The sequence below is a fragment of the Bos indicus genome, chromosome 27, assembly GCF_029378745.1.
Source record: "Bos indicus isolate NIAB-ARS_2022 breed Sahiwal x Tharparkar chromosome 27, NIAB-ARS_B.indTharparkar_mat_pri_1.0, whole genome shotgun sequence".
NCBI classification, from domain to species: Eukaryota; Metazoa; Chordata; class Mammalia; order Artiodactyla; family Bovidae; genus Bos; species Bos indicus.
In genome coordinates this window covers 15,416,418-15,488,506 of record NC_091786.1, presented here as the reverse complement: position 1 = coordinate 15,488,506, position 72,089 = coordinate 15,416,418, and the positions used below count along the sequence as shown (strand labels likewise).

Sequence of the window (72,089 nt, the reverse complement as noted above, 5' to 3'; positions counted from 1 at the left end):
TTAACTCTTTATATTCTTTTTTTTATTGGAGGATAATTGCTTTTCAGTGTTGTGTGTTGGTTCCAACTATACAACATTGCAAATTTGTCATAACTATAACTATATATATATATATATCCTCTCTCTTGAGCCTCTCCCCCACCCCAGTTCTTTATGTTCTTACATATACCAAGTAGCAGACTGTAGCTTCATTATTGATAGCAACAAATGTTTCTACTAATCTGGTATTTGGCATTCCTTATCTCAATATTATTCCCATCTCACATGTGAGAAAACAGATGTGTAGAAAGATTAAGTAATTTTCCCAGATTATTAACTAGTGTTTATAACATGCCCCACATCATGCAAAGAGCTATGCATGCATTATTTCATTTAATGGTACAAACCTTTTTCTAAATTCTGCTTAAATTCACTGATTGCTTGCCAAATGTCCCCCTCATCTGCCAGACAGGATGATCATATTTATTTCTTAATGTTGTTGGATAAGGGTCCCTGAACTAGCTTTCAGGAGATTTGGGTAACAGGAACCTTCATTTAATAACTCTGTGACATTGGTCAAGTCTTTAATGTCCCCTTGCTGTGGTTTTCTCATCTGTAAAATGAAAAGTTTACGTCAGAAGGTCTCCAAAGTCCTTTCTAGATCTAAAGTTTCTCCTGAAGCAGTTTAATTATTTTTTTCTTCTTAATCATATTTATTCAAAAATTCCTTATATTATATATAAAATATACAAACATAGATTTCATTTTTTAAAAAAGACTTTATAGATAATCTTCATGTGTTCCCATGTAGTGGTCTGGGGTACTTGTTCTAAAATTTTTTTCCTCTTAATGTAAACACCCCCAAAACTGCATTTAAATTTGAAAGAAGACAAGGATGAAGCAGTTTATATTCTTATAAATATTAATGGAGATTTGAAGGGGTTATTTAATATACTGAAATGACATTCTAGTAGAAATGTGTTTTCCTGGCTAATACAAAGAACTAATAAAACATAACATTGAAATATAAATATTTTAAAATCACCAAAATAAAATCAATACCATAAACATGTGTTGAATATTTTCTGTGTTTTCACTCAGTCAGGCACTCCTGAATGGGAAAACAAATATTTCTTTCAAAAAATTGTTTCCTTACTAATTTTGTCATAAAGTTGGCATGCAATTGAGAACTTAATGTTTTCATATGTGGAGGAAAGGAACAGAGCTGTCAGTAATTTAGGAGAATGAAGAACTGTAGAAAACAGTATATAGAACAACCAAGAGTATTAGAAATATAAAAATCCATGTCACTTTAGATTATTCTTTTTAACTTCTTTGTATGCCCTACCTTTAGTGCCCCAGTTTTTAAGGGCATACAGAGATACTCAAACTTCTTAAAGAACCCAATTAAAATTAATATGTTTCAGTCAAAATAGACTGGAAAAAAATGTGGCCAAAAATGTCCAAGTCTGTTAAAAACCAACAGTAGACTTTATGACGTGCTCATACCAGTGTAGTGTCCAAGGAACCAATGGAGTTGTTTCTCTGGGTTTGTGCTTAACTCATTTGTTTTACAGGCAGCTGTCCCACTAAGATACCATCTGCAAGGGCAGGATTCTCCTTCCAAAGTGTGTATGTGTGTGTGTATATATATATATGTATATATATGGAATTGCTGCTGCTACTGCTGCTAAGTCGCTTCAGTCGTGTCCGACTCTGTGTGACCCCATAGATGGCAGCCCACCAGGCTCCCCCCGTCCCTGGGATTCTCCAGGCAAGAACACTGGAGTGGGTTGCCATTTCCTTCTCCAATGCATGAAAGTGAAAGTGAAGTCGCTCAGTTGTGTCCGACTCTTAGCAACCCCATGGACTTCAGCCTATCAGGCCGCTCCATCCATGGGATTTTCCAGGCAAGAGTACTGGAGTGGGGTGCCACTGCCTTCTCTGATATATGGAATTAGGGACCAGCCTAAGAGCCCTGTGGAAGATAGGGCTGTTCAGACTTTACCAAAGCCTCCATTGATTCTGGGAGACTTTGCAATTGCCATGTTGTCAGTCATCCAAACCTTGGTTGTTTGTAAGACAAATTGCTTCCTTTTGGATTAAGAAGAACCCTGTATTAGCTTTCTGGAGCTTCCCTAACAAAGTACCACAAACTGGGTGGCTTTAAATAATAGAAATTTATTCTCTCATCATTCTGAAGGCTAGATTTCTGAAATCAAGGTTTCAGCAGGGCCCTGCTCTCTCTGAGACTCTAGATAGAATCCAGCTTTGCCTCTTTCTAGTTTCTGGTGGTGACTGGCACTCCTTGACATTCCTCGTCTTGCAACTGCATTATTCTAGTCTCTGCCTCTGTCATGTGATGCTTTCCCTGCCTTTTCCTCTGTCTCTTAATTTTTCTTCTTATAAGCCAGTCGTATTCTATTAAGGGCCAGCCCTATTCCTGCATGACCTCACTGTAACTAATTATATCTCCAACTACTTTGTTTCCAAATAAAGCTCCATTCTGAGGTACTAATGGTAAGGACTTCAGCATATCGTTTTGGTGACGATTCAGCACATGACAAATCCTGTTATAGACCTAATATGCTTGGTGTCTTACAGATTTTGCTGGGGAAGGCTCAAATAAGGCTCAATTCCCATGTGTTCTGTTAGATGGCAACAACTATAGCTATCATTTAATGCCTACTACTTGTCAGGCACTAAATATTAATTCATTTTGGACTTCCCTGGTGGTCCAGTGCAGGGGGCACTGGTTCGATCCCTCACCAGAGAACTAAGATCCCACATGCCTTGCGGCTAAAAAAAGAAAATTAACTCATTTCATTCTTATAATAACCGTATTAAGTATTTTACATATAAGAAGCCTGGGGCACAGGAAGCCCGTTGCCCGTTGTTAGCCAGTTGGCAGTGGTGGAGCCAATGTACAAACCCAGCCTGACTGATTTCTACTACTACCCTGCCTCTGTGGACAGTAAGTAGGAGTAATTATATTTGCACTAACCAGTGAGGCTATAGGTAGCTGTCGAGTACATAAAATAAGAGATTTGAGATTGCAAAGAAATAATGTTTTCTGGCCACTCGTTATCATGACTTCTTAGATCCAAACTGAAATTTTCTTTAACTGTAAAATATCAGATTTCTAAGACTTAGCATTAAAAAAGAATGTTAAAATATCTCATTAGTGACTTTTATATTAATTGTATGTTGAAATGATAATTATTTGGATACATTGAGTTACATAAACTAATTTTACCTGGGAAGCCCAGGTAAAATAAATTATTAAAATTAATTATACTTTAAAAAAAAACTTTAAAATGTACAGTTAGAAATGTTTAAGTTGCTGTTTGTAAAATTTAAGTCTCTAAATAAAATAACTTGGCAACTCCCTCCCCTAAAAGAGAGAAATGTTTAAATTACTTATGTGGGTTGCAATATATTCCTATTGGACAGTGCTGAATTAGACAGCATACCTTTCCCATTAGAGTAGGGAGCATAATGAGAAGAAGTTTTTTTGGTCATTGGTTGTCTTCAAGTAAACCAGTTCTTAACATCTCTGTGCCTTAGTTTCTCCATCTGTAAAATGTGATAGGAAACTTAAATTTTTCTCACAAATTTAATTAACAAATTGAGCAAAAGTTATTATGAATCATTTTGGTTGACGTTTACAGAAAGTAAACATCTGGGAAGGCAGGAATGATGTGAATAAATAGCTGCTGATGCTAAGTCGCTTCAGTCGTGTCCGACTCTGTGTGACCCCATAGACGGCAGCCCACCAGGCTCCCCCGTCCCTGGGATTCTCCAGGCAAGAACACTGGAGTGGCTTGCCATTTCCTTCTCCAATGCAGGAAAGTGAAAAATGGAAGTTGCTCAGTCGTGTCCGACGCTCAGCGACCCCATGGACTGCAGCCTTCCAGGCTCCTCTGTCCATGGGATTTTCCAGGCAAGAGTACTGGAGTGGGGTGCCATTGAATAAATAGCTTCTGCTGCTGCTACTGCTAAGTCACTTCAGTCGTGTCCGACTCTGTGCGACCCCAGAGACGGCAGCCCACCAGGCTTCCCCGTCCCTGGGATTCTCCAGGCAAGAACACTGGAGTGGGTTGCCATTTCCTTCTCCAGTGCATGAAAGTGAAAAGTGAAAGTGAAGTCGCTCAGTCGTTCCCGACTCTTAGCGACCCCATGGACTGCAGCCTACCAGGCTCCTCTGTCCATGGATTTTCCAGGCAAGAGTACTGGAGTGGGGTGCCATTGCCGTCTCCGGAATAAATAGCTAATCTTGGTTAAATATGAATTTGAAGTATTTATTTATTATTTTCTTTTAACAAATTGATACGCAGCTTTAACTCCAGATACACAAAATATCTCTGTGGTGGAGCATCACTGTCATTTCTGGTTTTACAATTTTATTTTAATGATGATCATTTACTTTACACATAGGTCTATGAGGTGGCAAGGGCAGGTATTGTTATTTCCATTTTACAGATTTAATAAGAGATTCAGAGAGGTTAAGCTGCAGGGCTGTCACAAGGCTAATAGTATTCTCATTATTCTCTCCAGATAATAAAAATTATACTTAAATTTTAGGGGTGGTAGTGTTCAGCTAGGATTCCTCTCAGAAATGGAAGAGGGAAATAGGTAAATCAGTTGAGGTTAAAGCTTCTATGCTTTTATGTGACATGATATATTAATTAGTGTGACCAATTTTGACATAAATCAGAATCCCAGAACTTTCACTCTGAAGTTTGCTGTGACTAAATTTGCCACAATGGCACCTTCCTATGAATAAGTTAAAAAATGTAACCACTTAAGGGGAATAAGTTCAGACATTCCAAGTAACCTATGGTTTTTGGCCTCTTATTGTTATTATTTAAGTTAGAAAAGCAATACATTCTTATTATACATATCCAAATATTATAGAAGTGTATTATATAAAGTCAAAAGAAGATTTGGAAATGCCCTCACCATCTTTCCCCAAATCCAGCTTCAAAAATAACAGGCTGGTTATAAATTTTAACATGAAAGAAAGCAACACGTTAAATAGGCTGATTTAGAACAATTATATTCTCTAGAGATAGTTGTTATAAAAATCAGATTTTTTATGTCACAACTTCATTGTGTGCTGAGCAGTTTATTATGTAGTTTAGAAAGATTATGTGATCCATAAAATTATAGATGTTATCGGTAGTGTTGAGATTTGTTTTAGATGGCAGAGAAATGGCATTGCTTTAAAGTGTTAATAATCCATGGAAAAGAAATAATTAGGTCAGGAGGATGGTTAGAGTGTAATTTCTTTACCATCGTTAGTTTATTCACCACAAATCATTTGATATGTTAATGTAAACATGTTTATTCTACACATATAATTATGTAAAAATCATAAATGTATTTCTTCATAGGAGTCATTTTCCTTGTATAAGGGGAATTATCTGTGGGTAAATACATTTGACCCTTAGGGGAGTCCCACAGTATATATAACGAGTCATAACATTTTCTCTGATGGAAAGTATTTGAGCTGGGAGAGTATTTGAGTCACATCAAATGGGGAAGCCACTGGTATTTCAATATCATTAAGGAGATTTTGGAAATTTATTGACAAATTCTCTAATTCTCAACATGTTATCTGAGAGCAAGAGGACAGTATTTGCAAGTCAAATGATAGAAGAATCTATTGTCAGACAATTAAAACATCTTCACTGAGACCTACCGAACTAACCTTTGTGTGGTCTTGTTCTCAGATGGAAATGGTTCCTAGAGACAGTTGACAGCATGAATTTTGAGAGAACACTAAATGTGTGTGGGAACTTGCAAAAACAAATCTAAAAAAAAAAAGATTTAGGATCGGGGTTTTCTTTGCCACTTTTTTACCATGATGGGGTGGGAGTGGGAGCTGGGGCCAGGGGACGGGGAGGCTCTGGAGGGAAAGGTGACGTTAGAGATGCTGGTAAAAGTTAGTCCTGGTCAAGCCTGGGGGGAACAATGACACAGTGTTGTTGTGGGCTGCCTCCACGACTTAGATATTCTTCCCATGTCAGTATAATCACTACTGGGAGGTAGCTCGATTAAGGATTACCATATCATTAATAGTATCCATGACTTTTGTTCAAAGGCTACTTGTGCAATGTTGCCTTGTGGATGAAGCGCCGTAATCCTCTGAGCCGCAGCTGTAGAGAGGGAGGCTCCTTAGAGCCGCCCACACTGACTTCCCTGTCCTCTCGGATCAGTTCTCAAAAACAGACAGAAACAACAGTCAACTCAAAGCCAGAAAAAAGAAACATCCATTCTACATTTCCACATTCATCCCCAAGCTTCAATCCCTGCCAATGTCTCCCATTCATCTCTTCTCTAACATCCAGATCACCACTCGGATGGTGGCCAGATTAAAGGGGAACAATGCAGTTTTAAATGTAAAGTTTGCATCTAATTTTTTTTCTTTGCATGAGAAAAAGCACATTGGTTCTGTGTGTCTGTCTAATGCTTAGCCTGCAGTTTGTCAGGTCTTATTTTCGTTGGCAACATGAGGCGTGCTTGTGTCTCTCAACTGTCTAGGGCTTCTCAGTTTATTTAGTGAAGACACTTAACTTTGAAATTTGTGTTTGAGTAGAAAATTATATACATAGTTATGAAATTTTACTTCATTAATATTATTGCTGCTAAGAAAACTTCTATTCCCGCTGGATCTGAGCACTGAGAAAAATCTGAAAACTTAATGGTAGTTTAAAACCTAAGCAAACACATCAAGATATTGGGGATTGGGCAGAAGAAAATAACTGAGTGAATCCCATTTGGTAAAACTCCAGGTGGTAGAAGACAAGAAAGAATGAACATAAGCTTTAGAGCACATTTCCATTTCATTTCATAAAGATCACTCCCTCAGAAAAGGAGAAGGAGAATAAAAAACCTTTATTTGACATAGGAAAATATAAAAAGTAAAATGAAGCCTAGATTTAAATATCTTATACCTTAGTAATCACACCTTTATTCCAAACTAAAAGGAAGTTATACCCTGATTTAACTCATAAACCTTTATTTAGAAAAGTTTTAGTCTTAATATTTTTGTCTCATTGCTTCATTTAAAAATCACATAATATTATTTTTTATAAAAAAATAAAACAACTCTTTTATCTATCCTTAGTTGCTGTCCTCCTCCAAGGGATCTTCCCAACCCAGGGATCAAACCTGGATCTCCTGAGTCTCCTTCATTGCAGGGAGATTCTTTACACTGAGCCACTGGGGAAGTCCCATAGAAATATTTGGATTATTGCCTTTGGATCAAAAGGTCTTAAATTATATCTGGTTGCCAAAAAGTTATGTTTCTATAAAGTACATGGAAAAATGTACTTTTTTATATCTTGCTTAATGTTAACATCCTCTTCCCACCTGTTCCTTTTTCTCTGGCATTGATATCCAAACTATGCTGTATCATGTTATCAACATACCTTTTCTAAGAGGCGTTTATTGGAATGGCAATTACCTAAGCCATGCTACCTGAAACACAATTAAGTACAGGAAATGTTACCTCTTTAACAGAAAAGTGAAGGACTAGTTTAGGCACTTTGTAGGCTAAGAGCATCCACTCAACAAAAGTATTCCCATTTGTCAGGAAAGACTTGACAGTGCTCATCAGAGATTTTAATTTAGATCTTTGTGTCATGAATTTATATTCTCAAGGGATATTGTTTATGTATACACGTGGTTCAGTTGCGTTGGTCTTTGTGAGCCAATGGACTGTAGCCCACCAGGCTCCTCTGTTCATGGGATTCTCCAGGCAAGAATACTGGCATGGGTTGCCATGCCCTCCTCCAGGGAAATCTTCCCAACCAGAGATTTAACACATATCTTGTGTGTTTCTCCTGCATTTCAGGCAGATTCTTTACCCACTGGACAACCTGGGAAGTATTGTTTATATATAATGCTGCTTAATGCTGTATATAGTATTTGAACAGAAAACTGGGGAGATTGTACTCCTTACTATGAAAAACAATCTAGCTCTGATCTTTGGTCAAGGTACTACCCAATTCTAGTAAATAAACTGATAGTTTTTGAGGCATGGACCACTGTTTCCATCCCCAGCTCCTGTCTTTGTTGAACAGCAGGAGCAAAACTAGACATTCCTCAACTTAAGAGTTATTTTTTAAAAGAGCAGTATTCTTCATGTAGATTATAAATATCTGAAATTTTTAAAATTTTTAAAATATTTTTTAAATATTTGGAAAACACTTGTAGGTAAAGGTAAGAACTAACTGGAAGAAGAAAAGGAGAAGCAGTCTTACAAGGAAAAGACTTTAACATATGGAAATGTCACTGTACTAAAATGCGGTACCTGTTTCTGTGAATGTAATTTGTGCATCGGTGTTTGATTCACTAAATGTTGTAAAGAAGTTTACAGATGAGGCAGAATTTTTTAGTAGTAGGGAAAATTCACAAGATTGATACTCTGCTAAAATATAATACTTCTTGCAGTACAACAAAGTTGATGCTCAGTGTTGTGGGGTTATATTTATTCAGTTAGCACTAAGACGTTCTTTGTCTTTTTCCCTCTCATTTTGACAGGAGTAGAGTGAAGTTTCTGGAGGCTTACATAATGTGTGATAATATTATTGCTCTGATGGCTTCTGGAAAGTGTGCTTGTATACTGTTTTTAAAATTTCTCAGTTTTAATCTTGATAAATACTGATAACTATGATGAATGTAGGCATTCTGGACTGCATTCTCAGTAAATAATTATATATAAATAGTTATTTAAATATAATAATTAATATTGTTATATTAATTATAATAATAAATAGAATAATATATGCCATATATATTTATATAGGTATATAAACTGTTACATAACTCAGCCTCACTAACTTTAAAAGTGTGAAGAGTTCTTGGACCAAAATGTTTGAAAACTGCTGCTCTAAACCATAAGGGGAAGGAAGTGCTCTTGCCTAAATCTAGAAGCTTCTGAACAGCTCTGTTAATAGAAATGTGTGAGAGTTCCCTCAGGAGATAGCTTGCTTTGTTCAAATGGGAAAAGTGTCAGGACTGGATGCTCTTGTGATCTTGGATATCTCAGTTAAGTCAACTGAAAAATGGAATGGATGAATTCATAAGCCAGGATTCATTGAGAGTCTTCTAGGTCCTGGGCACTGGTTCCCAGACAGTGGGGGTACGTGTGTAAGCAGCTCTATCACTGCCATCTAGATGCTCACAGTCAAGTAGAGGGAACAAACCAATGAAGAGACAATGGTAATAGAGAATGGTAGTTGTATATGAAGGACTACAGAAATACAGAGGGGTACCTAATCCAGAAACAAGGACAGGGGTGAGCGCTTTAAACTGGGCCTTGAAGGACAGGTAAGAATGAGCCAGAAGAAGAGGCGAACAAGCACAGACATTAACATATGCAAGACCTGAAGCAGTGTTTTTTCAAATGGCTTGGACCGCATTAGTAGGTCATGAAATCAATTTAATGTGTCTTGAGCAGCATTTAAAAATTAAAATAGAATAGATGTCAGACTACACGTCATATAAGGTGGTAAATATTCTTTCATGAAACATTTTCCCCATTGTATGTATGTATTATGTATATGCATAGGGGAGGAGAAGACACTGTACTGGACTACAGTGTGAATATGTTTTTTTTTTTTTTAATATTCCCTAATCTTCTCTTTTCTAGGCTAAACAATTCCAGCTCCTTAAACTTTCCCTCAGGACTTTCATTAATTGATTTTTGTGTGCTTATCTATATCAATTTTTATATCTTTCTTTTTTTTTAATTTTAAATTGGAGGATATTGTTGGTTGAAATAAAAGCTTTTAGAAAACCACCAGTATAGAGGTATATGATGGAGCATTGTGTGTTCAAAAAACTACAAGCAGTAATTCAATATGGGTGTAATATGAGGTGCACAAAGTTAGAGCTACTGAAAAGATAAACAGGAATCAGATCATAGAGAGTTTTAATGACTTGCTATGGAGTTTGAATATTATCCTGAAGGCAATTAAGTACCATTAAAGAATTTCAGGAAAAAGGGCAACAAGATCAAGATGTATTGGTTGAATAAAAATCATTCTAGAAGCTATGAGAAAGATGGATTGAAGTGACAGTAATAAAATCTGATGCAAGGAGATCTCTTTTAATTTATTAATGCTGTTTAAAAAATTATGTGACTGTTCCTCATATAATATTCTATTCTAGTTTATAGATACATTATACATAAGACTATAAGCTACATGAAGGCAGAATCTTTTTTAAATGTTAGCATCCTCAAAACTGAGAACAGTAGTCCTGTGTATCAGATGCTCAATAAATCTTTACTGAATGAATGATAAATGTATCTTCTTATATCCCAAGAAGATATTAATTATTGGAGATTATTTTTAAAGTTCTTCTGCTTTTTACACTTTCTCCATTATCTCCCTTTTTTTCTTTTCCTTGCCATTTTATTTTTTATTATCTTGATCTTTCATGTTAGAGACTTTCCTAAATGTTTAGTGGTCTGTGTTCATTTATATTTGAAAGTAAGGATGACCTAGAGGGGTAGGATTGGGAGGTGGGAGGGAGATTCAAAAGGAAGGGGACCTATGTATACTTACGGCTGATTCATGGTGTTGTATAGCAGAAACGAACACAACATTGTAAACTAATTAAACTCCAATTTTTAAAAAAGTAAGGCATTCAAGTCAATCAGTCTAATGCTCCCTATAAGTGGTGGAAAGATAGTGATTGTTGAAGATCCAGTCATTTCATTCGGTGACCCCCCTACCCCACCCCCAGTTCTCTTGTGGGTATCACTTTCTCCTGCATTGGCAGGCAGGTTCTTTACCACTGTGCCACCTGGGAATCCCTTTGTGAATGTCACTTTCTTAATGGAGAATCTTCTCATCTTCTGCCTTGGAAATATATAACCCTAGCTACCAGTATTCCAGGGGCCAAATGGGATAAAGCACTTGGGAGTTAAACTATTGAGTGGGTAAACTTCCACTTAATTCTTGTATGGAACCTGACCTTGGGCCCTGTTGGCCTCTTATCTTTGAGTCTAGAACCTTTGCTGTTTCAATTTCTCTAAAGATCAATTTTTTTCTTGTCTTGTTTCCAATGCTCAGATGATTAGATTAAATATGGCTACCTGGTTTGTGTCTTTTGATGTATGATTTTATTTTTAAAATCAGGTAAATTGAGGTATAATTTATATGCAATAAGATTTACCCCCTTTAGGTGCATAGTTCAATGAATTCTGATAAATGGATACCACCATCATAATTAAGACCCAGAACATTATTCTCAGTCTTTATGGTCAGTCCCTTCCCCCAGCCCCAGGCAACCACCAATCTATTCTCCGTTCCCATATTTTACTTGTTCTAGAATTTGTCTATGATTTTAGCAACAAGAATATATTAGAATAAAAAATAATATGGGATGATTAAATACATGAGGAGCAGTGTTACTTAATGCCCTATTAAGGACATCACAGCGTACTGGGTGTGAATCACTGTGCAACTTCTGTTATGTCTGTCCAGTTAGTTCTTGCTGATAAGCTGTATGGATTTCAGAGAGATTTAGGAATTTAGGAACTTAAAGGTGTACCTTGTGGGAGGATTTTAGATTCTCAGAATGTCAAAGTAAATAAATAGCTGTCTTTTGACCTGCCAGTTTCGGAGCTTCCCAGCCACACTCCGTAATTTCCTAGCCCCTTGAGGTTGTTTCAGTGTGGACAGGTTAGGCGTAGTGACCAGAATGATCGCACACTGAGTTTTCAACTATAAGGAAGAAGTCTAAACAAGCCAGAAGCAGAAGGACTTTATGAGCACTTTATTCCCACAGGGTAGCATTTAGTAACCCATTGGGATTAACTTGGAATGTGTTTCTCATAGGCATAGCAGATATCCCAGGCTATCTGTACCAAGGAGGTCTATTAAAAGTGTTACAAATGGATAACCAGTTCTGGGACAAGTCCCTTTTGATTTCAACAGCACCATGTATTTTTAGTTTTATCATAGTACTTTGTAAACTTTAATGATCTAAAGTAACTAATAACTTGAAATCTTAAAGGAAACTTCATTTGTCTCATTATCCGAATCATTTTGCAATCATTTAGGAAGTATGTTGGTTTATTCCCAGAAAATTTATCTTATCTGTCTGAAGACAATGTACTTACTCAGTATGCATACTGCTTTTCTTTATATTGTTCTTTTGTGTTAATCTCAGGAGGAAATTCATATTCTTAGGATGTTAGCACTAAGAGGAGCCTTAGAGGTCATATTGTTCATCTTCTTTCTGGTACAGGGAAGGTATCTGAGACTCAAAAAAGATGACTTCCTAAGGCCTCTGGGGGAAAAATTAATTTCAAGAGTTAATTTTTATGTGAGTATAACTACTTTTCTTAGTCATATAACATTTCTAAGCCTAAATTAACAAATACATCTGCCCTAAAGCCCAAACAACTAACCTATGTTTATTCCACCAGGCTATAAAGCATGTACTTTGTAGAATTTCTCCACTGAGGACATCGGTATACACACATTATCTGACCTGTAGTACAACCGCATCACCTTTATCATGGTTATAAAATCATCAAGCCTGACTCATCTAAAATATTCATTCAATGCTTAGCTGCACATAGTACTAAGATAGCCACTGTACTATGTTCATTAAAGAATGCTGGAGAGTACCTAGCACGCGTAGGCCTCAGTTTGATGAGTCTAAGTCTGAATATACATCATTTAGATTAAAAATTCACATAAGACACTAGATAATATACTCAACTTATACATATCCAGCAAGTACTCTATTTTAAGAATTTTAAACTTCAATTTGTTTGAGAATTTTGTGTTTTGACAGAATGTTCTTCTGATTAGATCAGCATTTCAGGAACTCCTGGATGAACTTAACTTTCACCTTGTGATAATTCTCCAATCTTTGGGGAAGATAAATCAGATTTAGGAAATGAACATTTACTATGTGTGTTTACCACTGGCTGCCTCACTAGGCAGCAGTCATTAAGTATAGTTCTATAAATCCTATTATTGAGATGACTTCCAAGATAGCAGCTGTAGTCATTACCATTGTTACCATGGCTACTGAGTATCACTGTATCCTGTCTGCTGAGGCATCACAGGCCTGCTGACAGCATTAGGAATTTTATTTCCTTGCTCTCCTCTTTCCTCTCATTTCTTGGAGAAGCGATTCCATTGGCTCCTCTTTTTGTGGTAGACAGTATGTTGGGTTGAGATTCTGTGCGAGGAAAAGAAACTTGACTCCTGTGTGTTAAGCACGATAGAAGTGTTTTTCCATCCTGTAAAAGAAGAACGTAGACAGGCAGCTCAAAGCTGATATGGCAGCTCCCAGGTATTATTAGGAACCCAGGCTGCTCTACCATTTTAACCTTGGTTTTTCATCTTTTAAAGTCACCTCATAGTTCTAATGGCTGTTGAGGCTTTGGTCTTTATATTCTCAGGTGAGGCCTGAAGAAGGGGAAAAAGCAGAAAGGCATAAAGAGGATTCCTTTCAGATAAGTCCGTTCATCTTCAGCATCATTCCCAGAAATTTCACATAATATTTCTGCTTATAAAAATTTAGTTAGCTGGTTCAGGCGGGTCTGACTGTTCATGACCCCATGGACTGCAGCACGCCAGGCTTCCCTGTTCATCACCAAGTCCCAGAGGCTATTCAAACTCATGTCCGTTGAGTCAGTGATGCCATCCAACCATCTCATTCTTTGCCGTCCCCTTCTCCTCCTGCCTGCAATCTTTCCCAACTTAAGGGTCTTTTCTAATGAGTCCGTTCTTCGCATCAGGTGGCCAAAGGATTGGAGTTTTAGCTTCAGCATCAGTCCTTCAATGAATACTCAGGATTTATCTCCTTTAGGATGGACTGGTTGGATCTCCTTGCTGTCCAAGGGACTCTCAAGAGTCTTCTCCAACACCACAGTTCAAAAGCATCAATTCTTCTGCACTCAGCTTTCTTTATAATCCAACTCGCACATCCATACATGACTACTGGAAAAACTATAGCTTGGACTAGATGGACCTTTGTTGGCAAAGTAATGTCTCTGCTTTTGAATATGCTGTCTAGGTTGGTCATAGCTTTTCTTCCAAGGAGCAAGTGTCTTTTAATTTCATGGCTGAAGTCACCTTCTGCAGTGATTTGGGACTCCCCAAAATAAAGTCTGTCACTGTTTCCATTGTTTCCCCATCTCTTTGCCATGAAGTGATGGGACCAGATGTTATGATCTTGGTTTTCTGAATGTTGAGTTTGAAGCCACCTTTTCCACTCTGCTCTTTCACTTTCATCAAGAGGCTCTTTAGTTCTCCTTCCTTTCTGCCATAAGGGTGGTATCATCCGCATATCTGAGGTTATTGATTTTTCTCCTGGCAATCTTGATCCAGCTTGTGTTTCATCCAGCCTGGCATTTCTCTTGATGTACTCTGCATATAATTTAAATAAGCAGGGTGACAATACACAGCCTTGATGTACTCCTTTCCCAATTTGGAACCAGTCTGTTGTTCCATGTCCAGTACTAACTGATGCTCCTTGACCTGCATACAGATTTCTCAGGAGGTAAGTCAGGTGGTCTGGTATTCCCATGTCTTTCAGAATTTTCCACAGTTTGTTGTGATCCACACAGTCAGAGGCTTTGGCATAGTGAATAAAGCAGACGTTGATGTTTTCCTGAAATTCTCCTGCTTTTTTGATGATGCAGCAGATGTTGGCAATTTGATCTCTGGTTCCTCTGCCTTTTCTAAATTCAGCTTAAACACCTGGAAGTTCACAGTTCACATACTGTTGAAGCCTGGCTTGGAGAATTTTGAGCATTACTTTACTAGTGTGTGAGATGAGTGCAATTGTGCAGTAGTTTGAATATTCTTTGGCATTGCCTTTCTTTGGGATTGGAATGAAAACTGACCTTTTCCAGTCCTGTGGCCACTGCCGAGTTTTCCAGATTTGCTGGCATATTGAGTGCAGCATCATCTTTTAGGATTTGAAATAGCTCAACTGGAATTCCATCACCTCCACTAGCTTTGTTCATAGTGATGCTTCCTAAGGCCCACTTCACATTCCAGGATGTCTGGCTCTAGGCCAGTGATTACCCCATTGTAATTATCTGGGACATGAAGATCTTTTTTGTATAGTTTTTCTGTGTATTCTCGCCACCTCTTCTTAATATCTTCTGCTTCTGTTAGGTCCATACCATTTCTGTCCTTTATTGTGCCCATCTTTGCATGCAGTATTCCCTTGGTATCTATAATTTTCTTGAAGAGATCTCTAGTCTTTCCCATTCTGTTGTTTTCCTCTATTTCTTTGCACTGATCACTCAGGAATGCTTTCTTATCTCTCCTTGCTATTCTTTGGAACTGCATGTATCTTTCCTTTTCTCCTTTGCCTTTAGCTTCTCTTCTTTTCACAGCTCTTTGTAAGGCCTCCTCAGACAACCTTTTTGCATTTCTTTTTCTTGAGGATGGTCTTGATCACTGCCTCCTGTACAGTGTCACAAACCTACGTCCATAGTTCTTCAGGCATTCTGTCTAACAGATCTAATCCCATGAATCTATGGGTCACTTCCACTGTATAATCGTGAGGGATTTGATTTAGGTCATACCTGAATGGTCTAGTGGTTTTCCCTACTTTCTTCAATTTAAGTCTGAATTTGGCAATAAGGAGTTCATGATCTGAGCCACAGTCAGCTCCCGGTCTTGTTTTTGCTGACTGTATAGAGCTTCTCCATCTTTGGCTGCAAAGAATATAATCAATCTGATTTTGGTATTGACCTTCTGGTGATGTCCATATGTAGAGTCTTCTCTTGTGTTATTGGAAGAGGGTATTTGGTATGACCAGTTTGTTCTCTTGGCAGAACTCTATTAGCCTTTGCCCTGCTTCATTCTGTATTCCAAGGCCAAATTTGCCTGTTATTCCAGGTATTTCTTTTCTTCCTACTTCTGCATTCCAGTCCCCTAAGATGAAAAGGACATCTTTTTGGGGTGTTAGTTCTAGAAGTTCTGGTAGGTCTTCATAGAACCGTTCAACTTCAGCTTCTTCAACATTACTGGTTAGGGCGTAGACTTGGATTACTGTGATATTGTATGGTTTGCCTTGGAAATGAACAGAGATTATTCTGTCACTTTTGAGACTGAATCCAAGTACTGCATTTCAGACTCTTGTTGACCATGATGGCTACTCCATTTCTTCTAAGGGATTCTGGCCCACAGTAGTAGATGTAATGTTCATCTGAGTTAAATTCACCCATTCCAGTCCATTTTAGTTCTCTGATTCCTAAAATGTCAATGTTCACTCTTGCCATTTCTTGTTTGACCACTTCCAATTTGCCTTGGTTCATGGACCTAACATTCCAGGTTCCTATGCAATATTGCTCTTTACAGCTTTGGACTTTACTTCCATCCACAGTCACATCCACAACTGAGTGCTGTTTTTTTCTTTGGGTCCATCTCTTCATTCTTTCTGAAGTTACTTCTCCACTGATCTCCAGTAGCATATTGGGCACCTACCAATCTGGGGAGTTCATCTTTCAGTGTCCTATCTTTTTGCCTTTTCAAACTGTTCATGGGGTTCTCAAGGCAAGAATAGTGAAATGGTTTGCTATTCCCTTCTCCTAAAAATTTAGGCATATGGATAAACCCAGCTCCAAGGGTGACTGGGAGATACAGTCTTTTATTCTGAGTAGCAATGTGCCCAGCTAAGCAAGGGAGACAGGTGGAAGGGCAGATGGATGTTGTAGTAACTAAGTATCTGCCACATACTATTTAGTAAGATACTCTATCTGTATTCATGAAGGTTTTACTGTTTCAAGGTCAGGAGGGGCAGCCGTGAGGAGATACCCCTCCTCCAAGGTAAGGAGCAGCGGCTGCACTTTGCTGGAGCAGCTGTGAAGAGATACCCCACGTCCAAGGTAAGAGAAACCCAAGTAAGACAGTAGGTGTTGCAAGAGGACATCAGAGGGCAGACACACTGAAACCATACTCACAGAAAACTAGTCAGTCTAATCACACTAGGACCACAGCCTTGTCTAACTCAATGAAACTAAGCCATAACCTGTGGGGCCACCCAAGACGGGTGGGTCATGGTGGAGAGGTCTGACAGAATGTGGTCCACTGGAGAAGGGAATGGCAAACCACTTCAGTATTCTTGCCTTGAGAACCCCATGAACAGTATGAAAAGGCAAAATGATAGGATACTGAAAGAGGAACTCCCCAGGTCAATAAGTGCCCAATATGCTACTGGAGATCAGTGGAGAAATAACTCCAGAAAGAATGAAGGGATGGAGCCAAAGCAAAAACAATACCCATTTGTGGATGTGACTGGTGATAGAAGCAAGGTCCAATGCTGTAAAGAGCAATATTGCATAGGAACCTGGAATGTTAGGTCCATGAATCAAGGCAAGTTGGAAGTGGTCAAACAGGAGCTGGCAAGAGTGAATGTCGACATTCTAGGAATCAGCGAACTGAAATGGACTGGAATGGGTGAATTTAACTAACATGACCATTATATCTACTACTGCGGGCAGGAATCCCTTAGAAGAAATGGAGTAGCCATCATGGTCAACAAGAGTCTGAAATGCAGTACTTGGATTCAGTCTCAAAAGTGACAGAATAATCTCTGTTCATTTCCAAGGCAAACCATACAATATCACAGTAATCCAAGTCTACGCCCTAACCAGTAATGTTGAAGAAGCTGAAGTTGAACGGTTCTATGAAGACCTACCAGAACTTCTAGAACTAACACCCCAAAAAGATGTCCTTTTCATCTTAGGGGACTGGAATGCAGAAGTAGGAAGAAAAGAAATACCTGGAATAACAGGCAAATTTGGCCTTGGAATACAGAATGAAGCAGGGCAAAGGCTAATAGAGTTCTGCCAAGAGAACAAACTGGTCATACCAAATACCCTCTTCCAATAACACAAGAGAAGACTCTACATATGGACATCACCAGATGGTCAATACCAAAATCAGATTGATTATATTCTTTGCAGCCAAAGATGGAGAAGCTCTATACAGTCAGCAAAAACAAGACTGGGAGCTGACTGTGGCTCAGATCATGAACTCCTTATTGCCAAATTCAGACTTAAATTGAAGAAAGTAGGGAAAACCACTAGACCATTCAGGTATGACCTAAATCAAATCCCTCACGATTATACAGTGGAAGTGAGAAATAGATTTAAAGGACTAGATCTGATAGATACAGTGCCTGATGAACTATGGACGTAGGTTCGTGACATGGTACAGGAGACAGGGATCAAGACCATCCCCATGGAAAAGAAATGCAAAAAAGCAAAATGGCTGTCTGGGGAGGCCTTACAAATAGCTGTGAAAAGAAGAGAAGCAGAAACCAAAGGAGAAAAGGAAAGATAAAAGCATCTGAATGCAGAATTCCAAAGAATAGCAAGGAGAGATAAGAAAGCCTTCCTCAGTGATCAGTGCAAAGAAGTAGAGGAAAACAACAGAAAGGGAAAGACTAGAGATCTCTTCAAGACAATTAGAGATACCAAGGGAACATTTCATGCCAAGATGGGCACAATAAAGGACAGAAATGGTATGGACCTAACAGAAACAGAAGATATTAAGAAGAGGTGGCAAGAATACACAGAAAAACTATACAAAAAAGATCTTCATGACCCAGATAATCACGATGGTGTGATCACTGACCTAGAGCTAGACATCCTGGAATGTGAAGTCAAGTGGGCCTTAGAAAGCATCACTATGAACAAAGCTAGTGGAGGTGATGGAATTCCAGTTGAGCTATTCCAAATCCTGAAAGATGATGCTGTGAAAGTGCTGCACTCAATATGCCAGCAAATTTGGAAAACTCAGCAGTGGCCACAGGACTGGAAAAGGTCAGTTTTCATTCCAATCCCAAAGAAAGGCAATGCCGAAGAATGCTCAAACTACTGCACAATTGCACTCATCTCACACACTAGTAAAGTAATGCTCAAAATTCTCCAAGCCAGGCTTCAGCAATATGTGAACCGTGAAATTCCAGATGTTCAAGCTGGTTTTAGAAAAGGCAGAGGAACCAGAGATCAAACTGCCAACATCTGCTGGATCATGGAAAAAGCAAGAGAGTTCCAGAAAAACATCTATTTCTGCTTTATTGACTATAGCAAAGCCTTTGACTGTGTGGATCACAATAAACTGTGAAAAATTCTGAAAGAGATGGAAATACCAGACCACCTAACCTGCCTCTTGAGAAACCTGTATGCAGGTCAGGAAGCAACAGTCAGAACTGCACATGGAACAACAGATCAAAGGCTTTGGCATAGTCAATAAAGCAGAAATCCATGTTTTTCTGGAACTCTCTTGCTTTTTCGACGATCCAAAGGATGTTGGCAATTTGATCTCTGGTTCCTCTACTTTTTCTAAAACCAGCTTTAACATCCTGAAGTTCATGGTTCATGAATTGCTGAAGCCTGGCTTGCAGAATTTTGAGCATTACTTTACTGGCATGTGAAATGAGTGCAATTGTGGAGTAGTTTGAGCATTCTTTGGCATTTTCTTTTTTTGAGATTGAAATGAAAACTGACCTTTTCCAGTCCTGTGGCCACTGCTGAGTTTTCCAAATTTGCTGACATATTGAGTGTAGCACTTTCACAGCATCATCTTTTAGGATATGAAACAGCTCAACTGGAATTCCATCACCTCCACTACCTTAGAATGTACTTGCTGCTGCTGCTGCTAAGTCGCTTCAGTCGTGTCCGACTCTGTACGACTGCATAGACGGCAGCCCGCCAGGCTCCCCCATCCCTGGGATTCTCCAGGCAAGAACACTGGAGTGAGCTGCCATTTTAATGACACTTAAATATGGTTAAAATGGTAAGCTTTGTATTATGAATATTTTACCACAATAAAAAATGCAAAAAAGAGAGAATGCATGAAGTAATACATAAATTTAAGTGGTAATAACAATAAACAATGCATAATGAGAAGTTGATAAATCAGCTCCAGGGATTAAGTTCAAAGTAGGCAGAGTCTGCTTCCTTCCTGGGTCCTTTATCCTACCACTTATACCTATCAATTATTATAAATTTATTCTCCCACTTCTTCACCCCCCTTCTTGTTTTTAGGCAGAGAAAATTATAAAGTGTAAAATAAATTGAATGCATTCAGCCTGGGGAAAAGACGATTTGGAGGAGGCCATGGCAGGTGTGTTTATATTTACAGGGCTGTCAGGTAGAGGAAAGAGGGGGCTTATTCTGTGTGTTCCAGAGTCAGAAATAGGATTTCATGGGAAGCAAATATTTCCTGCCTTTGAAAAAGGAATAACATTTTGAAATAAATGAAATAGTCTGTCAGTGGAGAATACTCCTTGGAATGGCAGAAATGGGCAGAGGGAGGCTGGGGATGTTGCAGAGGCGGTGGCTGCATTAGATAGGATGTTGGACCAGGTGGTCTCTCTATTAGCATCGCAGCAGGAAAAATGAACTTTCGGCTGGGATTTTGAAGACTGGTTAAGGAGGGATCTATTTTCACAGATATGAATAAGGTTGAGGGAGCCTGTTAGGGATGTTGAGGTACCCAACAACTAACAGTCACGGAAAGTCTTCACCATTAGGCCTGAAGTAGCAAAGGAAGGCAGTGCAGTTCAAAGGAGAGAAGTGTGTCTCTCTACTTACTATGTAAAGTGTTTAAGATTAGTGCCTAGCACATAAAAGTGCTATGTATAGATTTTTGTTATTATTATTAGGAACTATTAAATACTAGATAATACAGAAGATAATAAAGCAGAGGATGCAGAGCAAAGAGAATGGTGATTACGAGCATGATAGCAGTGGTAGGACTGAATCAGGAAGGCTGGCGAGCAGAATGGCTAATACTGGAGAACCACAAGTTCTGGGCAAAGGGAAGATACTAGCCACCAGCACCTCCTAGAATATCGGTCTTCAGGGAAAATCAAATGACCTTTCAGAAAGTGCACTGTAATGGCCTGTGTAATGATAAATATAAGGCTGAGCAAGTTAGAGTCCATTTTGCAGTAGTAAAATTATTAGTATGGATTCTAATAGTTGTGGATGATTTAAAGACAAAAAGCAGAAATAAATGATGCTTAAAAGAGTCAGAAACAAAGTATCCAAGAACTCAGGCTCTGGAATCAGACCAGTACAAGTTCACATCGGGCTCTGCATTTACTATTTTCCAACCTGGGGAGAAGGCAATGGCACCCCACTCCAGTACTCTTGCCTGGAAAATTCCATGGACGGAGGAGCCTGGTAGGCTGCAGTCCATGGGGTCACTAAGAGTCGGACACGACTGAGCAACTTCACTTTCACTTTTCACTTTCATGCATTGGAGAAGGAAATGGCAACCCACTCCAGTGTTCTTGCCTGGAGAATCCCAGGGATGGGGGAGCCTGGTGGGCTGCCGTCTATGGGGTCGCACAGAGTCAGACATGACTGAAGTGACTTCGCAGCAGCAGCAACCTGGGACCAGTTACTTCATCTTGTTGATGACCAGCTTCCTCCTTTGGAAAGTGGAAATAATAATACCTACCTCGTAGTTAAATTTTGAGTCTGAAATGAAATTACCTATGGTAATTGCTTAACACAATTCCCAGGACTTTCTAAAGCACCAGTGCATATTGTTGCTTTTGCTTACTGCTATTATTACAGAAAAAGAGAATGAATACCTGTGCAGAACTTGAAAAGGGTGAGTGCAGTAAAATATTGACACCTTCTTGCTTTTAGTTGCTCTGTAGGAGATCAGGGCTTGAGCTGTTGTTCAGTCATTAAGTCATGTCTGACTGCAGCACCGTGGCCTGCAGCATGCCAGGCTTTCCTGTCCAGGGCTTATAAAGGACAGGTTTCGAGTATCTTTGCCTGTGCAGAGTCACCCTAAGGAGCAGTGTCCTGTGATGCACTCATTGAACCAGAGCATCTGCTCGTGATCAACAAAAAGCTCTTGTAGCACTCAATGAAAAATCAAAATATTTAATGATTAAATTTAGGACGTGAGTTATATTTAATTTTGAATGATTATTTTGACATTTCAAGCTAGCAGACAGCATTAATGGATACTGGTGGTGAATATTAATTGGAAAATTGATACTTCCAAAATTTTGTGATTTGTATTCAGCTAACTCCTTCCTGAGCACAATCTATTCCCTGAACAGTCTTATGGCGCTGATTTTTAAAACAAGTCTCTTTTGGTGACACCTGCTAATTTCTGCCCTCCGATTTATTTCCAGCAAATCACACTTCATAGATTAAAAGAGAATGAGAAAATGATGGAGGGACTTCCTTGGTGGTCCAGTGGTTAAGACTTCGCCTTCCAGTGAAGGGAGCAAGGAGGATCTGATCCCTGGTTGGGGAGCTGGGACCCCACATGCCTCCCAGCCAAAAAGCTAAAACATAAAACAGAAGCAATGTTGTAACAGATTCAATAAAGACTTTAAAAATGGTCCACATTTTGAAAATCCTTAAAAAAGAAAATGATGGAAATTTTCCTCTTCTCCCCTTACCCTGTAAAACATGTTGAGATTGAAATTTTTCACCTGGAACTTTTTTTTTTTTTAACTTTACAATATTGTATTGGTTTTGCCATATATCAACATGAATCCACCACAGGTATACACGTGTTCCCCATCCTGAACCCTCCTCCCTCCTCCCTCCCCGTACCATCCCTCTGGGTCATCCCAGTGCACCAGCCCCAAGCATCTAGTATCGTGCATCGAACCTGGACTAGCGACTCATTTCATATATGATATTATACATGATTCAATGCCATTCTCCAAAATCATCCCACCCTCTCCCTCCCCCTCAGAGTCCAAAAGACTGTTCTATACATCAGTGTCTCTTTTGCTGTCTTGTATACAGGGTTATTGTTACCATCTTTCTAAATTCCGTATATATGCATTAGTATACTGTATTGGTGTTTTTCTTTCTGGCTTACTTCACTCTGTATAATAGGCTCCAGTTTCATCCACCTCGATTCGGTGCTTTCACCTGGAACTTTTTATAGTTACTACTCGTTTGTAAATTACTTACAGCACATAAATTAATAGATGAATGTCATTTTTCAAAAAATGACATGTTCTGTCTTCTTGTACCAGGAATAATAAATTGCTCTTTTCTTTTTAAAAAGAATTTTTCCTTGTTTATTTTGTTTTTGGTCGCGCTGCGTCTTTGTTGCTGTGCAGGCTTTTCTCTGGTTGTGGCAAGTGGGGCCTGCTTTCTCGTTGCTGCACTCGGGCTTCTCATTGCAGCAGCGTCCCCTGCTGCAGGGCACGGTCTCTAAGGTGCACAGGCTGCAGCAGTTGCTGTATGTAGAACAGCAGTTGCAGTTCCTGGCTCTAGAGCACAGGCTCAGTAGTTGCGACACAGCAGCTTAGTCGCTTCCTGGATCAGGGATCAAACCCGTGTCCCTTGCACTGGCTGGTGGATTCTTTACCAATGAGCCACCAGGGAAGCCCTATTCTTAAGTAGGTATTTTTGTAAAATTCATTGGAGAAAATCTCTATTTTTACTCATTATGTTCTCTGCTGCTGCTGCTAAGTCCCTTCAGTCGTGTCCGACTCTGTACGACCCCATAGACAGCAGCCCACCAGGCTCCTCTGTCCCTGGAGTGAGTTGCCATTTCCTTCTCTATATGTTATTAAAATAGAATTCTCATTAGTCTGGAATAATGGGAAAGAAGACTCATCTATTCAACATGGAGAAAAATTTAAATGTGCCTCTTCAATACTTCAAATACATCACTATCTGTATATAAATGAAAACCAAACTAGGAATAAACTATTAATACTTTAAAAATTCTGGTTCAAAGCAGTCATATATTACATTGAGGTGTGTAGTGTACCATAAACGAAATAGAACTTTTAACGTATAACAATTAATGATGGGATTCAGAGGACTGAGACTACATCCAAAGAATTAGTGATTATTTGAAGCTTTGGTTTATAACTGTTATTGGCTTTAGACCACTTATCCTCTTACTCTCAGGTATTTTGAGGTTTTTATTCTTTAGGTAGCTTGGTATTTAGTGCCAAAATACCTACAACTTTCAAAATAATAGGGGATACATTATGTTCAGCAATGTAAAAATGTCCTCTATATTTTTCCTTTTTACCTTTTAAATTTAGTAGTTTGTTTAGTACTTGGGTGTTAATCTATCATATTTTAGGGACCAAGAATAACTGAACAGGTAAAATAAAATCTTGCTATTATATTCGAAGACATTTATCTTTGATTCTTCTTTATTTTCTTTTTTTCTTTTCTCCCCAACTTGAGGAAAACTTACTTCTTTGTAGTTCAAGAAAAATTGCTAATTCATCTCAAGAGACAGCTACATATTATAAAATGCAGTGTTTCCCAAGTCACATCATTTGCTTAGCATCCCTTACCATTTGAGTAGAAAGATTCCTCTCCGGGGACCTTTGGCTGTCATATATCTCTTGCAAAGTAAGCAGGCGTCTCTCCTTAAGGAGAACTCACTGGCATGGAGTTTCTGGCCTCAATATGTGTGGCTTCTTGTCTGAATCCCCCACGCTGACTTCTCCTATTCTCCTCCTCCAGAGGTCATGGCCGACACAGCGTCCCCACTGTGCTGGGTCAGCAGGAACACAAGGTGACCATTTTCCTTCTTCATTATTTGCCTAAACTTAGAGAAAATAATATCACTATTGATTTCGCCCTTGGGTTTCCTCTAAAAACTGTGTTGCTATACAGTAATTATTTGTTTTCACACCATAGACATGTCTGAAAAATAAAGATGAATTCTCTGCTTCTCTGTTTGAGCAGGACACTGTTGAATAAATGAGCACGATACAGAATGGCTGATAAATTCTCCTTATTTCTCCAGGAGTCACATTGAGACTGTTTCAAGCATGTACAAGATCAAGCATCCATTAGACCCTTTCTATTTCTCGTAAGTTTTGTGTGGGTTTCCCTAGAACTTTAGAAGTGCTGTGTCCTCTTTCAAAAATTAAATTAAATTAACTAAATAGGGAAAGAAACAGTGCCTGCATTTTCTCGGGTTTCCCCCGAGGTTTCTTTTATCTGTTTAAACTAACCAGGGATTTTTCACATATTGACATAAGCATTCATTTGCTAATTTCTTGGACACTAAACTGTGTGGAGCCTTCCCCAGAATCTTGAATGAAGCTGTAACACTTGGGTCCTCAGGGCTGCATAAGTCCTGCATCATTCCCTGCACACATATGGTTTTTCCCTCTATCTCCTTAGATAAAAGTCAGTGCTGATCGCCTTAAGGAAAAGAATGAGTTAAATGGACCAATATTCTAGGCCTAGATGCAAAAAAGAAAAAACAGCCTTTTCAGAAGGCCCTTAGCACCTGCAGCAGCAAGGTCATTTGCACATACATAAATAAATAAATTAACAATGAATAAATAATTTAATCCTGGCCACACAATGCCACCTTGCAGATTTGATCCTTTGCAGCTCCCAGTGAATTTGTCCATTTCTAATTCTTTTTGATGAAGTCCTCAGATACTTGCTGACTGTCAGGCTCATTTTCGTATTGTTTTCGCTTGATTACTTCTGTATGACCTGAGGTCGCCCTTAAAATCCACATCTCCCGTGAAGACTCCAAAAGGCCTTCTTTCTAGCACCCTCCTAAACAAGGATGGAAAGTGCGTGTCGTTTCTCCACACAAAAGCATGGGAGGTTTTCCATCACTAGCCTCCTAAAGCAGCCCAAGCGCAAAGATAACTCATTAAGGGGTACCATGTTTTCGAGGCCTGTTTATCCATGCACTTGGGTGTGCCTGTGGCAGGTCTCCCAGGTCCTGGAGGAGTTGGACCACCTCCCCTCTGACCCTGCTAGGCATCCTATAGGTGATGGCACCGGCTCATGGTGCCTTCCCACCCAAACGTTTGCTGCAGGCTCTTTGATCTGAGGTCTTTCTGGTAAGAGCTTGGCCTTCATGGGAGGTGGAGAAAGAATGGGGAATTACTTGTTTCTTTTTTTTTTTTAAGCTAGTTTACTTGTTTTTTAATTTAAGCTAATTACTAAAGTTTTAAGCTAGTTACTTGTTCTCTTTTTTCAAGCTGAATGTTGCCAGTGCGCACATTCAATTTAGGCTGTAAGCCCACCAGCAGGAGTGTCCTAATTCTTAAGTTTCTGTGATGCCCACATCTGGGCTGGGTCTGAACCTTGTGTTAGCTAAGCCTCCTCACACGGCACCACCGCTGCCCACTCGCTGGTCATTCTCCCCACTACCAAGAGGTCAGCTCCTTCAGTGGGGGAGGAAAAGGAGGTTGAGACCCTGTGTTGGCTGAATACAGTAGCCTGCAGTGAATGGGAACACCTTCCTCACTTGTTTTCACTGAAAAATGCACAGACTGTTAAAATCGGTTGTTCAATATCCTTCAAGAGTGCTGATAAAGTTTTCCATGATTTTTGACAAGTCGTATGGATTTTCAAAAATATATGTTTGTAATTTTTTTCTCCTTCCTTCTTCTGGACCATGGAATAAGAACTTGCCAAATTTTATGGGGTCTTACACTTTTTACTTTTTAGTAAAGGTGAGTCTCTGGAGTATTTAAGGAAGATGCTAATGAAAATTGTAGTACCATATGAAAGTTTCAAAAAGTAGGCTCCAATACAACATGGAAATCTATTGCACAATTAAGTTTTATCATCTGCATATGATAAAATTTGGGGCATGGATTTTCATATATTTTAGTGCATTTTGGCAATTTTCCAGAAAGACGATTGACCTAGGCTGAACTATCAAAGCCCTCTAAGAATTTGGTTCCACTGTCTGAATCCTATTAGTAAAAAGGTAGTCTTGGTCTGAGATGAAGTCAGGATACCTTGTCCATGAAACCCTTTGGCTCAGGAATTTCTGGAAGGGGAACTCTCTGACCAGAGTCATACTTCCTCTGCTGATGGTCTTCCAGTTCAAGCAAACCTTCAGGCAGCAGGAACCAAAAGTCATGAATTACATCAGTCTGTGTCGTTTCTGAACCATTTAAAAAAAACAACCAAACAGCCTTTCATCCTCTGAAAGATCCATCGTTGTGGAATGGTAATGACAAAGGGAAATAGAACTTCAAATGCTTGCATTACCAGTTTGTGTTCAATGGGCATGTTTCTCCCACATTATGCTGAGCGCTCTGAGGCACTGGGGCCCTTACAATTTCACATTACTAAAGAAAGACACAGGGTTTTATGAAACGATTATACCTTTCTTTTAAGGGGAGAGTTACCCAGTCTTTTTGATGAAAAATCTCTGTTGGATGTTTTCTGAGCTTTGTGAAAAGCAATTTATGAAAAGTCAGATGAATCTACACTCCCAGAAAGAAGACTGTAGCAGAGACCCCCAGAAATGGTAAAAGTGCTACAAACACGTCACGTGCTAAATCCTAATAGCACTTCTAGCTTTTCCTTATTTTGGAAGTTATAAAACATTTCAAATTTACAGAAACATAGAATGATATAGCAAGCACTTATTTACCTACTACTAGTGTTCTTGCCTGGAGAATCCCAGGGACGGGGGAGCCTGGTGGGCTGCCGTCGATGGGGTCGCACAGAGTCAGACACGACTGAAGTGACTTAGCAGCAGATTCAACAGACGTTAAAATTTTGCCATATTTGCTTCATCTCTTCAAAAAAAAAGTTACAGATGCAACTGAACCTCTCTTGGTCTCCCTTCCTATATCATATTCCCTTCTGAGCCTCCTCAAGATAATTCTAGTTTTTAAAGAAACCTTACTTCCATTCTCTTCTGTTTTTTACGAGAGTGTTCTTTTTTTGGCTGCACTGGATTTTCGTTGCTGAGTGCAAGCTTTCTCTAGCTGCGGCTAGTAGAGGCCACTCTTGTTTGCGGTGTGCAGGCTTCTCCCTGCGGTGGCCTTCTCTTGTGGATCTTGGGCTCTAGGCATGCAGACTTCAGTAGCTGCAGCACACAGGCTCAGTAGTTGAGGCACGTGGGCCTAGTTGCTCTGCAGCACATGGGATCTTCCTGGGCCAGGGACTGAACCTGTGTCCCCTGCATCCACTGAGCCACCAGGGAAGTCCCCATTCTCTTTATTTTCATAATTCGCTAGACTCAAAGTATAATTTCAGTTTTGTAAATATACTGTGTATACACATGTACACAGAGCAGAGAGTGAAGAATGTAAGTGAAAAGGTCAACGGTTGATTTTTACCAAATGTGAGATTTTTCTTCCTTGTGCTGTTGACCTAAAACAAATGGACTTTCAGTTACTTACTCTCCAGCAAAAATGGGCTTATTTGGGATCAACAAAGAATTGCATTTCTAGGTCTGTAACCACGGTGAGCCAGGAGCAAGCCCCTGCACAGCAAGGAGAGGAGAAGAGGAGAAAAGTAAGTTGGAGTGAGGAATGGGACTATCATAAGCAAAAGAGTCTATTGGAGGAATTGAGAGGGCCAAGTATGGTGGCTCCTCATTGGCTGAGTTGTGACAGTCTCTTATTGGCTGAGCCCTTGTCAGGCAAGAAATGGAGTCTTTTTCCTATTGGCTCTGCTGCCTTCCTAGGGCATGAGAGCTCCCGCTTCTGGCCTCATGACTCTTTAATTGAGATTTCTGTTTATTAATTTTTACAGTGCGAGGTGGCACTAGTGGTAAAGCACCTGCCTGCCAATGCAGGAGACCTAAGAGATGCGAGTTTGATTCCTGGGTTGGGAAGATCTCCTGAAGGAGGGCATGGCAGTCCACTCCAGGATTCTTGCCTGGAGAATCCAGTGGATAAAAGACCTGGTAGGCTACAGTCTGTAGGGTCTCAAAGAGTCAGGCATGATTGAAGCAACTTAGCATGCATAGTACTTTAATTTTTACATGTTATCATAGGTCACATGTTTAAGTAATGACAAGTAATTATAAAGTAATAATTAGGTATCGTCCCTGTAGGTCAGACAGTAAAGAATCTGCCTGCAATGCAGGAGACCCAGGTTCAATCCCTGGGTTGGGAAGATCCTCTGAAGAAGGGAATGGCAATCTACTCCAGTATCCTTGCCTGGAGAATCCCATGGACAGAGGAACCTGGCAGGCCACCGTCCATGGGGTCACAAAGAGTTGGACACGACTGAGCGACTAATACTAATTAGGTAGTAAGTAATGATAAAATGTTATGAAATAATATCCTTTACTATTTCTAAAAATAAAAGTACTATATCATATGGAAAAGTATGTCAAGGCTCTTTCTAACTCCTAAGAACAGTCTTTTCTGTACCTACTCCTAACTTCTTGCTTCCTCAGCCAGAAGACATAAATCAGTATCAAAACTATCAGGCACAGATTTAAACCAACAAATAAATAATCAAACTAGTTTCTAGGAGATGATCATTATGAGATTCTATAAACCTCTTTTATCAACAAATATGATAAGTAGCTAAACCTGAGTCTGATGACAAAGGACAATATCCAGACATTTTAAAGAATAAGGCCAGGAGCAAATTGGAAGTTCTCAGAAAAATGTTAAGGAACTAGAACTGGAGGATAACTGATAAGAAAAATTCCAAGATCTGTGTCTGCAAGTGAAAGTGAAGTCGCTCAGTCGTGCCCGACTCTTAGCGACCCCATGGACGGCAGCCCACCAGGCTTCTCCATCCATGGGATTTTCCAGGCAAGAGTACTGAAGTGGGGTGCCATTGCAGTGTCTGCAAGGAAGGTTTATTAGTGAGGACTGTTACAAGTGCTCAGAGAAGTCAGTCTTTGATACATGTACTTGATAAAATAGATGGCTGTTTCATTGAAGGAGAGGAGGAGGTCTGTTATAAGGAGCTTCTAGCCTACTGTCATCTTTGTATGAAGTTAAGAAAGGTGTCTGCCACCTCCTAGGGGGACAGAGCTCCATGTTAGAATACAGCATTTAGGCTTTGAGCCCTCACAGATCATTGTTTTCTGGTGCAGTGCCACTGTGTCCCGTCAGCAATCCTGAGGTCTAGCATCTTCTGGGCTCCTTCTCTGTCATTTCCTCTTTTCTTTGGTTCTTTGGAAATGGCCCCATACGGTGCTCTGGCTCCATACGGTGAAATATAGATCTGAGACTTGGGTGTGTTCTCTGGGGAAAGCAGGTTGATCTGTTCTTACAATCTGCTTTTTCCAGTTCAGTCTAGCTCACTCAAGCTCTGCTTTAGCAGTTAGGGTAGAATCTTATGCATTTTGGATGTGTTTATTTGCTCTGTTCCATCATTTTTGTTTACATCTTCCTCAGAATCCCTTGGAAACAAGGGTCTAAGGCAGGATTGCTGCTGCTGCTGCTGCTAAGTCGCTTCAGTCGTGTCTGACTGTGTGACCCCATAGACGGAAGCCCACCAGGCTCCCCTGTCCCTGGGATTCTCCAGGCAAGATTAGGGTTCTCTTATTTCTCATATCATATGTTAGTCACACCCCAGTATCTCAACATTTGTCACAGTCAGTGAAGACCTATTTAGACAAAACTTACATCAGGACCTTTTACTCAACAGAAGGAATACCTATCTCATTTACTCTTATAGTGAACAATAAAATGACCTTGTGGGGTAGAGTAAGGCAACGTCCTGGCCCATCCCTATGTGGGAAGAAAGATGGACGCCAAGTGAGGATAGACTCTGAGCTCCTTCTAGAAGCCAACACTTTCATCTGAACTTACAGGTCCTTTTCTGAATCTTATTTCCATAGTGATAGGAAGCAGTAAGCATGTCTGTGGACCAAAATCCTGCCTGACCAGTAGAGGATCACTCAGTATAGGCATCTTTCCTGTGTAGGGTAGTCAGCAGTGAGGGAATAAATAACTGGGATAACCACTGGGTGTAATATTTAACTGGTGGCTGGTATAGTCGGTATTTTAGCACATGAGAGGAGCCTGGAAGAGACCATCTTTATCAGAGATTTTATCAGTTACTGAGCCTTGTATTAGGAGAGAGCTATTTACCTGGTAAGTGTGGGACTTAGTAAACTTGTAAGTTTAAAGGCTATTGTTTCTTCTTATGAAAAGTCCTTATAGTATATATTGCTAAGTGAATTTCTGTCATCATGGGACTTTTTGTGTTGTTGTTCTGTGTTTCCTCAAGCTAACTATAATTTGAAGTTTATGTTGATGGCTTGTTAATGCTGAACATCAATTCCTGTCTTCCAGGCTAATGTTCAGAGGACAAAATGGAAAGTAGTACCAATGTCACTCCTGATTTCTCCCAAATAGGAAATACTCTTCTGTTCGTCACACCACTCCTGTCCTCATAGGGAGTGACTTCTTATTCCAACCCTAAAGCTCAGGATGGAACTCTTGGTTCCCCTTACTTTTCCCAATTAATAAGAGCTATATTGCATATATTCTTTCACTATTCTGGGGTTTACAGCCCAATGTTTTTTATACTCTTTAAAAAGTGAAGTCACTCAGTCACGTCTCACTCTTTTGCAACCCCATGAACTGTAGACCCCCAGGTTCCTCCATTCATGGGATTTTCCAGGCAAGAATACTGGAGCGAGTTGCCATTTCCTTCTCCAGGGGGATCTTTCTGACCCAGGGATCAAACTCAGGTCTCCCGCATTGCGGGCAGGTGCTTTACTGTCTGAGCCACCAGGAATCCCTAAATTAGTACTCTTTAAGCTATTCCCCAAAGAGAAGTTTGTCACTGAATATTAAAAAAAATATATATATATATTTAAAAATTTAAGCACAGTAGTTTTAAGCCAACTGTCTAAAACTTTGTTCTGACATATGAAAAAGTTGGTAAAGGGTCCAGAGCAGTTTGGGGTCTTAGGGACCCAGGGGTACATTGGGTTGTTAGGGAAAGTAAGGAGACCCTGAGAGCTGGGCTTGTAGATCTGGATTTGGATTAAGTGTTAGTTTGTATCGGTACTTTATTATACAATTGACTTTGGCTATTTCCACCTCTCATTAGAAGAATTTTATTATTATTTTCTGCTTCCTTTTCTCTTTCTTTGGGTTTCCCCTTGGTATTGTTCAGTTTATGCTTTAAATAGTGTTGTTTTTGGAGCGGGAGGGTAGCTGGTAATAGCGGCCTTAGAAATCTCATGAGCTCCCCCTGCTGTTTTGCAGCTGACAATATAAGCCCCTTTTAGCTTGAATTCTGAGAAACATGCGAGTAAAACCCTGTGGGTTTGCTTGATCTAAAAGGCAGGCTAATACTTGCTAACTCTGTTCCTGAAAGTTTACAAAATCAGAAAGGAAAGGAAGACTCTTCGAGTGTTTTATTTGTGCTAATACTTAAGCTAATGCAAGGGGGATGTACCCCTCCTTTGCTCTAAGAAGCCAGTCTATACCACTTTTGAAAAACTGCCAATGAAGAATGAAGAAGTACATCATGAAATTATTTAAGGTCTGACATGGACTGACTAAAATCTGGAAGGTGGACTTTTAGTCAGTCAAGTTTTGATCTGTAATGGTTTTGAAAAAAAATATGCTTTGATAATAATGAATTAACATAGTTTCTGTTTTTTTTCCCCCAAATACTTCCCAAAACTTTACATGTAGTTTGTCTTTAATTAGTATAAATTTTCATGTTAAATATAATTTAATATCACATAGAAATCACATTTATAAATATTTTCATAATTGTAGGGTATCATACGGCATCATTGGAGAAGGCAATGGCACCCCACTCCAGTACTCTTGCCTGGAAAATCCCGTGGATGGAGGAGCCTGATGGGCTGCTGTCCATGGGGTCGCTAAGAGTCGGACACGACTGAGCGACTTCACTTTCACTTTTCACTTTCATGCATTGGAGAAGGCAATGGCAACCCACTCCAGTGTTCTTGCCTGGAGAATCCCAGGGACGGGGGAGCCTGGTGGGCTGCTGTCTTTGGGGTCGCACAGAGTCAGACACAACTGAAGCGACTTAGCAGTAGCAGCATACAGCATCATATATTGAAAATATCAGAAGATATGCATTCATTAGATTACAAATATATATTGAAACAGCTACTAGTCACTATCCCCAGTGTAGGTGCAGAGGTTTCTGCCTTTGTGTAACATAGTCTATTAAGTAGACATTTATGAGAAAAAAAAACTATTCAGATAAATATATAGTTAAATGCTACTATTTGTTGGATATGACATCGAAAGCACAGACAACAACAACAAAAAAGAGATAAATTGGAGTTAATCAAAATTTAGAACTTTTGTGCCTGAAAGGATAGTCAACAGAGTGAAAAGACAGCCCAAGGAATGGAGGGAACCATTTGTAAACAGTATGTCTGATAAAAGATTAACAGCTAGAGTATATGAAGAACTCCTATAGCTCAACAACATAAAAGCCAAACAACCCAATTTAAAAATGGGTGAAGAACTTGAATAGATATTTCTCCAAAGATGTACAAATTGCCAATGGACACAGGAAATGATGCTCAGCATCACTAATCATTAGAGTAATGCAAATTAAAACCACAATGATACATTGCTTCACACTTATTAGTATGATTTTGGAGCTTCCCTGGTGGCTCAGTCAGTAAAGAATCTGCCTGCAGTTCAGGAGACCCAGGTTCGATCCCTGGGTTGGAAAGATCCCCTGGAGAAGGAAATGGCAAACCACTCAGTATCCTTGCCTGGAAAATCCCATGGACAGAGGAGCCTGGCGGGCTACAGTCCATGGGGTTGCAAAGAGTCGAGCACAGCTGCGTGACTAACATTTCACTTTCATTAGGTTGATTATTATTTTTAAAAAAAGAATCTTCCCAAGTATTGGGAAGAATGGAAGCCTTGTGCATTGCTGATGGAAATGTGAAATGATACAGCCACCAAGGAAAGCAAAAGTAGTGTTATCAAATTACAGCAATTCCACTTTTAAGTACATACTCAAAAGAATTGGAAACAGGGACTTGAACAGATACTTGTATACTCAAATTCATAGCAGCATTATTCACAATAGCCAAAATATGGAAGCAAGCCAAGTATCAGATGAATGGATAAACCAAATGGTATATATGTGTAGTGGAATAATATTCAGCCTTGAAAAGGAAGGATATTTCTGACACATGCTGCAACATAAATAAACCTTGAAGATATAATGCTAAATGAAGTGTCAGACCCAAAAGGACAAATTTTGACTGATTCTACTTACATGAGATGCTGAAAGAGTCAAATTCGTATAGTCAGGAAGTAAAATGGTAGTTTCTAAGCAGTGAGGTGAGGGGGAATGAGGAATTATTTTATGGGTACAAAGTTTCAGGAAGGGAAAATGAAAAAGTTCTGGAAATGGATGGTCAGTGGAGTTGCACAGCATTGCTAGTGTATTGAATGCCATAGAACTGTACACTTAAGAATGGTTAATTTGATAAACTTTGTATTTTACCACAATTTAAAATAATTACCATAAGTAATTTGAAGGGAGAAAAGCAACAGGTTTCTACTACCAGATATTTAGTGGGTAAGTGAAGATGGTCCAGGATGGCACTGCTGAAGGCTGACAATGAAAGCGTGAAGCATGGGGAAGACTGTTTGAAGGCCTTACACCGAGGAGAGCTTGAGCGCTTTTGAGGAACTGAGGGAAGACCAGGGTGGTTGGCATGTAGAGGCCCGAGTGGAGAACAGAGGCAGTGAGGTTGGAGGGGTGGGCAAGAGTTGGCAACACAGAGACTTGCCAACTGTGGTGAGGAGTTTGGGTTTTACTGCAGGAATGAGAGGTTATAGAAGTAATGAATGGAGAAGGAAAATACAATCTAAATTCATTTTAAAAGCTCATGCAGATTGTTGTGTGGAAAGAGATTTTGAGGAGCCCGAAGTGTAGGCTGGGAGACCAGTTAGGAAACTGTGATAATATTGCAGCTGAGAAATAGTGGCTTGGACTATGAGAGTGTCAGAGAGGACATGGAGAAAGATGGAAGAATTTAAGATTTTGATGCCAGGTTGCATGTTTAGGCGACAAAGAGAGGAAAGTGCCTAGTTAAATGATATGTTGTTGCCATCTTAGGCATAAATGACTGTGTGGCTCAGTCTGATCTGAAAAACAATCTATTATTTCACCCTGGGAAAAATGAATTGCTAAGGTACTTTTAATTCTTCAAAGAATAATGCTACAAAAATTTTGACTATTAGGATGCCTAGTCTAAGCTTTCCATTACCATGATCAAACTTGTTTCTGATCAGCTGGATGATAGGATATGATGGTGACAGTGATGGGTAATTTATTGTGTTGTTTCAAATCCCTTAGGGACAAAGTGCCTTCAGAAGATAAAAGATGACATAAAAACTACATTTCAGAATTTTAAATTAGGTCACTGGAAGAGTTGAAATTTTAAAGGCATTTTCCCCCTTCAATATGATTGAAAGTAATACTTGGGAAATAAATGAGGAAGAGGTTGGTGTATTTGAGTGCAGGAAGAGAGGCGGTCCCTCGATTCCAGGAAGCTTTGTAGGCGGGGTGTCAGCTAATAGGCTGGACTGGAAACTTCCAACCCAGTGGGCCAGGGAGGCTTCGGCCTGAAGCAGTGAGAGCTTTAGTCACTTTTCTCAGAAGAAATGATTAGCTCAGGGAGCAATTAGAGCCCAAAGGAGGGTGTGTGTAAACACAGGAGCATCTCCATGACTGGCAGCTGAGAGCAGAGTGCAGTGGAGAGCCATGCAGAGAGCCAGAGCTGGGAACAGTTCTGAAGGGACTAACGGTGAAATGTGAGCCGTTTTTTAGCTTTTTTTTTTTATCACAGGTCAAACCTGAGTCTAGTGTAGTTAGTCTCTGGATCCAGCTGCAGGAGAGAGAAGCCAGGAAGCCCGTGAGCTGCTCAGGAGTCCACTACCAGCAACATCCAGTCCTTGCAGAACTACAGCTCAGACAGCCTGGGCTTCCTGGCAGGGAAGAAAGTGGGAAGGATGGAGGGAGAAGCTGGAGCTTAAAAGAGATTTAAAAGGCATCAAATGTTTTTGAAGAAGCTAGACAAAAACTATATTGTCCAGGGATGCACATTTGGGTGGTAAAACTTTTTTTTTTTTTAAATCCAAAAAAGTGATTTCTGTAAAAGTCAGGATAATGGTTACTTATTTGGGGAGAAAGGGATTGTGATTGTGATGGAGCTATATGGAGATGGCAAAATTCTATTTCCGGACCTCTGTCATATTATTAATACAAGTGTGTTCACCTTAAATCACTAAAGTAATATTTTCTCTATGTAGTTTTCTGTATATTTAATTTTACAATAAAAAGATTTTTAAAACATGCTCAATTCTTATTAAACATGTTATTGTCTCTAATCTGTTCTCTAACATTCATAATCCTTTCATCATAATTTAGCAATGCAACTCATCAGACCTTCATTCTTGTGCATAGATAATTTACATTCCTGAAGTCATTGTTATTGATTTCCATGTCAAACATTGTCTTCAGAAAGATCAGTTCCAGTGGCTACCTACAAGCTATTACCTGCGGTGAGATCTTTGTGTTGCTTTCACTACTGTAGATTATACTTGTTTCAAGTTTGGAGATTGGTGTTTATTTAATGAAAATGCTATTGTTTTAATAGTAAGAGATTCTATTCTGTGTGACTCTATTCAATTTAACAAGAAAAGAGCTAATCTTAGAGCTTAGGTTACTCTGAGGAAGTATTACCATTTGTCTTTTATAGACATTTCTTGAGTCCCTATTCTGGGCTATCCTCCACTCGGTTATGGTGCTAAAAAAGGTGAGTATAACCTAGAGCTCTTGTAGAAGGTTCGGAAACAAGTAGGCCACTGAAAATGACGCAGCATTATGAATTGCAAAGAAACTTATACTGGCTTCAGCTCTTTATAAAGGAACCCTGTGTAAGTGCTACACACTCTGGTCTCTCTAGTTTTACTCCCCTTCAGTTCCTTCTCCACACTGAAACCAGAGCCGTCTTCCCTAAAAGGCACATCTGACCGAGTCTTAAAACAATTCACTGGCCATATGGACCACTGTGAACTCTCCAAAGTTTCTCATTTGTACTTCTGAGCTTCACACAGATGTTCTCTCTACCTGGAGCCCCCTTCCTTCCTTTTCACCCCCAATTCACCTGGTTAATTCCTACACTTCCTTCGGGCATCAGCTGAAATATTACCACTTGGGAGGCTCTGCTCTAGATCTCCCGCTGCCCCAGCACCCTGAGTGTTTCTCTCTAGCATTTATCATACTTTAATAACTGCTTGCCTAATTTCTTTTCCATTAGACTGTGTAACTGCTGCCAGGACATCACTTGCCTTACTCCTTGTTTCCTCAGTCCCTGGCAGGTATAAGCACTTAATAGGTATTTGTCAAATAAATGATGGGGTTTTGTACAAGTGTAATCAGTAACACACAGAAGTGCCTAATGAGATTGGGATAGGGAGATGGGGTATCAGAAAAAGTTTTCATCTTAGAAGGGAAGGTGGAATTTTCTAGGTAAAGAAGGGAGATGAGGAGGCTGGGATGGTGGTGGAATGAGTTTCTAGAAGAAAGAGGAAGGAGCATATACAAAGGTAGAAGAGAGCCTGGCAAGTTTAGGAAATTACAAGCATTTTAGAAGATAGTTAAAAGAGGTCAGATAGAGGTTATTTAGACCCAGTAACCCTTACTAAGGGTTACCCAGGTTATTTAGACCCAGTAACCCTTACTAACCCTTGGAAAGACTTCCTTTACTGGAAGGAGGTTGTACAGAGAGTGGTGACATAACATCACACAAAGTGAACTATGTGCAGCCGTGCTGAAGAGAGACTCAGCTTCTTACAGTTTCTCGTCTTAGGTGAGGTTATTTGAGGAATGCTTTCAGAAGAAAAAGTTTCAAGAATTTGATCCCTCTCACACTGCATTTGGCAGAAGGCAGGCTCTAAGGTGATTTTGACTGGCTCGGGCAACAAGCTGAACAAACGTGAGTGAAGAGTGCTGGGCGGACACGTGGCTACTGAAGGAGACAGGGTGAGTCGGATCTAGAGAGTAAGAAACTCCTGGTACATACTTCTATTTACACAAAAGACAATGTACCATCTTTTTAAAAAACGAACTTTTAAAGTATTCAGTTTGTGTGTATACGTGGAGTATCTTTTAAAGGATGTATAAAACTGACAATAGTGATTGCTGCCTAGGAAGGGCACTGAGGACTGGGGACCGAGGTGGAAGGGAGACTTTTGACTGCATATCCTTTTGTACTTCTAACATTTTGTACTATATAAATGTATTAACTGTTCAAAACTTATTTAAAAGTTAGTGTGTACATAGAAACATTTTAAGGAAACATCAAAAAATGTGCTTATATTGCATGGTGGGATTGTAGATAGATTTAAAAAACTACTTAAAAATAATTGTATTTATTCATTTCTGACTGTTGGGTCCTCGCTGTTGCTCGGGCTTTTGTCTAGTTGGGGTTGGACGGGGGCTGCTCTCTAGTTGTGGCGAGTGGGCTTCTCATTGCAGTGGCTTCTCTTGCTGTGGAGCGTGGGCCCTGTGGCATGTAGAATTCAGTAGTTGTGACACGTGGGCCCAGTAACTGGGATTCCCGGACTCTAGAGCATTCACACGCTAGCAAAGTAATGCTCAACATTCTCCAAGCCAGGCTTCAACAGTACGTGAACCAAGAACTTCAGATTTTCAAGCTGGATTAGAAAAGGCAGAGGAACCAGAGATCAAATCACCAACATCCATTGGATCATCAAAAAAGCAAGAGAGTTCCAGAAAAATGTCTATTTCTGTTTTTTTGACTATGCCAAAGCCTTTGACTGTGTGGATCACAATAAACTGTGGAAAATTCTGAAAGAGATGGGAATACCAGACCACCTGACCTGCCTCTTGTGAAATCTGTATGCATGTCAAGAAGCAACAGTTAGAACTGGATGTGGAACAACAGACTGGTTCCAAACAGGAAAAGGAGTACGTCAAGGCTGTATATTGTCACCCTGCTTATTTAACTTATATGCAGAGTACATCATGAGAAATGCTGGGCTGGAGGAAGCATAAGCTGGAATCAAGATTGCCAGGAGAAATATCAACAACCTCAGATATGCAGATGATACCACACTTAGGGCAGAAAGCGAAGATGAGCTAAAGAGCCTCTTGATGAAAGTAAAAGAGGAGAGTGAAAAAGTTGGCTTAAAACTCAGTATTCAAAAAACTAAGATCATGGCAACTGGTCCCATCACTTCATGGCAAATGGATGGGGAAATAATGGAAATGGTGAGAGACTTCATTTTTCTGGGCTCCAAAATCACTGCAGATGGTGACTGCAGCCATGAAATTAAAAGATGCTTACTCCTTGGAAGAAAAGTTATGACCAACCTAGACAGCATATTAAAATGGTGAGTCACTTTTAATATACACTTTTAAATACAGCCAACAAAGGTCCGTCTAGTCAAGGCTATGGTTTTTCCAGTAGTCATGTATGGATGTGAGAGTTGGACTATAAAGAAAGCTGAGTGCAGAAGAATTGATGCTTTTGAACTGTGGTGTTGGTGAAGACTCGAGAGTCCCTTGGACTGTAAGGAGATCCAACCAGTCCATCCTAAAGGAGATCAGCCCTGAATATTCATTGGAAGGACTGATGCTGATGCTGATACTCCAATACTTTGGCCACCTGAGGTGAAGAACTGACTCATTGGAAAAGACCCTGATGCTGGGAAAGATTGAAGGCAGGAGGAGAAGGGAATGACAGAGGATGAGATGGCTGCATGGCATCACCAACTCAATGGACATGAGTTTGAATGAACTCCAGGAGTTGGTGATAGACAGGGAGGCCTGGCATGCTGCAGTCCACAGGGTCACAAAGAATCGGACACGACTGAGCAACTGAACTCAGAGTACAGGCTCAACAGTTGTGGTGCATGAGCTTAGTTGCTCTGCAACACGTGAGATCTTCCTAGACCAGGGATTGAACCTGTGTCTCCCGCATTGACAAATGGATTTTTCACCACTGAGCCACCAGGGAAGCCCTATAGGTATTTTCTATCCTCTTTATACTTTGCGATGTGCTTCTGTTTTCTCTAATAAGCATGTATGATTTTGGTAATTAGCTTTTTAAAGTTACGTTATTTTTTTTTAAATCTGCATTTTAGAGACCATAAATTGGGACATCCAACTGTCCAGCTTTGAGGTCCTAGAGGACTATACAAGAAGAGAATTTTATCCAAGAAATGAGGAGTATTCCTAAACTTAGCTCTAAATCATACAGTTCCAAGAAAGTATGAAAATGTTAGTGACTGTGAGGGTTGTTTTATAGAAAAGGGCACTGAACTGCGAAGCAAACCTATTACAGCTCAGATCCTTGCTTTGCTGCAAAATTGTTACATGACTTTCGACAAATTCCAAATTAGACCTCATCTGAACATTGAGGGTGATATTTCCTACGGCAGAGGTGTTTGTGGAGAATAAATGGAGTAACTGTGTAAAAGTCCCTAACACTGGGCCAGGCAGGGGAGACATCAAGGAGCACCTTTGGGGTACTTAGCTCCTTCTTCATTTCCATTAGCCTGACTAAGCCCACCTCAAGCAGTGTGTTTGCAGCTTTAAGCCGAATCCCCTAGCGCTGTTCCCACCAGGTGTCTGCTCTGAAGTCTGTTCAGACCTTTTGGAGCTGTCACTGCACCTGATTCCCTAGCAAATTCCTTCCTAAAAAAAGATCTCTTTCTACCTTTCTTCCATTCTTGATGTCTTTTCTGATGCAGAAAAGATTAAGACTGGTTTAAAAAAAAAGGAGGGGGGCAATAAATTAACCAGATAAACTCTTATTTCAAGAATTAAATAGCAGTTTCAAAAGAAATTGATTAAGTTTATACAGCAGTTTCATGCAGATTTGAGTCATGCTAGCTAAGTTACTGGTTACAGACTATTGGCCAGTCTCTCCTGTTAATGCATTTAATTATCCTATCCACCCTATGGGATGGGTACGATCATTCCATTTACTGATGGGAACTGAAGCCCAGAGCTGTTCAATAATTTTCAAGGCCATACGAACAAAGTGGCAGAACCAGGCCTCCAGTTTAGCTCCAGAGCCCATGTTCTCAATCACCTTGCCTCTTGATAATATTTAATGTCAAATAATGATATCATTTGATTGTAAAAGTCCAGGAAAAAGAAAAAGGCCAGAATATATATTTCATGTACAGTTTATCCTGAACAACTTGGAGGTTAGGGGCACTGACCCTCAATGCAGTTGAAAATCCACACCCAACTTTATAGTTGACCCTTCATTTCTTCAGTCCCACATCCTTGAATTCAGCTAGCTGCAGATCGGGTCGTACTGTACTATGTATTTATTGGGGGGGAAAAATCAACATACAAGTGGATCTGCACAGTTCAAACCTGTGTTCAAGGGCCACCTGTAATTTTTTCAGTATTTTACACTTAGAATTTCTGGAGCCATTTCAGAGACAGGTTCGTATGAATGGGCATAATACTGCTGCAAAGATGCACTTCCCTTCACCTGAGAATGAAGATCAGCTTTTCATTAGAGAAGAGTCAGGTTCAGGGTACTGACCAGTCACCTAAGGGAAAAGGTATTCTGAACTTTCCTTTGCCTTTGAAATGCAGCACTCATGATAGCCCAATGTAAAAGAGAGCTCTGGACAGCTGAGGAATGAAAGAAGTCAGTGTGCCTGATGTTGAGTGTCGGGTAGTTAGTGTCAAGCAGTGAGGACTGAGAAGTACACAGGGACCACAGTGGAAGGCCTGACGAGGAACTCGGACTTTTTCCTAAGAGTGAGGGCAGGCACTGAATAATTCTAAACGGGCGATTTTAGATTTGTGTTTTCGGAAAACACTCTGGCTGGGATGCTGAAAATCAATTAGAAGAAAGCAGAAGTGGAGGCTGGGAGATTGGTTTGAAGTTGAAAAGGGTCATTGACAGCCTGGTGTTTGGCTGTGGCTGAAGGGATCATCAAAAAAGCAAGAGAGTTCCAGAAAAACATCTATTTCTGCTTTATTGACTATGCCAAAGCCTTTGACTGTGTGGATCACAATAAACTGTGGAAAATTCTGAAAGAGATGGGAATACCAGACCACCTGACTTGCCTCTTGAGAAATTTGTATGCGGATCAGGAAGCAACAGTTAGAACTGGACATGGAACAACAGACTGGTTCCAAATAGGAAAAGGAGTACGTCAAGGCTGTATATTGTCACCCTGCTTATTAACTTCTATGCAGAGTTCATCATGAGAAACACTGGGCTGGATGAAGCACAAGCTGGAATCAAGATTGCCGGGAGAAATATCAATAACCTCAGATATGCAGATGACACCACCCTTATGGCAGAAAGTGAAGAGGAACTAAAAAGCCTCTTGATGAAGGTGAAAGAGGAGAGTGAAAAAGTTGGCTTAAAACTCAACATTCAGAAAACAAAGATCATGGCATCTGGCCCCATCACTTCATGGCAAATAGATGGGGAAACAGTGGAAACAGTGTCAGACTTTATTTTCGGGGGCTCCAAAATCACTGCAGATGGTGACTGCAGCCATGAAATTAAAAGACGCTTACTCCTTGGAAGGAAAGTTATGACCAACCTAGATAGCATATTCAAAAGCAGAGACATTACTTTGCCAACAAAGGTCCATCTAGTCAAGGCTATGGTTTTTCCAGTGGTCATGTATGGATGTGAGAGTTGGACTGTGAGGAAAGCTGAGGGCCAAAGAATTGATGCTTTTGAACTGTGGTGTTGGAGAAGACTCTTGAGAGTCCCTTGGACTGCAAGGAGATCCAACCAGTCCATTCTGAAGGAGATCAGCCCTGGGATTTCTTTGGAAGGACTGATGCTAAAGGTGAAATTCCAGTAGTTTGGCCACCTCATGTAAAGAGTTGATTCATTGGAAAAGACTCTGATACTGGGAGGGATTAGAGGCAGGAGGAGAAGGGGACGACAGAGGATGAGATGGCTGGATGGCATCACTGACTCGATGGACGTGAGTCTGAGTGAACTCTGGGAGTTGGTGATGGACAGGGAGGCCTGGCGTGCTGTGATTCATGGGGTTGCAAAGAGTCAGACACGACTGAGCAACTGAACTGAACTGAACTGAAGGAATGAAATGAATGGATCAAGAGATAGGAGGTAAAATTCACAAGACTTGATGTCTGTTTGGATGTGTAGTTAGGAGAAGGGTGTGAAACTGGTCAAGGCGTAGTGGTGAGTGAAGGGGACACAGCTTGTGAGTCTACCTGGAGGAGAGGATAGATCCAGAAACAAGGCCTTAGTGGTGTCCCTTGCATTGCATGGCATGGTTTTGTCTAGATTCAGAGCCTCAAAAGAAACCTGGAGGATAACTGTATCCTACCCCATAAGAGAAAAAACAGTTGGTGATCCGAGCAGAATGCGGGTGGTTTGAGAAAAAAAGGGGAGAAGCAGAGGGAGGAAGCATTTATGCTTTGATGTATTTAAACATTTGGGGAGGAAGAATTTATTTGTCCAATACTTTTCTCTACTCCAGGGTGACTAGAAGAGCCTACAGAGGGCTTTTTGCAAACTTGAGTGTTGATGGTAGGGCTGCCTTTCCTTCCCAGAATTCAGATCAGTTCTTAAGTTCTACAGCTTCCTCCTTAGTGAAGATGAGGTTTATCATGTCCTGTCAAAGTGTGACTGGGGGTTATATGGAAAAATAGACTACAGATTTGTTTTGGAAGAAGCTTGCAAACCATAGCAAATATCTGATGCCCGAAAAACCACCATCAGGTGCAACATAAACTCCGCCTATATTCTCTTTACCCACATCACTTGGTTCTTGTTGTCACAGAAGGTCATTTGATGCTTCTTGGAAATTACTGTTTCCTAAATTCCCTCATGTCCAAAGCATATTCAGCTTTTTGGTGTCTCTTTTGATAATACACATTTGAAAAGATTTGAAAGTGTTGTCTCACTGATAAATGTTCTCTTCATGATGAGAAAGATAGGAAAAAGGGAAACAGATAGCACAATGCTACTTTCAGTAGTTTCAGAACTTTTCCATTTTTTCTATAGTATTCTAAGAAATTCTTAGCTCAATTTCTCCCTCTGAAAAGAATGATACAGCAGTGAAAATCCTTCCCCTGTAGCCTCCCTTCACCACATATGTTTGGACCACCATCAGCCTAGGGCTCAGAGTCATGATAGATATTATTCAGTTATAATTTGACAGTATCCTCATTGCTCTTGTCTTTTCTACTGAGCTATTATGTAATTCAGGGATGGTTCAATTGCATCCTTATCTACGTCTTTACTGTACATCACAGTAGAAAGGGTTTGTGAAATCAGGACTTTTTCAAGCTTTTATTGCTTATGGCCAGAATATAAATTTGACTCCCTCCAATTTGACTTTTTCCAAACAGTTTCTCCAAGTACCCAGAAGTGACTCCCCCAGACTTCCTGCCAGTACTGCTAGACGGGTTACACCTGTTACTGTTGCTGCCATGTATGTGGCACACAATACATCGGCAAGTAGAGAGAGGCATTGTAGCTTGTAGTCCTAAGACTGTGTGCATCCTCTCCACGTGCGTGCATGCATGCTCAGTCGTGTCTCTCTGCAACCCCATGGACTGTGGCCCACCAGGTTCCTCTCCTGGGCTACCCCATATCGAAGTTTTTCTTCACTAACTACACTTTCCATTATATTTAGAAAGAATAACAAGGCTGGATCACAGATTTATATAGTCTGACATAAATATAGAATAGAAATCATATTAATGTAAAAAAATAAAGTTCTGTTCTTACTGGGTAGAAATGAAAGTGTTTTACTGTGGAAGATGTCCACTGATAAGCCTACGACAGAACAACCATAGAGGAGGCTTACTTTTGTTCCATCAAACATTGCAAAAAGGCTCCTCGCAATATTGTAGCAAGAAAGTTTCATCATATTTATAAAGCTTTAACTAATATTTTTATTGACTCATGCTTTTAAGCTAAATGTAATAAATGAGGCCAGGTGGGCACAGCAAAAATACTCAAATTCCCAGTTCCCTTGAGGTTCTTTTCCCTTGCACCATTTCTATATAGCTCAGCCCAGAGTTCCTGCCCAAGTCTCCCACCCCATGGTGTGGTTTGGGCAACTTTCCTGTTATCTCCCACACCTCCAATCAACATAATGCTATCTGCTGCCTCTCTTCTGCTTTGCTGCAGCTCTTCCCACTGTACAGAGGATTTGCTAGTGATAATAATGGGACAGATTTGCAGACCTTCATAAAGATTGCTTCTTATCTTCCAAGTGATCCGGAAACAGTCGAGTCCCTCAAGCTCTAACTTAGCCATTCTCTTCCATGGTCTGCTGCTTTGTCTGGTCCCAGTTCATCCCTTCCACACTCACTTGTGGACACAGCAGCCACCTGTGTGCCCACTCCTAAGCCTGCACTGCTTGCTGCACACAGGCGTATATGTGTATCTGCCTTCCTGACTGCACACATATAGGCACCCAGGTTCTGCGGTTTTAGAGCATACAATAAATAAAAGTCTTTTTTTCCCCCTCCTACCTGTGCTCATTTAGGATGTAGATATAGGTGTCAGGTGGAGGAAAAACATGTCTATTTTGTGACTGATTAGAGGATGTGACATCCATGTGTGAAGAGTGGGCTTGCAGCACTTCACCTTAGAATTAAACTAACCCATCAAAAGCATCAGAAGAGCTCAAAATCTACCAGCCAGCTCAGATGGGAATGCTTGCTTGCTTCCTCTGGGCAGGTTGGCGCCCAAAGAGAAAGGAGCTGAGGTGAGGTACCTGGATCCACGTCTGAACTCTCCAATGGGCTAGCTGAAGAATGTGAAAGGACCGCCGAGAGGTGTTGAGAGTGTTACCCTAGTAATACCTTTCCATGTGGGACACACACACACAGGGAGATCATTCTTACACCAGACCATAGGTACATGGACAATCAGATATGGGAGCTGAGCAATCAGAAAATCGCAGAGGATGAGAAATAAGGGTCACGTGAGAAAGCGAGTGAGAGTGAGGGGTCCGGACCCAGGGAGCTAAGAGTCTGCAGCTGTACTTTCACCTGCATCAGGGAGTGAGTCTGGAGCCAGGAGTGGAGCAAACAGGTGACAAATACGGTGGATAAAAGCCTGGAATAGGAAAAAATGGGGGGAATGCTGAGAAGAACATAAAGTTGCCAAAGTAAGTGTATTTAAGGAATACTGAATCAGTTTATTTATTTACTCCACAATCCAGAAAAGAATCCGTAACAGCCAGTGTGTGTACATTAATAGTCATTAGAATGTGTACTTTGAGAGAGAATACAGAAGTGTGTGTAAAAAGCTGTCACAAAGTAACATAAAGCCAGATTTCTGTATTGGAAAGAATGTAAGAGATAGTGTTCCAATGTTATTAGGGGCTCTGACAACCAGTCACGGGCCTCCCTGGTGGCTCAGATGGTTAAGAATCTGCCTGCAATGCAGGAGAACAGCGTTCAGTCAAAACTCAGAATAGGGCTCAGAGCCTTCAGATGGACTATGGAATGGAAGTTGAGCCCCACCCCCACTTGCCCTAAATGAAGAATGTTACTCTTGTATCAGAATAAGCCTTGGGGTTTAAGAGCCCTGGGATTCAAGATTTTTTTTGTGATTTGCCTTGAGGTTTTATTTTTTAGTTTGAGGTGGTCCCAAGGTCTGACTCTTTGGAGAAGGGAGAGAGAAACAGCCAATTGTCATAATAGCTAGCATTTAGTGAACATTCACTGTGGGCCACACACTGTGTCGAGGGCTTGGAGTATACCAATTCATGTAGTCCTCTTAGCAATCCTATGAGGCTATATGCACATTTAATATCTCTATTTTTATAGATGAGGAAACAGATGCAAAGAGACTTAGCAGTTTGCCCAGAAGTGTAAGCAGCAGAGCTGGGATGCAAACCCAGGTAGTCTGAACAACTAATGGTGCAAACAGGAGAGTGGAATAGACTCAGCCCTGTCTTGGATCTGGCCTGTGTGAAAGGGGCAGAGCTCTTATCAGGCTAATTTTGAATTCAGATCCTGGCTTGAGCCTTTGGGAAGAGTTGACTGCCTTAATCAAGCAGGCCAAGCATGTCATTTGCTGCCAGAGCACAAGGTAGAATTTCTAGTCAAAGGCAGGGACATTGCCCTGTCTGATAGAGTGTGTGTAGATTGTTTGAGAGATTTCTGGGTGGATGTATGAGTACTTTCTGGTCTCTGCTGAAGCACAGAGGGGCCTTTGGGCCAGAAACAAAAGGCCTAGGGGAGGTGTAGAATCCAAGAGCTTCAGCACTAGGATGTTGTTACTGAGTCCAAGCTCACTGCACGATAGGCCAGTTAACCGAGAGATGGGGTGTTGAGGCAAGGAATATGACTATATTCGGCCAGCAGAGGAAGAAAATGGCAGACTAATGTCTCAAAATAACCATCTTACTGGGATCTGAATGCCAGGTTCTTTTATAGATCAGAGGGGAGGGTGAGGAAGTAAAGTAAAAAAGGCCATTAATCTTGCAAATATCTCCTGGAATGGCCTGCTCCAGGGATGGACTGTGTTAATTTCTTCCTTCCTGTAGCCATCCACAGGTAGACTGGGTCCTGAACAAAGGCATTTTGGCTTAACATTCAGGCAGAGGGGCAGGGCTCCCCAAGGCAGGGCATTATGTGTGGACAGTATCCTTTTAGTGAACAAAAGCAGTGGGAAGCAGAGGTTAAAGTATAAGAGACAGATCCAAGATGGAGTCAGTTCTTCCCTGTAACAGTATCATTCCACACATATTTATTGAGCTCCTACTACCTGCCCCATCTCGCCTTACTTTTCTCGGTGTGTTACTCTGTGTGATACCCATTACCATGTTCCTAGGCATCCCGTGCCTTTGTGGGGTCAGGTGAGCACTTGCATGGCTGCTCTTCCACCTTTCTTGCCTGGTCTCTAGCAGGCCAGACTGCTGGGCCCCCACTGGTACTCGGCCGTGTTTGTTCAATAATGCTTGGAAGCACAAGTGAGCTCTGTATTACTGCCCTTTCTACTGGGGTGGCTGGAGGGCCTCAAAGGGCCTAGTTGTAGCCCTACAGAGCCCCAGGGACTGACCCAAAGCACCAGCACAGCTTTGTTCCTCAAGCCTCTGGAGAAAACCTTTGATTTCATGGGGATGATTATTTTTATTCTTGCCCACTCAAGGATGAAGCCCAAGAAACAAGAGGTTGCCCCTTTCAGAAGCATCACAATGGGTCACCTCCAGCCAAACTCACTGTTTTTTGTTTTTTGTTATTTCTGGGTTTGGTTGAGTCTCTTGGAAACCATTACTATACAACTTACTTAAAAGAAAGAGTGGCGGGATTGGGTATAAGAGACTCAGACAGAGGGGGGAGTAGGCGGGGGGTTTGGGACAGAGGCTGGAAGTAATGTGTCATCACAGAAAGTACAGGAAGAACACATTAAAGTCACAATCTGATTTAAATCGATTCCATTTTGTAGTGACATTTTTAATCTTTTGCAAAGTTTGACTTTTGGCCAAGCCTAGAGAATTGGAACTTTGGATGAAGGTTTCAGAAAAAGACACCACATACACACACACACACACACAGAAAGGGAGAGGGAGAGAAAGGGGAGGGAGACTTTTATCCTAAAGTCATTGTAAATCCAAAGCAGGGTTTTATCCTCCACAGTTAAATGAGAAAGGAAAAAAAATCAAGAATACCAACATTTGAGGTACAAAGACTGTCATGGGCCAGTGGAAGTTTGCAAAATTATATGTAAATGACCGAAGTTTTTTACTGTGGTGGCCTGTGCTTTCCCAAAGCTAATCCCAAAGAGAAAATCTACTTAGCAAAAGAAAGTTTTGTCTAATTTGGTTAACAGTTGAGAAGTGACAAAAATACTGAATCTATTAATAATTTATATTTCCAGGGTAACACTATATCTTCAGTGCTTCACTACCAAAGGGAATTCAGATTGGCTTAATGCTCAGAGAAAAAAGCCTGAAAGGCCTTCTTCATATTCTGTATCCAGCGCTGATAAAAACGGGTGTAAGACATGTGTTCCAATAATAGGCACCATGCATTCTCCCATTGCTGCATAATTTGTTTTCACCCCATATTGCTCAATGCATATTTGTTACCCAAATGGCCTCCTGGTCTTACACTGACTTTTGTTTCATAAGGGAAGAGATACTAGTTTGCATCTTACATTTTCTAGGTAAGCATTATACTGACATGCAGTGCAAGAACGCCTGACTTGAAGGACCTTATCTAATGTTCATAGATTCTTCCTGCCCCCAAAATGTAGGTATTTAAGTTTCACTTTATGGACAACATAATGAAGTGGTTGTGTGTGTGTGTGTGTGTGTGTGTGTGTGAGAGTGTGTGTGTGTGTTGGTCCTCCTGTCTCTGTGTAATCAAGTTTGATGGTTTATAAATTGTGGTCATCCTATTCCATGACCTTAGTAAACAGTCTAGGTCAGAGTTCCCTTAAACCCTCTCCACAGAAATGGAATAAGTTAATTATTGTAGTCCAGCTAATCTGAGCTATGACAGATCATCCTAGTTCAGCTAAATGGCCTCAGGAAACAGGAAAACCTGCTACATAATTTCGAGTTATTTATTTACAGGGCATCACAAGGAATGGGAAAAAAAAGAAAGAAAAAAAATCAGTGGAGGAAAATTTTTAAATTCTCACAAACACGACTTTAATGGGTTAAATACCTTGTACATCTTACCTGTTAACCTAAAACAACAATGAGGCTCATTTTGCTCTTTGGGTCCTAGAAAAACCTAATTTCAGTTTGCTCCTATTGTAAATGTACCGCTGTTTTGTGGGGAAGGCAGATCCAACTGTCAGTGAAAACTACAAGCCCCTTAAAGATCGCTAGCCAACTCTTCCCTAAACCCCAAACGTTCCTATCTTCTGGGTGGAGCAAGAAAGTTTAAATCCTCCTCCCCCGGGAAAAGGCGGAGAAGCCTTTCTCACCAGGAACCCAGCATCTCAGTCCCGTCCCAGTGGCTGGATGTAGGTATGGGCAGAGCGAACAATCCTTTAGGGGAGCGCGTCTCCCTACCCAGTCGCTGCCAGCCTCTCACCAGGTCGCCTAGCGCCCCGAAGCTGAGTTGATCTGTGCGCTAAGGGCAACTTCAGCTTTCTGAGCCCTCAGGCGCTCAGAAAGACAGTTGTCTGTCCGAAGATGAACTTCATCGGATGTTGTTTTTAAGCCGCATTCGGAAGCCACCTCCTCTATATATTTTTAACCAGACAGGTGGAGGCTGTAAACCTAGTCGCTGCATCCCACAGGCCCGGGTTTCCCCGCGCTCCCCGTCAGCAGGCAGCTGGTGCGCGCGCCCGTGCGCGCGCGTCCGGGGCCTTCGGATTAGGGAAGCGCGCCCAGGTGGGAGCTGGAGAAAGTTTGCCACAGCCAGCTTGGAGAGGGTCCTTCAATTTGTATTTTTTGAGAGCCGTGGGCCCTGGGCCTCCCATCCGCCCTTCTCCCAGGCAAATACCCAAGGTGCGCGTGAGGAGGAGGCAGGTCTGGAGCCCGGGTGGAACCGCGAAGCCAGCCTGGAAGCGCCTCCTCCACTTGGCCTCCCCGCCTCCTCCGTCCCTGCGCGGCGACCCATCCCTTTCCCCACCCAAATAACTGAGGTCGTCACCTCAGCCAGCATCGGCCTTGTGCCTGAGATCCCTCGGAGGGGATGGGTTTTAGAAGAGCAAAGGTAACAAGGAATCCGTCTCTCTGGGACTTTCAGAAAGCCTTTATTGCCACGGGGGAAGTCCTTCAGAAGACGAATTCGCTTTTGACCTTCCCCCACTCAGCTTTTTATTTTTTCCCAGCACAATATTTACACTTGTACAATATACAGTATTTCTCCCAAGCAGTGCCCAGAGCGCAGAGCAGTCTGCGGATTTGTCGGCGTCAGAGCACCGGGGGGTGCTGGGGCGCGTGCAGGTTTAGGGCGGTGGGGTGCGCGTGGCCGATGAGGTTCAGGTAGTGGCGGTCCAGGCCCTGCCCGGGCGCCAGGAAGGCGCTGTGCTGCGGCGCGGGGCTCGGGAGCGGCACGGGCGCGCTGGGCAGGTAGGGCAGCGCGGGGCTGCGGGACGCGCCGTGCGGCCAGGCGAAGGGTCCCGGCGCCGCGCCCTGCGGGAACACGGACGCCTCACCCGGGCTGTGGCCCGCGAATTCGGGCCCCGCTGGGTGCAGCTGGTAAGAGAAATCCGGCTCGGGGAGCGAACCCAGTGGCTGGAAGGCGGGCTCGGTGCCCAAGCGGGCCTTGGACTGCAAGAAGGCGAGGATGCGCGCGTACTTGGTGTCTTTCGTCTCCATCCGCTCCACGGTGGTGAGGTAATGCACTAGGTTCTTCATGCACTCGTGGTAGCCATAGTGGAAGTAGTTGGCAAACTCTGCTAGCAATTCTGCTGGAGGGGCAAGGAAAACGGAGAAAGGGAAAACTGTGAGTGGCCCCTTCCTGACCCGGAGCCTAAGGCAGGTGCCAAGCCCCTCCCATCACGTTTTCTGGCCGGTTTCCATTCGAGGCCCGCCCCTCTCTTTCCAGCCTGGAGACTGGAAAAAACGCAAGCCAGCGACCTCCATTTCCTTAGGCGTCTGACCTCACTCCTCCCCACCTGAGAGGAGGCCTCAGAACCTGTATCCCCAGACCCCTGTTCTCCAGTCCCCCTTAGCTTTCTCAGGACTCGGGGCCCCGTCCCTGCAGCATCCAGAGAGGAGACCTTGAGAGACCGATTTACTCCCGCTGCCACCCGCAGGGCTCTGTGTGGTGCACACTCCCTGCCCACCTTTTTCCCTTCCCCGGGGAAAATCGGCGGAGTGCAGGGCTCTCAGGTACTGCACGGTCATCTCGAGGATCTCTGCCTTCTCCAGCTTCCCGGAACTCTGGAAAAGGACGAAAAGTCTCCTGGAAGCGGCCCAGACGGTGAGGGCTAACCTGGGTAGGCTGGGTGCACCGTTTTAACCCGAGGGGACCATCCAGCCGAACAGGGGGCGCCACTGTGGATCTGCGCCAGGGCCGCCTGGGGCTCAACTCAGCGCTCAGGGCCCCGGGCAGGAAGCCCGCACCTACGGCCCTCTCCAGCTCCAGACTCCCGGCATCAGAGGATCCCCAGCGCCAGCACCGTTTTCTCAGCTGCCAACATTACCTGCTTCGCCAGGGCCATGGGCACCGTCTTGCCCAGCTCGTTCAAACAGCGGTTAATCCGGTCTCTTCTCCGCTTTTCTATCACTTTGTGGGAAACGGGGGTTCTCTGAGAACAGAGGTTTGTCCGTTTAGGATGTCTTTGCCCAGAGAATCATCAAAGGCACGGCTGGCACAGCCGTCTGCCACTCCTCAGTGCTGCCCAGGGAGTCGCCCCAGGCCCCTGTCCCCCCACTGGGTCACTGAGCTCTGTCCTCTCGCACCTGTGCTGATGCACTCCGCTTCTAACCTCTGCGGGGTCACACCAGGGCCATGGGGAGGTGGCCACCAGCTTCCAGATGTGGCCTCCACCCCGACGGTGGAGTCCCCTCTAGCTATCCTCATTCCCTTCCCAAACCACTCAGGATTCCTCTCCAGGAGAAGTCCTGTGTGACCACGTCCCGGCTCGTCGGTCCAGCCAGGTGGTGGCTCTGGGAGTTAGACACCCCCACCCAGAAGGCGCAAGAGCCATCTGGACTCAGCCGACTCACTTTGCGTTCCTTGAGCTTGTCTGACATTCTGATCAATACGCGTCGTCGGGAGAGGCGGTGGCGCGAGGCACCCGTCCGCTTTTCCCCTCGTGTGCCTCCTCGAGTGTTCCAGGTAGACTGTAGCCTCCCAACTACGAGGGTCTGCCTTATAAAGCGGTCATCTAGGGCTCCAAGTGCATTCACGACTTGAATTATTCCATAGGATTAGGGGAGCTGCGTTTGGGGGATGCATGCATTCAAGATCAGTTTTGTTTTTTGTTTTTTTTTTTTTTTTTAAGTTAAGAGAAAAAAAAAAATTAGCAGCCGAGGGGGGAGAGTTGGGGGCAGATCAGCTTTGTTAATCCACGTGGCCCTTCAAAGGACACGTGACCGGCGGGGGGAATAATATTTGCATGGCAACAGCCCGGGTGGGAAAGAGGCGGTAAACCGCGCCGGCGGGTGAGCGAGCGCAGGGGCGCAGCGGCTGTGGGCACCGGGGGGCGAGGAACCTCACAAAACAGTGTCGCCTCCTTTAGTCCCACCGCTGAGTCTCACACGATTGCCTGTTTACAAATCCCAGCAAGCCCACAGTCCCAGCGCCGAGTGCGTTTTAAAGCCTGTCCAGAGTCATTAAAGTAATTAAGTAAGCCTTTAATAGGCTGTTCCGCCGGGTTCAAGGGAGAGCTCTTGGAGACGGAGGCGCCCCGTTTGTTCCCAGGCTTTTCTCACACGACTTGGTGACACGTCCACCTCCCCCCTTTTTGTTTACCCCGCTTTATTTGTCCGGACATCCCGGCAGGTGTGGGGCTGCCGCTGGCACACGAGGCCCTCGCCTCGCCTCACCCCTCCCGCCGGTCTTTGGCACGCGACGCTCCCCCCACTGCCTGACCACATCGCTGCCTTTCTTTTCTCCTCCCTCTGGCTCTCTCCTCGCGGGGGGAAGAGGCTCAATTTGTAGCCTATTATCCTATACGGAAAATGTCCATTGAAAAGTATGAATAGTTTCATTGGGCTAAATTTTAATAATGCCAGAGGGTGGGGGAGGAAAGACAGGCAGGCGTGTGTGTGTGTGTGTGTGTGTGTGTGTGTGTGTGTATGTGTATGTGCGTGTGTGTGTGTGTGTGTGTGTGTGTGTGAGGGGGGTGGTGGGAGGATTGGGGGCAACACGGGGAAGAGTGGGCTGAGAAGAAAAGGGGGAATGCAGCTGGCCCCGGCGAGCATTATGCGACGTCACCTGCGAGAGGGGGCGCCTACAGACCCCTATTCATTTGCCTAATTTTGGTCAATTTAACAAACTTCAGGAGAAATTATTGTGGCTTTGTCAGGGAGGGTGAAGCCTTCTGATCGAATTAACAGCATGTTTTGATCCGGTAAATGTCATTAGAAAGGGAGAAACAATCGCGCTTAGAGGGCTCTAAGTAATGCGCCCAAGTGGAGACGCCAAAGCGCACGGCTCACAAAGGGAGCAAGTCGCTGCCACAGGGAACTTTTGTACCCGCCCATCGCCCAAGTTTTGACACAAAAAGGCATTATTTCATACTTGAATACGTTTAATCCAACGATTGTCTATTTTCTGCAAACATATTTTCACAGCATTGTTAACTTTTTATGTCCCCCTTTCGCGGGCGCCTTTTCTTAACGTTTGGGGGCGGGAGAGCGCAGACACTTTGGGCATCAATATTTGTCACTGAAAAGGGCTCCGTGAAGTTAGGGAAGTTGATCTCTTTTTTATGGTTTTAGAGAGCGAATATATCGGGGGAGGAGGAGGGAGGGAAGGCACAGACCGAAACGAGGGAGGAAATTTGCTGGACGGGCCCGTGGGGAAGGAGGGGGGTGGCGGTGGCTGGGAACTCGCTCCGCCTGCGCCTCTGCGGGCAGCCGGGCCCAGCAGCCGGGGGCCTCCTCCCCCGCCGCCAGACCCGGCTCACACGAGCTGCCTAGGAACCCACCCGCACTCTGGGGGCTCCCGGCTTGAGGGCCGTGGGTGGTGTGGGGGGTGAGCTTTGTTGCAGATGGAAACTATAAAAATGGTTTTTGTTTTATGACCTGCTCTAGAGCCAGCGAGCTCTCCCTTTTTTTCCCTAATCTGGTCCAGTTGAGAACAACTGAGACCTCTCCTTACATATCTTTCCCTCCCTTTCTGCTCCCCACCTTTCTGCCTAAGTTCTCTCTAGACTGTGACAGGGCCGGGCTCTCCCTTTGGGTGTCGTTAGTCCTCAGCAGAGGTGGCTGGGGAGGGGGGGGGAGCCCTGCTCTCCAGTGGCACCTGGGGAGCCCCTAGGGCGCAGAGGCTGGTCTGGGGAGCTGCGCCTCCAGGAAGCCAGCAGCCCACCTGCTGCAGCCTGGAAGGTGTGGGGCTGGGTTTTTACGGAGCACCCCAAGGGTGTCCCTCTCCGTCTTGCTTTCAATCTCCTCATGACGTTTCTTTTCTACTTCAGGACAGATTGGACACGACCAGTACCCTCCCGCAGGTTGCTCAGCCGCACCAGTGCCCTCGCAGGGGTTGTCGATTTCACTATATTCAGCGGCACACAAAGGGATTAAACATGAACCCTTATCATCCAAATTAACTAACGTGAATGGGTAAAAGGGAGCGCGCACACTTCTCACCCCCACCCCCTTTTTAAGCCAACAGACTAGGAGTTGATCCTCTTACTGCTGGTGTTAACTGCCAGCTGCAGGCACCTTCCACGGGCCAAATTTCATTCTTTGCAAACTGGTTAATTTCTCGTCTTTGCATGGAAGCCAGGGTCCAGAGCTTGCCGAGGGCTGCAGGTTCTCTTGTCTGGGTTCGGGGGCCCAAGTGAAGGTGGGTAGGTGAGTGGAAGTGGGGTGGAAAGGGGGCCCTCCTTAGCAGGTCCTCGCGGCTGCAGTCCTTTCTGGAAGACTGAGAAGCCCTCCTTTCATTCAAGTGAGGGAAAGGGTATGTTTTATTTTTTGGCTTTACTCACCCTGCCAGAAGCAGGGTGCTGGGACCCTCATAGTCACCTTCCCTTTACTCCTCCTCCCCAGGATGGTGATAAAGTAAGTGTCCCCTGATGATGACATAGTTTCCCCTCAAAATGAGAGTGGAATAATGAGAGCTATGGTCCTTGGAGCCAAAGAGTTACTCAGTTTCCAGCTCCACCACCTACCACCTGGGTGAGACTTTGGGCTGTGCACTGAATCTTGCCATGCCTCAGTTTCCTCTTAGGTGAATTGGAAATAATTACTGTATCTACTAGGTCACAAGGTGGTCACTGGGATGAAGGATGTAAATATAGGCAAGACACCTAAAAGAAGGCTTCCTTACTCGATTCATGCTTTTACTTTGCCTGGAAATCACTTCTGCAGTGGTTCTCACATAGTGGTGTTTTGTGGGGTTTGTGCTGTTGTGTGATATTCTCATTCATTTCATCATCTCTAAGAAATGCTTAGAGATGAGAAATGTTTCTCATCACTAAGAAAGCTTCACTTTCCCTGTAAAAGCCCCAGTAATTTTACCTGAGGTTTGTTAAGTCGACCAAAGTTAGGCAAATGATGGGGGGCTTTAGATGCCCCCCCTCAGGTGACATCTGCTAGTGCTTGATGGCCAGCTTTGTGTCCCAGGGATGTGAGGCTGAAAGAGGCTCCCAGCTCAGAAGCCCCTCAACTAAACAGCATGGTCATTTCAAGTAAGTTAAACATGAGCATCAAAATCAAAGCAAAGCAAGGAAGTAAGACTGCTTAGAAATTAGACGATGCTAATTCTATATTAGTCTGTGCTTAGACTCCTGGCCTGAAGACCTTTGTCAGAGAATACAGCAATCATAAATAGAAAATGTTTATTATTGTTAATATTATTATTATTAGCTACATAGATTTGACACATGGCTTCCAAACACTGAAAAATGGATCATTTTTTGTTTCTTTCCAGCTCTAGAAACTGCAGATTTGCAAGCTTGGGAAGGGGAATGGTTACTGAATGGAAAGAAAAAAAAATCTAGTGGGTGTTTGGAAATGTCAGCTGAATTGCTCTAAGACTGTTCTGGGTGATATCACATCTCTCTCTCCTGTCTTAATCCATAGATTTGTAGATTCATTAGTGGGACTGGGGATTTTATCAAGTGGGGAAAGATGAAAAGTCTTGTCAGAGAGTGGAGAAAACACAACGGCAGCTGACTCTCCTGTACTTCTTCTTTTTAAAAAATTTATTTATTTATTTTGCTACTACTGCTAAGTCATTTCAGTCGTGTCCGACTCTGTGTGACCCCATAGATGGCAGCCCACCAGGCTCCCCCGTCCCTGGGATTCTCCAGGCAAGAACACTGGAGTGGGTTGCCATTTCTTTCTCCAATACATGAAAGTGAAAAGTGAAAGTGAAGTCGCTCAGTCGTGTCCGACTTTTAGCGACCCCATGGACTGCAGCCCACCAGGCTTCTCTGTCCATGGGATTTTCCAGGCAAGAGTACTGGAGTGGAGTGCCATTGCCTTCTCCGTTATTTATTTTAATTGGAGGATAATTACAATATTGTGTTGGTTTTTGCCATACACCAGTATGAATCAGCCATAGGGATACATGTGTACCTGCCATCCTGAATCTCCCTCCCACTTCCCTCCCCAAGCTATCAGAGCACTGGCTTTGGGTGCCCTGCCTCATACATCAAGCTCACACTGGTTATCTACTTTACATATGGTGATATGTATGTTTCAATGCTATTCTCTCAAATCATCCCACCCTCTCCTTCCCCCACTGAATCCAAAAGTCTGTTCTTTATGTCTGTGTTGCCTTGGCTACCCTGTAGGATCGTCAGTACCATCTTTCTCGATTCTGTATATATGCATTAATATACAGTATTTGTTTTTCTCTTTCTGACTTACTTCACTCTGTGTGATAGGCTCTAGGTTCATCCGCCTCTTTAGAACTGACTCAAATACATTCCTTTTTACTGCTGAGTAATATTCCACTGTGTATATGTATCACAACTTCCTTATCCATTCATCTGCCAATGGACATCGAGGTTGCTTCCATGTCCTAGCTGTTGTAAATAGTATTGCATTGAACATTGGGGTACATGTGTCTTTTTCAATTCTGGTTTCCTTGGGGTACATGTCCAGTAGTGGGATTGCTGGGTCCTATGGTGGTTTTATTCCTAGTTTTTAAAGCAATCTCCATACTGTTCTCCAAAGTGTCTCCTGTACTTCCGAAGTCTCAGGAGGCTAAGGGCTGAAGGACAAACCCACCTTGGGCTCTATTTCTGAAGTGAGTAGGCTCTCAGAATGTGGAACCACAGGCTGTTCTCCGAAAGAAACCCAGAAGAGCATCAAGTCCCACACCCATTTTCCCACCGAAGAACCTGGGGTGCCACAAGAGGCCCTGGGAACGGCCATGGTGCACAGCAAGCTTGTGTAGATTTGCTGTGTGACTCCAGGGTCCACGGCCTCAGTTTTCTCCTCTGTTCCCGTGAGGAGAGTCCCGGCAGGGATGCTGTGATTCAGGACTGGCAGACCCCTTGGCGGGCGCCTGCTGCCTCCAGCTGGTGCGACCACTATCAGAGGCATCAGCTCTGTCCTCGGGCCTCTGTCCATGTGCTCCTGTTTCTCCCAGGTCAAGTGATAACAGCATGTTGTGGGCCCCGATGCGAGTCAGAAGCTGGGGGCACCACACAGAGAGGGACATGGTTCAGGGGCGTGTTCTCTAGTAAAGAAGGAAAGGCCTGTGCTGTGTAAGACCTGGTACAGTAGCCTCAACACAGCAGTCAATCTTCGTGCCCAGCAGCACACCTCCTATTGGGTGGGTGACTTCTCTGGACTTTTCCTTACTCAGCATTCCTAATTCTTCTCTTCTCTGTAATCATGAGTAGTAATCTCATCTCAGAAGGACACCAACAGGAAGTATGTGGCAGGGGCTTGTCAGAGCAGCCAGGTGACCAGTTGGAGAGGCGGGGGTGATGGGAATGGGAATAACAAGTGGTCTCTTCAACCATGAGGACATACACTGAACTGTCGGCTTTTATCTGAACCCTAATTTAAAGGAGACCAGAGACGTGGGAAAACTGTTGTTCCTAATAGAGTCATTACCTGGACTTCGGTCTTTATCTCCTTGGTTTTTACCTTGACACAATTTAGTTCTTTGCTTTCTAGCTCTATTTTTAGATACAGTACCTGGCAGTTTTTGCTGAATAAGGTAGCAGCTCTGAAACCACAGTGAGACATCAGCCCCCTAGTCTATCCAGTGGCTTAAATGCTTTCAACTTCTCTGTCCTTAAGGGAGGTCTTGAAGCATTACACACATGCCTCTAGATGCCTTCAGAAGTTGGTTTTACTGTGTTTTAAGTAAAAAGGAAGTTCTCTAATCACTTGCTGATCACATGTGGTCCTCAGACCAACAGAGTAGTAGTCACCTGGGAGTGCATTAGAAATGCAGAACCTCAGGCCCCTCCCCTGACCAGCAGAATCCAAATCTGCATTTGAACAAGATCCCCAGTTGATTTCTGTGGACTTCAGAAGCACCACTCAGCTGAAGTTGGAGGCTACCATTTGGTTCCCCTGGTGGCTCAGATGATAAAGAATCTGCCTACAATTCGTGAGACCCAGGTTCGATCCCTGGGTTGGGAAGATCCCCTGGAGAAGGAACTGGCAACCCACTCCAGTATTCTTGCCTGGAGAATTACATGGACAGAGGAGCCTGGAGGGCTAGAGTCCATGGGGTCATGAGGAGTCAGACACAACTAAGCGACTAATACCACACACATTTGGTGTTTAACCGCTGAAGGCTACCAGCAAATCCCAGGTAGGAACAGATCCCCTAGAATGATAACAGCAGAGGAAGAGGGGACTTTCAGGCTGTCCTAACTGCACAGATGGAAAGGCTTCCTATGAACCAGGGAGCTTTGCAGCACTGCTTATTCAAAGTATTCTCTGGGTGTTTACAATATTTTCCTTAGTCTGCTATGTGCAATGATTTATTTCCTGCGTGTCTCTCTAGAATTGGCCAGTTGTGGATGCTCAATGTAGTTTTGATGAAGGAAGGAAAACTGGGAGAGGAGCTTCGGGGAATATTTCGGCAGTTTGTCACAGGGCCCCATAGGGTCATAGTTTACCATTTATTTTTGGACTTTTAGAAGAACCAACTAGGGGAAGTGTAAATACAGCTATTGAGTGAGAACACTCTTAGGGAGATTGCTGGAGAGAAGGAATTGTTTTCCATATTTCGATATTAACATCACTTAGAAAGTTTATTAAAGATATTGTAGTGGTTTAGTCGCCAAGTTGTGTCCAACTCTTGTGACCCCTTGGACCGAAGCATGCTAGGCTCTTCTGTCCATGGGATTTCCCAGGCAAGAATACTGGAGTGAGTTCCTATCTCCTTCTCCAGGGGATATTCCCAACCCAGGGATTGAACCCAGGTCTCCTGCATTGCAGGCAGATTCTTTACTGACTGAGCTATGACAGCTCTCTGTTAAAGATAAATAAAAGATAAAAATTTCAAAAAGATTAAAGATACTGTGAATAGTGTCAATTGTGGGCTTCGATTTTTCCAGGCAACTGGCTTTTCTCTTGGGGCTGATAATTCCAGCTTTTTGCTCTGTGTTGACTTGAGCAACACTCAGAAGTCATCACAGGGAGCTTCAGCTTAGTGTATGAAGGGGAGTTCTTTTCTGTAGCTTAAAGATTTCATCTGCTTACAGGGCAACTTTGCACACAAAATTAAGAGGTATATGTTGCTGACAATCAGAAATTATTGTAGATTTCAGCAAGTAACATAGAAGTGTGGGTGAAGATAGATTCAGAAAGAGGAGAAAATTACAGGAGTGTTAACAGATTCTGTCGTGGGGGCAATAATCTGCCTCCACCCCATCGCCTCCTCATTCATCCACTGCTACAATCAGCGTTTACTGTGCACTTGGCACAGTGCGGGCCAACCCAGGAGTCACTGAGAATAAACACAGAACTTTTGGAGAAGTTCTCACAAGTGAAAAGAAGAGCCCGACTAAGGGGAGAGCTCCTGAGGGCAGATCCCATCCCTCATTTGCCTGTTCGTTGGTCCACTTCTCTGAATCTCCACCTTACTGCTTGTGGTTACTGTTCAGCTTGTTTCTTTATGCTAATCGTACCAATTCAGCATTAATTTGAGGAGTTATAAATGCCCTCCTTTTTAAAACGTCATTGCCGCCGAGACCATTAAGGGTCTCTCATTAGCGTGAATTGACGTAACTGGATTTTGATTTCTAACACCAAACTAAAGGAGGCTGTCAAGAAAACAAATTTTGAATGAGATGGAGGTGATTTAGGAAGAGATGGAGGTGATTTAGGAAGAGCGGATGTGTTAGTTTTCTGCTGCCACAAACTTGGGGATTTAAAACAACAGAGATTTATTCTCTCAAAATCTGGAGGTTGGAAGTCTGAAATTAGCAGTACTGGGCAGGACCACACTCCTTCTGGAGGGGCTAGAGGAGAATCTGTTTCTTACCTTTTCAGCTTCATGGCTGCCTGCAGCCCTTGGCTTGTGGTCACATGACTACAGTCCCCACCGCTGTGGTCACTTTGATGTTTCCTCTTCTCTGTGTCAAATCTCCTTTTGCTCCTCTCTTATAAAAGGATGCTTATGTGTCCTTAGCGCATTCCTGACTTAAGCATTGCCCCCTTATCAATCTAACCCACAAAAAAACAGCCAGATAAACATTTAAAAATGTAATTATGAATTCTGTTCTTGTCACTCATGTACAAAACCTAGCATGATCCTTCAAGTTTGTGTAAATATTTATTTTCTGTTTACTAGATTAATTTAATTTGGACAGTTAGATATACAGCAGCTTAAATAGAGGACTGATGTTCTTCCAGACTCAAAATTAACCAGAGAAAGAATAGGACAATACTGTGTAGCTACCAGAATATGTCCGATCACTAGTGGGTCATTCATTCCCATTTATATTATATGCATGCTATTTGTTTGATTGGAGAAGGCAATGGCACCCCACTCCAGTACTCTTGCCTGGAAAATCCCATGGACGGAGGAGCCTGGTAGGCTGCAGTCCACGGGGTCGCGAAGAGTCAGACACGACTAAGCGACTTCACTTTCACTTTTCACTTTCATGCATTGGAGAAGGAAATGGCAACCCACCGATTTATATTGTATGTATGGTGGAAAGATTGCAACTATACCTAGATCTAATCAATAAAAACAGAACCTTCAAAAAAAAAAAAGATGCTTATGGTTACATTTAAGGCCTATCTGGATAATCTCCCCACCTCAAAATGCTTAATGTAATCAAATCTGCAGTCCCTTTTTTGGCCTTTATACACTTGTAGGTTCCAGGAATTAGGACATGGGTGCATTTTGGGGGCCGAAGCCTCCCGTACCTGGTGAAGTGCCATGGTGGGATCTGAGACAGCATCTGTGCGCTGATGCTCTGAGAACGAGGCCACCATAGGGCAGAGACATGCGCATAGGAGGTGGGGGGACAAGCTGAAGAAACACATGTTCTGTTTCCAGACATGTCAGAACTATCCTTCTCCTCCCTCTCTTTTCCCTTCCCATTTCCCCTTCTTCCTGTTTGTCCTTTCTTAGCCCTCATGCACCACAGCACCCCTTGCTCCCAGGCCTCAGAATGGAAGCTGCTGTGATACATTTATGCTGCGTTATGAGCTAGATCTGCCGAGTTTACTAAACTCCGACCCTCACTACTGTTTACACACACACATGTACACACACAGCGGCCTTGTCTCACAAGCGTGTAGTTCAGACCCAGTCTTTTCTCTGCTGTTCTCCAATATACGCTTCTAGTTGGCCACTGGTCTTTTGAAAATGCCATGCTCATGTTCATCAAATCCATCTGGATACAAATTCTGTTTACAAATGGCCCTGGGCAAGTTGCTGTGCCTTAGTTTCCATGTCTATAGAGCAGAGATGATGGTATCTACCTCCTAGGCCTATTGAGATGACTCACTGAGGGAATGTTTGTGAAGTTCCTGGCGTGATGTTCAGACTGTAGGAGGTACACAGGGGCTGAGATTCGCATGCATTGATCTCGTTGAGCACCTGGTCTATTCCTGAAACAGTGTTGGATCCTCAGTGTTACAGTGGGAAACAGAACCCAGATGCTGCCTTTCAGGAGTTTCTCAAGTGAGACAGACAGAGGAAGGAAATCAGATATAAGCAGGCAGCAGTGGGGTGATGGTAGGAGGAAATCAGAGAGGACTTCCTGGAGGAGATGATGTACGAACTGCATCCCGAAAGGTGAGTGGATTAGTTTCCTCTTGCTGCCTTAGCAAATTGCCACAGACCTAGTAGCTTAAAACAATGGAAATTTACATTCTCCCAGTTTTGGTGACTAGAAGTCCAAAATACAGGTGTTGGCAGAGCCATGTGCCCTCTAAAGGCGCTAGGGGAGGTTTCCTTCCTTGTCTCCTCCAGCTTTTGGTGGCCTCAGCACGTCTTGGTTTGTGGCAGCATGACTCCAATCTCTGCCTCCACGTGCCTTCACGAGGCTGTCTCTGTGTCTCTCCTCCCCCTTTTATAAGGACGTTTGTCATTGGACTTAGGGCCCAGCTGAGTAATCCAGAAGGGTCTTATCTTGAGATCCTTAATTGCATGTGCAAAGACCCTTTTCCCACATAAGGTCACATTCACAGGTTCCACATGGACATAAGCTTTCAGGAGATTATCATCCAACCCACCACAGTGAGTGAGAGGTAGCCAAGTGAAGACAGGTGGGAGGGAGGTCCTCAGGGAAGGGATTGGGACAAGGAAGGACATCAGGGCATGAAATGGCATCTGGTTTTGAGGAACCACAACACAGTCTAGATCGTGAAGTATGAGAAGTATGGTGGAGGGTGAGTGACGAGGCAGTCATGGGTTGAGGGGACAAATCTGATACCCAGGAATTAAACATTTTTTGTATCACAGTGGTTCAGATAAAGATGCTGAAGTCCTGCACAGGGGTTAGAGATCAGCGGGACTTGTGTGAGAGAGAAAACCCACAGGTTGGGGAAGGATTAAGCACAGTGGGAGAAAAACAGAGAAGAAAATTGCTGGGTTTCTGCTTTGAGAATGGACTATGTGGTGACCCCATTCATTGTGGTCAATTAACATTAAGGAGGAATAGAAGGTAATTTGTGGGGGGTGAAGATATGTGTATAGGCCAGGGCGTGTGGGAGAAGATGATTAGTTTAAGTTGGGACATATCGATTTTAAAGTTCATGTGGATATCCTATAAATGGATGTCCAGAGACAGTTGAGATAGGAAAGTGACAGAGATAAAAAGGGTACATTGGCCTGCAGGGACAGATAGACCGTGGCCATGGATGAAATGACTTAAGAAGAGCTTAAAGGAGGGACTTTCCTGCGGTCCAGTGGTAAAGGATCTACCTTGCAATGCAGGAGACACGGGTTTGATTCCCTGGTCTGGGAAGACTCTACCTGCCTCCGAGCAGCCAAGCCCGTGCGCCACAACTTTTGAGCCTGCGCACCTAGAGCCCATGCTTTGCCATAGGAGAAGCCACCACAATGAGAAGCCCGTGCACTGCAACTAGAGAGTAACCTGCTTGCTGCAACGACAGAAAGCCTGTGTGCAGCAATAAAGGCCCAGTGCAGCCAAAATAAATAATTTATTTTACAAAAAGGGCTTAGAAGAGAAGGGCCAGTAGGGTGGCAAGTACAGAATCTTGGGAGAAGCTGATGGGTGAGGAGTGGGTGACAGACAAGAACTAGGAAGGGGTTGTCAGAAGAGAAGGAGAGCTCTGAGGCTCCTGGGATTCCTAGAAGCAAAGGTGTGGATGATTCTAGACAGAGGGGATGCTCACCAGGATCTGACGGAGGAGAGATGCAGAAAATGTCTGTAGGACTCGAAAGGTCCATTGGGATTGAATATGGAGGTTGTCAGGCTTCCCGGTTGGCACTCCCGGTGAAGAACCTTCCTGCTAATGCAGAAGATATAGGAGATGCAGGATCGATTCCTAGGTCAGGAAGATCCCCTGGAGAAGGAAATGGCAACCCACTCCAGTATTCTTGTCTGAAAAATCCCATGGACATAGGAGCCTGGCAGGCTACAGTCCATGGAGTCACACAGAGTCAGACATGACTAAAGCAACTTAGCATGCACGCACATGTGGAGGTCATCATCAAACTCTACAAGCCCCAGAAGAATGGTAGCAGCAGCCAGGGAGCTCAGACTCGCTTTCTTTGACCTGGACAGCAAGGCTATGAGTACTACCTCAATGATTAGTTCAGATTGCAGACTAGAAAAGATAGTCCTCCCAGGACACCACCAGCTGGAGTTAAATGAGGTGTATCTTTTAGCAGAGGTCTGTAGACGACTCAGGTCTGGGGCCTTGCAGGGGGCCGATGGCAGTGCTGTCCTGCTCTTGGTTCTCCCAGGCTAGTGACAATACAGGTCAACATACAGGCAGCGTCCCTTACCTCTCAGGCACTGAACTCCTCCCAGCTCTCAGTGTTTTGCAGATTTGTGTTCCCTGAATTCCCTCAACAATAAGATGGGTATTACGTTCATTTTATATATAAGAAAATCAAGGCTTGGGGAATTCAAGGACGCTTGACTGAAGGTCCCATCACCACGAGGTGACCGAGCTGGACACAAACAGGCAGATCCCGCTTCACCAGGGCCCTTTCCTGCCGGATGCCTGGCCTTGCTCTAGCCTTGATCCTGTTGGGATCAGAAGTCATGGAAGAGACTTACAAGGCCCAAGGAGCTCTACTCACCTTTTAGGGGCCAAATATAGCTGCTGCTTCACAAAGCAGGGGAGCAATTTTCAGTATTCCAGGTGTTCCCCTCTCAGGGCCCCCAGAGGTACACGCTCCCCATAAGTCATCAGGTTTCTGAACTCAGCTATCACTTTTGCTCCCTGCATTTCTGATACTCCAATTGTAAAGCAATGGCTTCCAGACTCTTACACATCAGCAGTCTTTGGACAACGCACATTCCTGGGTCTCATTCCAGACTTATTTTAAAAAATCCTTGTGGATGTGGTCCTCGAATCTGTATCTTTTAAAAAAAACAACCAACCACCCCCTCTACACACAAATTCAATTAGTTTGATGCACTGGTTCACTGGTCCACGGTCTGGCAGTTATTAGACGCATTGCTGAACAATGGCTTGTCAATAATGCAAAGTTATGTTGTGGCTATCTGTGGATTTTGGATTTTAGCAGATGAATGGGTTAGTGAGCATAGGTTTTAAAAAGTCTTTTATGTCATTGGTTCTGATCTATTTATTCATAAGACAATCTGTGGCCTATTTTCTCTGTTATTTGGATGTCTTGACTCCCTCATCATCTTATCGGCTTAAGTACAGTCTGTGGATTCACTTTAAAATGTGCCTGGTTCTCAAGGCTCATGTTGAGAAAAAATGAAAGATGTTAGCATTATAGATCTGGAAGCAGAGTAACCTGTGCAGAAACTCTCCGGGATTCGGGCAGGTTTAGTGGATGGCGCTAGCGGTAAAGAACCCGTCTGCCGGTGCTGGAGACATAAGAGACGTAGGTTCAATCCCTGCATCAGGAAGATCCCCTGGAGGAGGGCATGGCAACCCGCTCCAGTATTCTTGCCTGGAGAATCCTACGGACAGAGGAGCCTGCCGGGCTACCCTCCTTGGGGTCTCAAAGAGTGGGACACTGAAGCGACTGTAGCACTCACGGCAGCAGCGGCACAGAGGAGCCTGCCGGGCTACCCTCCTTGGGGTCTCAAAGAGTGGGACACTGAAGCGACTGTAGCACTCACGGCAGCAGCGGCCGATCAAGGGTTGGTTGGTGCCCTCTAGTGGTTGGAACTTTTCAACAACTTCTAAGACAAGGGCTGATCCACTTGAGAGGCTTCTTCAAAAAGAAACTAAATTCACCCTTCCACTTGCTGTTTAAAGATCAGCTATGTCTTGCCAGAGAACCTCACCTCTCTGGCTGCAGTATTTTAATAAGCCAATTGGAAGACTGGACAAAAATTATCAGGGAACAGAAATCAGCATGTCCAGAGGGCTGCCCAGGAGACGAGTCGTACGTGAAGTCCAGGCAAGGGGGCACACAGGTGTGTCTCCTCTGAGAGATCTCTGTGAGCTCTCTGAGCCTGGAACCTTGGCTTATTCATCTCCGTGTCCCTAACATTTGGCGCAGTGCCTGGCATGGAGAAAGTACTCAATAAATATTTGTTGGAAGGAGGGAGGACAAAGGAAGGAAGGTGGACTAGCTTATGGTGGCTCAGAGGGTAAAGCATGTGCCTGCAATGTGGGAGACCTGGGTTCTATTCCTGGGTCGGAAAGATCCCCTGGAGAAGGGAATGGCAATCCACTCCGGTTCTCTTGCCTGGAAAATCCCATGGACAGAGAAGCCTGGTAGGCTACAGTCCATGGGGTCACAAAGAGTTGGACACGACTGAGTGACTTCACTATGTTTGCTCAGAGATGGCAGGTCCAGGTTAAGAATTGGAAAGTGGGGCTTGGTAATGTAGCCTTTCTCTCAGGAACCTGACCAAGATAGCTGGAGGTCTCATGCTGCCCTCTGAGGACTAGTGAACACATGGGTTCTGACACCCAAGGCTTAGAACCCTCCTGAATTCTTTGACTCCCCAGATAAGTGGGTGTTCCTTCTGTTTACGAGTTGGGCAGGGATCAATGTAACAGGGTTTCTGTGAGGTGTAGGTTGTAGGAGGTGAGTTCTCCAACACAGGGCCTTTTATTCCTTCCCTGCCCATACCCACGTGAAGGTTTTGGCACAGTTAATGGAAAGAACTCTGGTCACCAGGAGAGCTGGTCCTGGTTCACTGAGGTTTGACCTTAACAAGTTCTTTCTCTGTGGCTTCCTTTCCTGCCAACTGGGAGGCTCTCCAGGGACCAGTGTGATCACAGCCAGGGCCTTTTCTGTGCCAGTGAACTCCTTGTATATTTCTGTAGCTGATGGGACCCCCAACATGCCCGGGGAAAAACCACTGGGGGAATGATACAAAAGAAAGTTTAAAAAGGGTAGGGCTATGGGACTAACATTCAAAGAAAAGCAAAGGAGAGAGACAAAGAAAAAGAAAGAAGAAAACAAACCTAATATTAGCAGATTTCATTCCAAAAATATCTACCAAGCATCTGTTTTTAACTGTGTGATGATTAATTTTTATGTGTCAACTTGACTAGGCCACGGCATCCAGATACCAGGTCATAAACCAGGCCAGAGGTTGCTGTGAAGTTATTTTTTATTGCACTCATCTCACATGCTAGTAAAGTAATGCTCAAAATTCTCCAAGCCAGGCCTCAGCAGTATGTGAACCGTGAACTTCCTGATGTTCAAGCTGGTTTTAGAAAAGGCAGAGGAACCAGAGATCAAATTGCCAACATCTGCTGGATCATGGAAAAAGCAAGAGAGTTCCAGAAAAACATCTATTTCTGCTTTATTGACTATGCTAAAGCCTTTGACTGTGTGGATCATAATAAACTGTGGAAAATTCTGAAAGAGATGGGAATACCAGACCACCTGACCTGCCTCTTGAGAAATTTGTATGCAGGTCAGGAAACAACAGTTAGAACTGGACATGGAACAACAGACTGGTTCCAAATTGGAAAAGGAGTACATCAAGGCTGTATATTGTCACCCTGCTTATTTAACTTACATGCAGAGTACATCATGAGAAACGCTGGACTGGAAGAAACACAAGCTGGAATCAAGATTGCTGGGAGAAATATCAATAACCTCAGATATGCAGATGACACCACCCTTATGGCAGAAAGTGAAGAGGAACTAAAAAGCCTCTTCATGAAAGTGAAAGTGGAGAGTGAAAAAGTTGGCTTAAAGCTCAACATTCAGAAAGCAAAGATCATGTCATCTGGTCCCATCACTTCATGAGAAATAGATAGGGAAACAGTGGAAACAGTGTCAGACTTTATTTTTGGGGGCTCCAAAAATCACTGCAGATGGTGACTGCAGCCATAAAATTAAAAGACGCTTACTCCTTGGAAGGAAAGTTATGACCAACCTAGATAGCATATTTGAAAAGTAGAGACATTACTTTGCCAACAAAGGTCCGTCTAGTCAAGGCTATGGTTTTTCCTGTGGTCATGTATGGATGTGAGAGTTGGACTGTGAAGAAGGCTGAGTGCCGAAGAATTGATGCTTTTGAACTGTGGTGTTGGAGAAGACTCTTGAGAGTCCCTTGGACTGCAAGGAGATCCAACCAGTCCATTCTGAAGGAGATCAGTCCTGGGATGTCTTTGGAAGGAATGATGCTGAGGCTGAAATTCCAGTACTTTGGCCACCTCATGTGAAGAGTCGACTCATTGGAAAAGACTCTGATGCTGGGAGGGATTGGGGGCAAGAGGAGAAGGGGACGACAGAGGATGAGATGGCTGGATGGAATCACTGACTCGATGGATGTGAGTCTCAGTCAACTCTGGGAGTTGGTGATAGACAGGGAGGCCTGGCGTGCTGCGATTCTTGGGGTCGCAAAGAGTCGGACACGACTAAGTGACTGATCTGATCTGAACATTAACTTAATAGACTTTGAGTAAAGCAGATTATCCTCTATGATGTGAGTGGGCCTCATCGAATCAGTTGACGGCTTTAAGAGAAAAAAGACTGAGGTCCCTGAGGAAGAGGAAAGCCAGCCCCAGACTGCCTTTGGGCGTGAGCTGCAACATCACCTCTTCCCTGGACCCACCCTGCAGACTGTGGGCTTGTCAGCCACAATGATTGCGTTAACTAATTCCATAAAATTAAAAAAAATTTTCTGTCTTCCTCTGACTTTCTCACTTTCTTATATACATTATACACACACACACACACACACACACACACAAATGCACACATCCCCTATTGATTCTGTATCTCTGGAGAACCCTGGGTAGTATCCCTGGCATTGTATTTGCTGCTGGATAGAGTGGTCAACCGACCCGAGAGACTTGGCCACCTATGTCTCTTACACTAAGAGATGAGAGGTTTCATGGTGGAGACACAGGGGTGGGGTGTTGGAGAGCAGGGTGTGGTCAGAAAGGACCGTGAGGAAGAAGCTGGCTTTTTGCTGCACCTTGGATGATGACTCACGCTGGCTGGAGGCCCACGTGCAGGAGTGATTCAGGAGTTGTGTGAGGAGGGCATGGTGGTGTGAGAGAGCTGACGGGGAAGGTGTGCAAGGCCCAAGAAATCCCTTCACCTGTACTCCCCTTTGACCAGCAGCTACTTTTCTGTTTGGTTGTCACTTCCTCAGGGCAGCCCTTCTGGCTTTCCTGTTTGGTTGAAACCTCCTAATAAGTGGTTCCATAGGATCATGTGCTTGTGACACAATCAGGTAGTTATTTAACACCTATCTGAGAGATTATTCAATAAAAAATCTGTAATCTGAGTGTTTGGCAGATTGGAGGAGCTTGCAACAGGTATCAGGCTATTGCTGAAACCCATGAAAGAAGTTACGGGGGGCAGGGGTGGTGGCTGTGGGGATGTTGGGAATGGATGGACTAAAGAGATGTCAAGGAGCAGGGTCTGTTCCCTTCAGGGTTTTTATAGCCCATCTCTTTCTTGTTTATCATGATTTCCCAAGAATTTAGTGGGGTTTCTGGAACACAGTATGTACTTAATCATGTTGGTTAAAGAATGAAAGAATGCCTAAGGGTCCTTTGCCTGGCATACAGGGGATCCTTCATGAGTATTTGTCTACAGGGGTGGACGAGTGTGTTGTATCTCTGGTGTCGTATCTCAACCAAGAGTCCTAGCTGCTGGAACATTGCTTTGAGCGTTGAGCCAGCACGCTGCCTTCCATATCTTGCAGTCAGTTCTAAGGCTGCTGCATGAGCCAGCGTATTGCATGGACACAAGTGATGTCATTCTGTTCATTAGAGGTTTGGGAGGTTCCTTGTTGTCCTTCCTATTAAACAGAAAGCCACGCTTTCTTTGGGAATGTGGCTGAGACTATGCATTTCTTCAGATGTGGTCCTGCAGTTGACTCCTGTAGCTCACTGGTCTGCAGTATGGGCCAGGAATGGTGTTAGGTGCTGTACACACCTTATTTTATTTCATACTTGAAATCCTTCCCAGTGTTAGATCTTCATTTTCTAAAGGAGGAAACTTAAGACCAGGGGGCTGATGATTTTGTCACAGTCACCCAGTAGAGAGGTGGAGAGGGGAAGGGCACCCTATAGGCCTGGCATCCTCCTGTCTGTGCCACTGGCTGTCTGCCCAGCAGAGTCCCTTGGAGTGCCTTGATCTCACTGCCCAGGTGATTATATTAGCACCTGGGGGCAGGGGCCAGGTTTTAGGGTTTTTCAAAGCTTCTAGGTGTTTGCAGGGGAAGTGCCACGGTTGGGCAGAACTGCTCCTCAGCCTCTGCCGGGCCATCTCCCTTCTCCAGATTTCCTGCCACATCCTCCATGTGTGTGTCCCAGACTTGGGACTTTCAATACAGCTCTCTGTTCTCTCCCCAAATTCGTACCTCCTCTCAAGGACTCGGTTTTAGAATCCCTTCCCCGAAGGAACATGGAAATCCTGAGTCTCCACTGACTCTTGCTTTGCTCTTACTCCCTCTCATAGTCACTGAGTTTAGTGGATTCCCTCTTGACACCTCTTCAGAAGGTCTTCCCTCCCCCCACCGCCCTATCCTTGCAGCCACCACCGCTGTCACCCACTTTCTCTCATGAGCTTCAGCGACAGCTAACCTCTCACCTGCCACCAGCGAGCTCCTCCAATCCATTCTACATGTATTGTTGCTTGGTTGATCTTGCTGCTGCTGCTGCTAAGTCGCTTTAGTAGTGTCCGACTCTGTGCGACCCCAGAGACGGCAGCCCACCAGGCTCCCCCGTCCCTGGGATTCTCCAGGCAAGAACACTGGAGTGGCTTGCCATTTCCTTCTCCAGTGCATGAAAATGAAAAGTGAAAGTGAAGTCACTCAGTCGTGTCTGACTCCTAGCGACCCCATGGACTGCAGCCTACCAGGCTCCTCCGTCCATGGGATTTTCTAGGCAAGAGTACTGGAGTCGGGTGCCATTGCCTTCTCCGTTGGTTGATCTTACTCAGATGCTAAAAAGCCTTCAGTTGCTTTCCACTGGCTTTGCATCCTATCTCTTCAGTATGTCAAGTCTCGACCAAAGACGCAGGCCTTCTCCTGCTTTGTTAAGGAGCCAGCTGTCCCGTTTTAAAGTACTTGTGGCTTTTCCTCAGAGCGCTAAGCACCCTTGAGCTGACCTGCCTCTGGACAGGCAGTTTCTTATGCTTACAATGCTCCCTTTCCCTGGAAGAAGTGGATGTATCCTTCCCCACCCTGTTCAGAGGTACCTTCTTCCAGGAGCCTCCCTAGATTATGTCTGCACCAGACTGGTTTAGGTACTTTTTCTGTGTGCCACAATTATAGCACTTTATGTTGTATTTTCCTATTTGGTGGTCTGTCTGCCCCACTAGACTGAGGGGTTAGACTTAAAGTTAGCCTTTATCTGACTCATATTTGAACTTCCAGCCCCAAGCATGTAGCCCAGCATGGCACAGTCACTCAGCATGTCTTTGCCAAATGAGATTATACAAAGCCTGGACCCGTACACCAGGTTTCCAGAACATAATGCCAGAGAGTTTGGTATGGGCAGTAAGTAGGGTGCTTTGGGAACAGGAAAAGGCTGGGAACTATCAAAAGAGAATCTAGTATCCTGGGTGAGAAACTGCAAACCTAGAATAAGAGCTTTGGATATAAAAACAAGAATGAAGTTGTGATTCTAAGAGACGCAGGAAAGGGAAAGCAAAACTTGTGACCACGTATTATTTTTTGGTAAAGGCTGGGACATTTTTAGAGAACATCCTGCATGCATTCAGGAAGCTTCTATGCACAACATGATATTGG

General features: G+C 43.1%; 1 protein-coding gene across 2 annotated transcripts; it reads right to left on the bottom strand.

Moving 5' to 3' along the window:
- Positions 1–50,583: 50,583 nt before the first annotated feature.
- On the bottom strand, positions 50,584–52,374 carry HELT (helt bHLH transcription factor). Of its 2 annotated transcripts, none has more exons than XM_019953365.2 (4): positions 52,348–52,374; positions 51,822–51,926; positions 51,462–51,558; positions 50,584–51,083 (listed from the first exon to the last, which is right to left on the bottom strand). In XM_019953365.2, the coding sequence occupies exons 1-4, from the start codon at positions 52,372–52,374 to the stop codon at positions 50,584–50,586; spliced, it is 729 nt and encodes a 242-aa protein (XP_019808924.2). The 2 variants fall into 2 exon arrangements, with proteins under 2 accessions (XP_019808924.2, XP_019808925.2); XM_019953366.2 differs by having other exon boundaries at positions 50,584–51,080.
- Positions 52,375–72,089: the final 19,715 nt, after the last annotated feature.

What these genes read in the sequence shown, in the direction of transcription:
- HELT (XM_019953365.2), bottom strand. Translation starts at nt 52,374, where the DNA reads ATGTCAGACAAGCTCAAGGAACGCAAA. An exon ending in CCATGGCCCTGGCGAAGCAG is followed by an intron (nt 51,559 to 51,821) that starts GTAATGTTGGCA and finishes GTCCTTTTCCAG; the next exon opens with AGTTCCGGGAAGCTGGAGAA. An exon ending in TCCCCGGGGAAGGGAAAAAG is followed by an intron (nt 51,084 to 51,461) that starts GTGGGCAGGGAG and finishes TTGCCCCTCCAG; the next exon opens with CAGAATTGCTAGCAGAGTTT.